The following is a 72089-nucleotide window of genomic DNA, read 5'->3' on the forward strand; positions in this document are numbered from 1 at the left end:
CACTCACCCGGGGGTCCCAAGACGCACCACCCGGTAGAGAGAGGGGGGGGGGGGGGGTGGTAGAGAGTGAGGGAGTGGGGCAGAGAGGAGGGGGCAGAGAGGGAGGGGATAGTGAGGGAGGGGGTAGAGAGGGCGAGGGTAGAGAAGAAGAGGGAGGGGAGTAGAGGGGGAGGGGGTAGAGAGGGAGTATCAGCGGGCCAGGCAGCATCTCTGGAGAGAAGGAATGGGTAGCGTTTCGGGTCTGAACAAGGGTTTCGACCAAAAACATCGCCCATCCCTTCTCTCCAGAGATGTTGCATGTTCTGCTGAGGGAAGACTCGGACCGATCCTGTTACTGCTATCCAAATGTGCCGCTTTTTATTTTTTTATAATTGACTCCAGCATCTTCCCCACCACTGATGTCAGGCTAACTGGTCTATAGTTCCGTTTTTCTCTCTCTCTCTCCACCTTTAAAAAGTGAGATAGCATTAGCTACCCTCCAATCCACAGGAACTGATCCTGAATCTATAGAACATTGGAAAATTATCCACGATTTCTAGAACCACTTCCTTAAGTACCCTGGGATGCAGATCATCAGGCCCTGGGGATTTATCAGCCTTCAGTCCCATCAGTTTACCCAAAACCATTTCCTGCCTAATGTGGATTTTCTTCAGTTCCTCCGTCACCCCAGATCCTCTGGCCACTAGTACATCAGGAAGATTGTTTGTGTCCTCCTTAGTGAAGACAGATCCAAAGTACCTGTTCAACTCATCTGCCATTTCCTTGTCCCCCATAATAAATTCACCTTTTTTCCCGTCTTCAAGAGTCCAACTTTGGTCTTAACTAATTTTTTCCTCTTCACATATCTAAAGAAGCTTTTTACTAACCTGCTTTATATTCTTGGCTGGCTTAGAATACAACTTATTCTCCCTGTATTGCATTTTGAGTTATCTTCTGTTGCTCCTTAACCATTACACAATCCTCTTGCTTTCCGCTCATCTTTGCCACGTTGTACTTCTTATCTTTTATTTTTATACTGTCCCTAACGTCCCTTGTCAGCCACGGTCGCCCCTTACTCCCCTTGGAATTTTTGTTCCTCTTTGGATTGAACTGATCCTGCACTTTCTGTATTATTCCCAGAAATGTTGTTCCACTGTCATTCCTGCTAGGGTGTCTTTCCAGTCAACTTTGGCCAGCTCCTCCCTCATGGCTCCATAGTCCCCTTTATTCAACTGTAACACTGACACCTCCGATTTACCCTTCTCCCTCTCCAATTGAAGATTAAACAACCATATTATGGTACTAACTCCTAATGGCTCCTTAATCTCAAGTTCCCTTATCAAATCATTGTGGGCCATACTATGTTCTTACATTTTTGCAACATTTGTGCTGTAATATGTTGGCGATATTTTCTGTCAACTGTTTTCAGCTTTTGGTTGAATTAAATGGGACCTTTTAATAAACAAAATTCTTGTTAAAATAAAAGAAGAGAGCTTCATTATATAATTTCATTATATAATTTAAAATACCAACCTACTTCCCGTAAGTAGATAAGCTGCAAACCCTTGTCCCATTTTCTTATGAAAAAAATTGAAACAACTAGGTTTGATTTGGTTTTATTTATTGTCTCATATTTCGTCTTGGGTGAACCTTAACCTTGCACCTTTGTTATAGTGACTAAATCATAACTGGAAGTATGTGGAGGCTTTGGAGAGGTTGCAGAGGTTTTCCAGAATGATGTCTAGATTAGAGGGTGTTAGCTACAGGGAGAGGTTGGGCATACTTGGATTGCTTTCTTTGGAACTTCTGTCAAGGAGAACCCTCGTTAGACCTCATTTGGACTACGCAGTTGCAGCATGGGATCCATACATAAATTAAAAAAATTCTACTATCGAACGTGTCCAAAGACAGGCAGCTCGATTTGTTACTAACACCTATGAGAGAGAAGCGAGTGTTACCAAACTTCTGAATTCACTGGGGTGGAACCTTCTCCAAGACAGACGTGAAGCTCACCGTTTGACCTGTTTTTACAAAATGTTAAATGGTCAGCTCGACATGGATTACAAGACCAAACCCAAACCAATTAGGAACAGATGAGGGCATTCGATCCAATTTGAGATTCCAGCTACCAAGACAGATGTGTACAGCAATTCGTTCTTCCCCCACACAATTATAGCATGGAATAAACTTCACCCTACCATAGTTACCCAACCAGATGCAACTAAATTTAAGGTAGCTCTTTCTTCCTAAAAACCCTTTATGACTTAATTCCTCCCTCCACCACCTCCAGTTTAAATTCCAATTTGGAATATTTTGGAGGACCAAGAAACCAAGAACCAAGAACGCCGCAGGCTGAGGGGAGACTTGATAGAAGTATATACAATTATCAGAGGCATAGATAGGGTACAGTCAAAAGCTTTTTCCCAGGATGTAAATATCAAAAAAATAGAGGGTGAATTTAAAAGAGATGTGTGGGACTTCTTTTTTCCATTTAGGGTGGTCAGTGCCTGGAAGGCAGAGCCAGGTGTGGTGGTAGAGGTAAACATGATAGTGGCATTTAAGTGGCTTTTAGATAGGCACATGGATTATGTACAGGCAGAGAAGAGCTGGCCTTGACATCATGGTTAGCACAGACTTTGTGGGTCGAATGGCCTGTTCCTGTACTGTCTTCTTTACTAAACCATAAGAGTATATCTGCTCTATTATTGAAGCTAGTTTTGAACATTGGGTATCATTGACTGCCTGTCCTAAAATATGATTAAGTGCTATTTCATGTAAAATTCAATAACAATAGTCAAAGATGCAGTCAATGTGTGCTGGATAGTTAATAAAAATAATGCATGGTTGAACTTGCCAAAGAAGTACTTGAAATAATGTTTAAAAAACATGTTTTTATTTAAAATTATTTAAATGTATCTCTGTTCTGAGATAACAACACAATGCAGATTCTGGGATCTTGAACAAAGTGCTGGAGGAACTCAACGTGTCAGGCAGCATCTGTGGCGGATATAGATAGGTGAAATTTCTGGGTCGTGACCCTTCCTCAGATCCACTCCTTCCACAGATACTGTCTGACCAGCTGAGTTTTTCCAGCAGTTTTGCTCTTAAATAATTATATCTTGTTAAATGCTTATCTTTTTTCATTTATTTATTTATTCTCCACTATTCAGAGATATGTATAGACCGTGACAACTTTAATATCGGTTTGTTTCAGTTCCTGCAGGCTTTATCGCTGTATTGGTAAGGAAATAATTCACATACAGGGCCTGCCCTCCATAATGCTTGGGACAAAGACCCATCATTTATTTATTTGCCTCTTTAGTTGTCGTAGAAAAAAAATCATGTGTGGTTAAAGTGCACATTGTCAGGTTTTAATAAAGGCCATTTTTATACATTTTGGTTTTACCATGTAGAAATTACAGCTGCGTTTATACATAGTCCCCCATTTCAGAGCACCATAAAGTTTGGGACACAGCAATATCATGTTTAGTATTTTGTTGCTTATTCTTTGTATGCAATGACTGCTTGAAGTCTGCGATTCATGGACATCACCAGTTGCCTTCTCTGGTGATGCTCTGCCAGGCCTGTATTGCATCCATCTTTAGCTTATGCTTGTTTTGGGGACTAGTCCCCTTCAGTTTTCTCTTTAGCATATAAAAGGCATGCTCAATTGGGTTCAGATCGGGCGATTGACTTGACCACTCAAGAATTGATCATTTTTTTGCTTTGAAAAACTCCTTTGCAGTATGTTTGGGATCATTGTCTTGCTGTAGAATGAACGCCAGCCAATGAGTTTTGAGGCATTTGTATGAACTTGAGCAGATAGGATGTGTCTATACACTTCAGAATTCATTATGCTACTACCGTCAGCATTTGTATCATCAATGAAGATAAGTGAGCCGGTACCTTCAGCAGCCATACATATCCAGGCCATAACATCCCCACCACTGTGTATCACAGATGAGATGGTATGCTTTGGATCTTGGGCAGTTCCTTCTCTCCTCCATACTTTGCTCTTGCCATCACTCTGATATAAGTTAATCTGATATGTTTCATCTGTCCACAAGAACTTTTTCCAGAACTGTGGTTGCTCTTTTAAGTACTTCTAGGCAAACTGTAACCTGACCATCCTATCTTTTCGAGCTAACCACTGGTTTACAGTGTAGCCTCTGTATTTCTGTTCATGAAGTCTTCTGTGGACAGTGGTCATTGACAAATCCAACCTGACTCCTGAAGAGTGTTTCTGATCTGTCGGACAGGTGTTTGGGGATTTTTCTTTACTATAGAGAGAATTCTTCTGTCATCAGCTGTGCAGGTCTTCCTTGGCCTGCCAGTCCCTTTGCGATTAGTAAGCTTACCAGTGCTTCTTTCTTCTTAATGATATTCCAAACAGTTGATTTTGGTAAGCCTAAGGTTTGGCTGATTTCTTTAACAGTTTTTATCATAGTTTCTCAGTCTCATAGTGGCTTCTTTGACTTTCATTGGCACAACTTTGGTCCTCATGTTCATAAACAACAATAAAAGTTTCCAAAGGCGATGGAAAGACTGGAGGAAAGACTAGGTGCTGAGAGCTCTCTTATACCTGCATTAAGGAGGCAATTAAACACACCTGAGCAATTAAAAATGCCTGTGAAACCATGTGTCCCAAACATTATGGTGCCCTGAAATGGGGGAGGGGACTATGTATAAACACAGCTGTAATTTCTACATGGTGAAACCATAATGTAGCAATGTTACAACATTTTGAGATTTTAAAAATCAAGTCTGCAATTTATCCCATCAGATAAAGCACAAAAATAAGTTTAATTTGACACCTAATTCACTTTCATATATTCAGTATTAAAAAAGTTATGGCCATTTTCATACTCGGAAATTAGTATCTTGTTCCCTATTGATTTTCCATTGACTTAACACAAAAGCTGTGATCGAGGACAGTGAAATGGCCATAACTTTCTTAAAAATTAAGAGAACTGAAAGAGATTTTCAGTTATTAGATTGAAGCATTCTGAAACACATATGAAACAATCTTACTTGGATGACCTGAAATTAAAGCAAATAATTAGTTAGTTACCCAATTGTAGCTAATTCCAAACTTCAATTACTAGATCTAAACATCTATCCATTTCTTACGAAAAGGTTAACATTTTTAAATAGCCTAAGTGTCCAAATAACATTCACAAAGAATTCACAATAAAACATGATTTTTAAATCTCATTTACATTAATTTATAGGCCAAATGGAAGGAATTTAGTGTTCAATTGCTGTAAATTAATGGCCATTTAAATCAACTTTCGAGTGGGATCCTGTGGAACTCTGTGGAACGCGCTGGTTTAGAACGTTCCCATTGCGGTAGATTTGTACCCCATATGCCCAGAAAAATACTGCGGGATTTAATGGGGCCCCAAATTAGCTACTCGCAACATAAAACTTTGTATAAAGGGATCTTAAGAAGCCCTTTTTAATGTAAAAATAAACAACCTACCTTCCGTTGTCCCCTGTATGAGATCCATCCCGTTGTCGGCAGTCACGGGGTTAGAGGATAATTTTTAACCTACTATAACAATTAAATTAAACCCAAAATTTAAAAAATAGCTCCAGCGAAAGAATCTTCCAGCGATTTTTCGTCAGCAACTAAGTAGGCTGAACAACCTCGATTTGAATAGCCTAGGGAAAATCGCGTTTTAAACCCGCCCCCCTCTCAACGGCGCCAAAATCACACACACAGGCTGGGACAGATCTGCAGCGACGCTTAAGGTAGGTTTTGCAACATACCTACATAATGTATAAAAATACCCTTTAGTAAAATCTGACAATGTGCACTTTAACCACATGTGATTTTTTTTCTATCACAGATCTCAATTTGTGGAGTATAGCGGCAAATAAATAAATGATGGAACATTATGGAGGGCACTGTAGAAGTGTGATAGGTGGAATTTCCAGCTCAATCTTTAAACTTCTAATAACAAAATAGTCATTTGTTGTAAAGACTTGGACTTTTATTTTATATACAGTGTATGAACAGCTAAAAATGTTTCTATTAGCCTTTACCATTTATACTTGAATAAGTTCTCTCTCTGGAAGTGTCAAAAAATTGGACAAATGATATGCATCTATAAATTACCACAACAACCGAGTAATATGTCTCAATTGAGACATTTCACGCTGAGAAATCATTTAAAATGCAGGGGCAGACTTTGCAAAAAGATAACACAAAGGAAACTCAAGACCATATCACAAAATAAGAGATGTAAAAACTTAATATAGGAAACATTACGGACAAAATGTTGGCAAGAGCAAGTCGTACACTAAATCAGAAAATAATTCCAATGGCATTCTTTGTTCAGTGAAATGTATAGGAATTATACAAGTCAGAACTTTGAACACAAGACCCTTAAAGGAGACCATTAATTTGTAGATGACTTTACAAACATCATCTTATAATTGCTTTTCAGGTCCTGCTTTTTGGCGTCTGTATCTTCGGACTCATTCTCTTCGTTACTGGATTTCACGTTGTCTGAAGAATAATCCTTGGGCTCAGCCTTGGTGTCAGAACCATCCGAGCTGCTGGACGCCTCATCTTCTGCAGGACTAACCTGTTGCAACTCTGGCTCGGCTGCCTCTGGCTGCAACACAGATGGACATTAATGATTCCAGCAGGGCTGTCAATTAGTTGCATTCACTCAACATCACAAATTACCACGAGGTTCTGCAAAACTCTGTAAGGAAGTTGAGATCGGCGGCCTCTGAGTCACATTTTCAGGAGGGATTTCAGGTTTTGTTCAGATTAAAGAAGGTGTCGAACCACCAGTTGCTGGAAAATCAGTGGTGGACTTGTAGCTAGTCGATTCCTCGTCTCAATGGCTCAGAGTAATCAATCTAATACCACTTAGTTACAGATGCCTCTTGACAATTCGGCCAAACACTTGTATTAAAAATCTTAAAATATAAAGAACCATTGTGCAAGAATTGTTTTCCAAACATTAATATCTACACAGCGCTTAATTTTATCCAGCAGAGGAACATTTTAATTTTATGAATTCAAATATGTTCCTCTATTGCTCATGTATTTGGTGCCAAAAACATGATAGTTGTTTCTGTACCACAGACAAACAGCACTGTAAGGCAGAGTGCATCAATGCCATGTGGATGGAGGATAACTTTCCTCTACTGAACTCCATGGCCAAAATGCTGGGAACTATATTCTGCACTCGGTGTCTTCCACTTTGCTCTACCTATTTGCTCTACTTGGATGGTATGCAAAACAAAGCTTTTCACTGTACCTTAGTACACATGACAATAATAAATCTAAACAGGTCAGAAAGAGTCTTATTATGCTGCTTACCGTAATCGAAGGGGTCCGAAGAATATTTGGACCAACCAAAAAAAACACCAAACAGTTCCGTTTTACAATTAAAATCATATCTGGTCATAAGGATTGTATACCTTGATTAGTACGACTGTCAAGGGTTATGAGAGAAGGTAGTTTGGGGTTGAGAGGGAAAGATAGATCAACCATCATTGAATGGCGGAGTAGACTTGGGAACAGAATTAGGCCATTCAGCCCTTCATGTCTTTTAATAATTCTTTGGCTTAAGTCTGGATCAATGGTCACCTTGGATTTGATGGGTAAAGGGCCTGTTTCCATGTTGTATCATTCAAACCTAGCGCCTACACTGATCTGTCCTACCTCACTGTGTTTAAAGCATGGTAGACAAAAGTGCTGGAGAAACTAAGCGGGTGTGGCAGCATCTATCCAGCGTAGGAATTAGGCAACGTTTCGGGCCGATACCCTTCTTCAGACTGATGTGGGGTGTATAAAGCATGCATGTGTGTGTAAGATATACTGGGCAAACAGGACCAGCGACCAAGAGCCCCACCGACACTATACCTACTATGCACTAGGGAGAATTTACAATCTTTACCAGAGCCAATTAACCATTCCAGGTGGAGACCGGAGCAACCACGACAACAATTTATAATTGACTCCAGCATCTTCCCCTTACCCCTTACCTCACTGAAGCCGAGTCCACAATGTCGTCTGTTCCTCCCCGACAGCTGGCTGTCCATGCTCTGGTGAAACTGGTGCTCCAGCTCCTCGTTTATTTTCTTTTCTTCATCACCTTCAGCAAAAATCAAGAACATTCACCATAGATCTAATCGCCTAATCATTGAACTTTACCGAAAACATTACCCATCCTTTTTCTCCAGAGATGCTGCCTGACCCGCTGAGTTACTCCAGCATTTTTTATGTCTATCTCTAGACCAGTACAGCACAGGTACAGGCCCTTAAGTCCACATATACATGCAGGGAATCCAAGCCTCTTAAACAGTAGTGCATTCCAGGCATCAAAATAAAACAAAAAAAACTTGCCTCAAAAATCGCCTTACCTGAAAATTATTTCTCGAGTTATTTATGTAAATGTTCAAAAAATTCAAATAACTTAGATTTAAAACTAGATGGTCTCGCTGATGATGTCACAATGTATCTGACTGCCTGCTGCTGCTCTCACTGTGAGTGACATCACCCCTGTTCTGTCTTCTGTACTTCTTTGCTTCTTAACCTTCACTTCTTTAAATTGGGACTCGGGGAATCGTGATGCCTTTTCCTCGCTGATGATCTCTGGCTGTCACGAGGGATGATCTCCTCTCCCCCGCTTGACTGTATCACACAGGTGGGCGGGTGGGCTTCCCCTCGCAGAAACCACGATCAGCCAACCCTCCCCTGCATGGAGAGTGGTCCCGCCCACTCAGCGCCCACCCGGGTCGACGCCCACCCGCGGCCTCCCTCATGTCCACGCCCACAGCCTCTCTCAGGTCAACGATTGCCCATCGCCTCGCTCGGGCCCGGCGCCTGGCGGGGAGGCTGCTGCTCTATGGACGAGGTAGGTGCTGCCCCTACCTCCCTTCTCTGCCCCCATCCCCTATCCCCCTCCGGTGGAGTATTGCGTTCGGGAACCAGCCCTCCCCTGTGATGCCGCGTGCCCCCCCCCTCAGCCCTCAATCACTACGCCCTCCTCTCTCCCCCTCACTCCCCCTTCCCCCGCTCTCTAGCATTGCCTGCGCAGTTGGGGGTAAAGCGCCAGTCGAAAGGGCGGGAAATGGGGTAAAAGGAGCGAATGAATAATATTAATATAATATCAAGGGGGTGGGTTAGTGTGCATGTGATGCTGAAGGCCCCCCCCCCCCCCAAACTGTGCATTGAGCGGACGGGACCCAACGGGTCTCACTTGGTGAAGTAACTATTAATAGAGAGGGAGAGGGAGAGTGAGAGAGTGAGAGATAGAGAGACAGAGAGTGAGGGAGAGAGAGTGAGGGAGAGCGAGTGAGGGAGAGCGAGTGAGGGAGAGCGAGTGAGGGAGAGCGAGTGAGGGAGAGCGAGTGAGGGAGAGCGAGTGAGGGAGAGCGAGTGAGGGAGAGCGAGTGAGGGAGAGCGAGTGAGGGAGAGCGAGTGAGGGAGAGCGAGTGAGGGAGAGCGAGTGAGGGAGAGCGAGTGGAGTCCAACATAGTCTTACCTGAAAAATGTGACCTTTATTTCTTGTGTTATTTATGTTGCGCGTAACGTCACTCTTCGACCCCTCGACCCCCCCCCCCCCCCCCCCCGGGTTCTGGATTGAAGTCACCAAAGGCACCAAAGTCCTTTGGTTGACGAGCGCCCCGCTCCCTTCCTCTTCTCCCCACCCTTCCCCCCACCTCTTTCCCCCCCGACCAATCCGCCCCCTCCCCCCCGGACGCTGAAGCCTGAATGAAGCCTGCAACCTGCAGCCAACAGCCGGAAGCCCCCAATGAGAGCGTTTGGGAATCAGCCCTCCTCTTTGACCGCCTTTGGCCTCCTGGCTCTCCTCCTCGCCCCTCCTCCTCCTCTTCCCCTACTCCCCTCTCCCCTCTACTCTCTCACTCTCTCACTCTACTCTTTTTGCCGATTGGACCATCTTGCTCCGCTCTATGATCTTTGGCAGAAAGTTGCAGAATAACCAGCGCTGTTCCTTCGTATAAAAAAGGGTAACGGGGACAGGCAAGGAAATCATAGGCCAATAAGCCCTTACATTAATGGTAGGGAAATTATCAGGAAAGATCATTGGGGTAGGATCAACTCACACTCCATAGATGTCAGGGATAGTCAACATATGGCTATGTACAGGGAAGTCCAATCTCACAAATTTGATTTGAGCGATTTTTGAGAAATTGATAACAATGATTAGGGCAGGGCAGCGGATGTTGTCCACATGAAGCCAGTTGACAAGCTCCTTCATTGTAGGCTACATGGACAAGCGAGACAAAGTTGGATTCTTCTCTCTGGACCAAAGGTTGAAGGGCATTTTATTATATAAAATGGTGACAGGTAGATAAAAAGTCTTTCTCCAGGGTGGAAATGTCACATATTAGAAAGCATGTGCCTGAAAGTGAGAGGGTAAACATGTTTAAAGGAGGTAAGCAAGGAAAGTTTTTTATGTCTATATTGAGTGCTGGGAATACACTGCCAGGTGTGGTGATCATAGAAACATAGAAATTAGGTGCAGGAGTAGGCCATTCGGCCCTTCGAGCTTGCACCGCCATTTAATATGATCATGGCTGATCGAAGCATATATAATTCTGCTGCAAAAAGTGAAGACAGAGGGAGAAGAGGCATCTTGCTGCAAGCAAGAATCTGCTTCATAAACGACAAAGGTTTTCAAAAATCGGCGGGAAGAAGTTTGGCAGTTTCAGAGTTGCTAATTGTGGAGACGGGACATAAGAGTGATGCAGACGCCCGATAGGCTTAGCTGGCGAGTGTTTCTAGCAAATAAAAGGGAAACAAGTTGAGGAAAGGTGCATCGCGAGGCTGAGGCTCGAGAGGCTTCTGAGAGAGGAGCGGGCCTGTGAGACCCAGAGCAGCAGCAAGCAGGAAGTTTCAAGAAGATTTGTGAGATACGCAAACGAGACGTGCAGGATCACGCGATGTGCTGCAGCTGCATGATGTTGGAGCTGGCGGACACCTTGGTCAATCCTGCTGACCACATCTGCAGCAAATGCTGGGTGAACTCAGACTGAAAGTGGACGACCAGGAGTCTGAGCTTTAAACGCTGAGGCACATCAGAGACGGGGATGATTACCTGGTCGCTGTGTATCTGGAGGCAGTTACGCCCGCTCGAGTAACTGCTTCCAACGTGGTCCGTGGTGACGAAGAGGGTGTGATTGCTAGTGAGGCAGGCAGGGGAACAGAGGAGGGGACTGTAGGAAGGATGAGCAACCTGACCCATTTGAGAGGCAACAGGGAAGATAGTATAGTAAGGGGCATTGACACTGTTCTCTGTCACAAGGGCCAAGAGTCCCGAAGGCTGTGTTGCCTCCCTGGTGCCCAGGATCAGGACACCTCGTCTGACCTGCAGAGGAACCTGGAGTGGGAGGGGAAGATCTGGTCGTCATGGTTCATGGGGGTACTAATGACCTAGGTAGAACGAGGAAACAGGTTCTGCTAAGGGAATTTGAACAGCGAGGCACCAAATCGAACAGCAGAACCAAGAAGGTAATAATCTCTGGATTGCTACCTGAGCCACGTGCAAATTGGCATAGGGTTGAGAGGATAAGAGAGTTGAAAACATGGCTCAAAGACTGGTGTGGAAGAAGTGGGACATCCGACAGGATGGACTCCACTTGAACCTGGCTGGGACCAGACTCCTGCAAGCCATATGACCAGGGCCTTACTTAGAGCTTTAAACTAAATAGTGGGTGGGTGGGTGGTCGGGTTGACAAATTGGAAGTGTAAGGGTGGAGTTAAAGGAAAAGAGCGCCTCAGGGTTCGATGCTGGGCCCGTTACTGTTTGTCATCTACATCAATGATTTGGATGAGAACATTCAAGGCAAGATTCGCAAGTTTGCTGATGATACAAAAGTTAGTGGTTTTGCAGATAGTGAAGATAGGCTAGTGCAGGCAAATGGGAGTAGTGTAGCTGGGACATTGTTGGCCGGTGTAGGCAAGTCGGGCCCGACTGGCCTATTTCCACACTTTCACTCTATGACTATGAAAGTGCAGGAAAAGTTACAGAAGTCTCCCGAAGTAACAGGATGGAAAGTATAAGGAGGGATAAGAGAGTAAGGTCAGATAAAATCAGGTCCGATGTGAGAGGAGGGGAGGTGAATATCGAATTAAAGGTGTTGTATTTAAATGAGCGTAGTATAAGAAATAAAGTGGGTGAAGCAGTTAGAGATTGGGAGGTATGATGTTGTGGGAATTAGAGAGACGTGGATGCAAGAGGATCGGAGCTGGGAGCTGAATACTCAAGGTAATACATCCTATCGGAAAGACAGACACGTGGGCTGAAGGGGTGTGATAACTCTGTTGGTAAGGAATGAAATTTGGTCCTTAGGGAGGAGTGACATAGAATCAGAAGATGTAGAGTCATTATGGGTAGAGCGGAGAAATTGCAAGGGTAAAACAACCTTAATGGGAGTTATTTATAGGCCCCCAAACAGTGGCCAGGGTATAGGGCACAAGTTACATCAGGAGACACAATCGGCATGTAGGAAGGCAATGCTATGCCGATCAAGGGAGATTGCAATATGCGGGTCGACTGGGAAAATCAGGTTGGTACTGGACCCCAAGAAATGGAATTTGTAAAGTGCCTCCAAGATGGTTTCCACAGACTCACAGCTCTCTTTGTGAAAAAGTGTTCCCTCATCTCCGTTCTAAATGGCTTACCCCTTATCCTTAAACTGTGGCCCCTGGTTCTGGACTTCCCCCAACAGCGGGAACACGTTTCCTGCCTCTAGCGTGTCCAAACCCTTAATAATCTTATGTGTTTCAATAAGATTCCCTCTCATCCTTATAAACTCCAGAGTATACAAGCCCATCCGCTCCATTCTCTCAGCATACAAATGCACCAATGATAGAGACAGAAGGAACTGTAGAGGCTGGAATCTTGAGCAAAGCACAAAGTGCTGGAGGAACTCAGAGGGTCAGGCAGTGCCTGTGGAGGGAATGGAGACACAAAACCAGGGCCCTTCTTCAAGGAGAGGGGTAACTTTCACACCCCTTACTCCATCCGTCTGAAAAAGGATCCCGACCCAAAATGTCATCTGTCCATTCTCTCCACAGGTGCTGCCTGACCCACTGACTTTTCACTTTGCATCGATGGTAGGTTGCTTTTAAAATATTTTTGGCCAACTACTTAGATAAGTTCAAATACACAATTGAGCATTCAAAATACCAGAGAACACAAAGGGCTGAATCTGCTTCTTCTGTCAGCTACTCCTTTCACCAACTCCATTACAGACTGCGCAAGCCCCACAACACCCTTCTTAGTGTCTGCAGTAATTATTCACTTTTCCTCACCTGTTCTGAAGAGGGTGGTTGACTTGTGATCACTTGGAGGTGGACGTCCGCCATGATCCTTCTAAAGAAAATAATTGTCCGTGTCAAAAATTCAGAAAATATCGCACCAAGCTTCAACATAGCATGAAAACAAAGCACATTTATTACATTTCCCACTGAACAAAATTTCGATTAACACTGCAAGCCAATAAAAGACTTCTGACAGATGATAGAACTCAATTAGCCTCATGCAAAGTTACTGCCTAATGCAAAGCAGATGCTCTTTTGTAAAATACTGACATTTCTGTACTGACTTGGCTGACGAGGAAATTGAGACGTTAGTCAAATACAAGAAGGATGCATGGGACAGGTATAGGCAGCTGGGATCAAGTGCATCCCTAGAGGAGTTTCAGGAGTTACAGACACATCTGTGGGGGCGCTGCGAGGCGGCTACCCTGCCAGCAGCGTGTTAGTCATTTCTACTTTTTTGGTTTTTTAGTATGCCCATATGTGTGTTTTAATGTCGCTTGGTGTGTCTTGTGTGGGCCGTGGTGAGGGGGGGTAAGGGGGAGGGGGGGGGGGGGGGGGGAACTGCTTTCGGTCGCCTCCTCCACGGAGAGGCAACTTTTTCCATGTCGCCTCCCTCACGGCCTAACACCAAGGATTGGTGTGGCCTTTCCCGGAGTCGGGCCCAGAGCTTCAGCAGCGGGTAGCATAAAAGGCAATCCTAAACGATTTTATAAATATACTAGACTAAGCAACCCATCCCCCAATGCAATATACCACCACTCACCCGTTTCCCCAATGCAACCCTTCCCCCCAACGCAATATTGCACCACTTATGCATAGCCCCCAACTCCACAGGCACGGCTCACTTCCCCTCATCCCCCAGCACTCCCTCCTCCTCCCCCAGCACTCCCTCCTCCTCCCCTCTCCCAATTCCTCCCACAGCTCTCCCTCCCCTTTCCGCTACCCTCAGTCACTCCCTCGAGTCGGTGTTCGTCGCAGCGGGCACCACGAGTTTCGATCAGCTGATGGAGAAGACCTCCGTGAGGGCGAGTTACCGCAACGGCAGCAGCGGAGGAGACGGACCTGGGGGGACGGGTAGACGGCACTGCCATTGCCGCAGAGGGCGAGTGGGGGGGAGAGGGGTGAGTTATGAGGGAGAGAGAGACGGGACCAGGGCCTCCACTGAACCCACCGCAAATAGAAAAAACGCACAAATCGGAAGAGAACAAGATCAGAGTTTTAGTTATGTATAGATAAGGGGAAAAGGGTAACTAGAGAGAGAGTGGGACCTCTCAAGAATAAAAGCGGTTATCTCTGTTTGAAGCCACAGGAGATGGCCAAGGTCCTCAATGAGTATTTCTCCTCTGTATTTACCAAGGAGAAAGAAAGCAGCGCGGGGGAAATTGGAGCAGTCACTGGAAGTGTCATGAGAGCAGTCAGGGTTACCGTCGAGGAAGTACTGAAGGTACTGTCATATTTGAAGGTAGACAAATCTCCGGGGCCTGATCAGATATATCCGATGACATTGCGGGAAACTAGAGAAGAACTTGCGGGAGCCCTGGTTGAAATTTATGAGTCGTCCTTAATTACAGGAGAGGTGCCAGAGGATTGGAGGGTGGCAAATGCTGTGCGTCTTTTCAAGAAGGGCTGCAGAGGGTGATGGTGGAAGGTTGCTTCTCAGACTGGATGCCTGTGACTAGTGGTGTGCCTCACGATTCGGTGCTGGGCCCGTTGCTGTTTGTCATCTGCATCAATGATTTGGATTAAAACATACATGGCAAGATGCATGGCAATGATTTGGATGAAAACATACATGGTGATACAAAAGTTAGTGGTTTTGTAGATGGTGAAGAAGGTTGTGAATGATTGCAGCAGGATCTGGATCGACTGGCTAGGTGGGCGGAGGAATGGTTGATGGAATTTAATACAGAGAAGTGTGAGGTGTTGCATTTTGGGACCGAACAAGGGTAGCGCCTACATAGTAAATTGTAGGCCTCTGGGTCGTGGTGTAAAGCAGAGCGATCTAGGAGTACAGGTGCACGGTTCCTTGAAGGTCGAGTCGCAGGTGGTCAAAATGGCTTTTGGCACCTTGGCCTTCATCAGTGAGAAAATTGAGTATAGAAGTTGGGAGGTCATGTTGCAGTTGTATAAGACGTTGGTGATGAGGGTTCAGAAAAGATTTACGAGGATATTGCCAGGACTAGAGGGTGTGAGCTATAGGGAATGGTTAAGTAGGCTGGGTCTCTATTCCATGGAGCGTAGGAGGATGAGGGGAGATCTTATAGAGGTATACAAAATCACGAGAGGAATAGATCAGGTAAATGCAGTCTTTTACCCAGAGTAGGGTAATCGAAACCAGAGGACATAGGTTCAATGTGAATGGTAAAATATTTAATAGGAGTCTGAGGGGTAACTTTTTCACACAGTGGGTGTATGGAACAAGCTGTCAGAGGAGGTAGTTGAGGCTGGGACTATCCCATCGTTTAAGAAACAGTTGGACAGGTACATGGATAGGACAGGTTTGAAGGGTTATGGACCAAGCGCAGGCAAGTGGGATTAGGGTAGCTGGGATATAGTCAGCCGCTGTGGGTGAGGTAGGCCGAAGGGCCTGTTTCCATACTGTATCACTCTATGACTAGGTTGCCACAGGTACTGACTGACTGGTTCCATCAACAGCTTGTTAAACCCCATTGAAGCACTTACTGATAGATGCAAGGTCACAACTATGACTTCAAATTTACAAAACAACGTTGGAAATGTAACCCAATCCAAATTTTGGCAACTCCTTGCACAAACTATGAAAATTGATTTTTAACGTAGATTACTACTGCCAAGTTTCTATGGAGAAGGCAGGTAAGGGTTATTGATTGGGGACGATCAGCCATGATCACAATGAATGGACCGAATGGCCTCCTCCTGCATCTTATTTTCTACGTTTCTAAGTTGCATCTGAAGGAGGAGGCAATTTATTTATTACAAATCAAAATTCTGAAACTATCACAGCATATGAGAACAGGACACAAAGTGCTGGAGTCACTCAGCGGGTCAGGCAGTATCTCTGGGAAACATGGAGAGGTGACGTTTCTTCAGATTGATAATGGTAGAGGGGAGAAAGCTGGAAGAGAGGAGGGGCAGGACTAAGTGCAGCAGGTATTTTTTTTTTTTTGCCCTGCCTCTCCTCTCTCCCAGCTTTCCTCCCCCCTCCTCACCACCCAACCTTACAACAGTCTGAAGAAGGGTCACCAATCCTTGTTCTCGAGGGATCCTGCCAGTCTGACTGAGTTACTCCATATCGTTTTTTGTAAACCAGCATCTGCAGTTCTTTGTTTCTACAGCAAATAAAATCTTTATTTAGTAAATTGTTTTTAAAAGAACCATTTCAGGTCTTGAAGCAACGTTATCATTTTTGCATTAAGGATTTCTCCCAGTTAAAATCCAGCTCATTTCCCAATTACTTTTTCATTCCAGATGTTCCTTGCATAATTTGCTAGGTAGTACTAACAGTCAATTAGACAATGTGCAGACAAAGGATGATTGTGATCATCAGGGATTTAATGCCATCATCAACAAATGTTATTACCAGACAAGAATGTTCTCGAAACTCAAGTTTTAAGGAATTGATAACAGGTTACCATACATCCACAATAGTTGTGTGGTAAAAATCAAATGTTTTTTTATTAATTACGACCCCGTTCTGCCACACGTTTCGCACATAGCACATGCGTTTACATAATAAAAGATGAAATGGCTGGATCTTACTAAATTTCAATCACTGATTGCAATTTGCTTCTTGAACCTCTGAGGACCCAATGATTAAAAATATTAAGGACACAAAGTGCTGAAGTAACTCAGCGGATCAGGCAGCATCTTTGGAGAACGTGGAAAGGCGATGTTTCACTGGCCAGGCTTTGACATGCCCCTGCTCTTCCCCCAACTACAATCAGTTTGAAGAAGAGTCCTGACATGAAACATCACCTATCCATGTTCTCCAGAGATGCTGCGTGTGACGTTGAGTTACAAAGGGACACAAAGTGCTGGAGTAAACCAGCATCTGCATTTCCTTGTTTCCACATTGAAATTCTTTTTGTTGCCATTAATTACGAATGAATGAGAAAGGTCCTGTTCATGAAATGCATGCTGTCGCTGGGACCAGACCTACCAGCAACTGGAACCTCGAAATTTATTGAGGACAAGAAGCTTGAAAAAAACTAAACTCATGTGGACACCACGGTTTGAATTTGTGAACAAAAGTAACTTTAAGGAAAGCAGAACATAAGTGGGAGGTACTTGCCAGGTACTATCACAACAGGGCTCAAAATTAACTGTTGCCCGGGTGCCAATTGCCACCTAAAGTCCCGCCGGGCAACCTAAAAGCTGTGCCATTTTGGCTGGCTTGGCAAGCACCCGGGACACCTGCCGTTCAACTATGAACAGGCCCCCCCTCTCTATCTCTGCTCAGCTCTCCGGCCAGCCTCCTCATCCGCCGGCACGGCCAGCCGCCTTGCATATTGCCACCATTGCTGTCTGACTGCCACCTCGCCGTGACCGCTGAAAACCAACGCAGAATCACTCCCTGGAGCTAGAGTAACTCTTGCTTCAGGCAGCAAGAGTTACTCCAAAAATATTCCAAATGGAATGTAAACTGGAGGTGATGAAGGGTCCACCACCAAACTCTGAACAATACCAGCCTATTGCACTTTATCTGTTTATTTATTGAGTATAAAAAATGGTCTATGGTATATAGACACACTGAACTTTTATCTCCTGTTCAGTATTATGTTTACATATTCTGTTGTGCTGCAGCAAGCAAGAATTTCATTGTCCTATCTGGGACACATGACAATAAAACTCTCTTGACTCTTGACTTGGACTTAAGCAAAAAAGGGTTCTTGGGAAAAAAAGAGCTACCTTAAATTTAGTTGCTTCTGGTTGGGTAACTATGGTGGGGTGAAGACTATTCCATGCTTTAATTGTGCGGGGGAAGTCCATGGAGCAGCCAGCATTTCTGGATAGAAAGAAATTGCAGGGCTCTCGCTTAGCTTTTTCCCCCTGTTGCCAGCCGGGCAACCTTGGCAGCTTTTAAGTTGCCAAATGACAGTTTACGTGGTCATTTAAGATGGCTTGCATGACGCGTGCTCGGACGAAGTGCGTAGTTACCAGTCGGAATTATGCTCAATTAAGCATTCAATTATTATTTCTGTTTCAAATAAAGTCACAAACTAACAAATTCACCAAACTAGACAATATATCACCAATGACATGCAGCAAAATGATAATACAGTATCTCAACTCTTTTTACACATTGCAATTAATGCAATTTTTATTATTTCTTTTCACTTCCAAACAAAAATGTGGTAGGATTATTCAGCGTATGATCAACCTGTGTCAATAAATCCTGGACCTTGATAACATATATGCTTAACCATGCACACTACAGATTGATGCAAGCATGTTTTTTATGAAGGACCGAAAATTACCATAACATGGCCAGAGCATGGGTCGTTATTGCTATTGGTACAGAAACACTCTCGCTTCCCACATAATTTATCCACAACAAAATATACAGGTGGCAAGGAATTTTCTAAAGGCATTTTATGATAATAGCTGTTAAAACTGACTATACCCATCTGACAGGTTAAAAATTACATTAACTAACAAGAGATGGCCAAAGGACATAGCTGCAGAAAATATTCTTTTGGTAATATATTTAAAGGTGTCAAGGCACCACATTACCGGGCATTCAGATTAGATGTATGTGTTGTGAACAGCAATGAAGATACCCAGTTTGTAAGCAACAAATTAAAAAAAAATTGTTGATAAATGCTTTTTCCATCATTCCCACTTCAGAATTAACGTTAAGATTTCAACTGAAATAACTCCTGACCAAATTTGTTATGTATATGACTGACTGTAGAAGAAAAACCTGGATAAATCCAACATATAGTTGTGAGTGTTGCTCAGTAAATAACTACAGTGCTGATACTCCATATTAAGAGCATTGATTCGCCATTAAAATGAATTCTGTAATAACGTGTCAACAGTAGCAGTGACAATCGAACATTGCGATTTTAATGTTTCACGTGTTCACAATTTAATGAATCCATCTTTATGGAGTAAAACAAATAATAACATTGGGAATTAAAACATATTTGATTGCATTCCGTTATCAAACATAGTCGGTTAGCTCTGAAGACATTTCCAGCACAATAAGGTCGGGAGTGGGGTGTGTGTGTGTGTGAGAATCAGTGCAGGATGGATATGGGGGGGGGGGGGGGGGGGGGGGGGGGGGCTTGAGAAGGCAATCGGTGTGGATTGGATGGATTGAGGAGGGGGAATTAGGGGGTGTTGGTTGGAGTAGGTAAAATTGGGAGGGGAGAGCGCGGGGATGACAATGGGTTGAATTGGGGGGGTGATCTGTGCAGGATGGATGGGGGAGCAGTGCTGGATGAAGGGGAGGAGCAGTACAGGATGGATGGGAATGGGGGGGGGGGGGGGGGGCAGTACAGGATGAATTGGGGGGTCCAGTATAAGTTTGATGGGGAGTGGCAGGAGAATCAATGCGAGGTGGATAGGGACATCAGTGCAGGATGAATAGATGGGGGGGGGGGGGGGGGGGGGGGGGGGGGGGGGGGGGGTGAGTAGATGAGAAGCACAGGGGATGTCAGTGAGGACTGAATAGAGGCAGAAATGGGGATCAGTGCGGGATGGAGAGGAGGTGTCTCCGGATAAGGGGAGTGGAGGGGGGCATACAAGAGAGAGAGAGAGAGGATGGGGCAGAGGAGGTGGAAACGAAGGCCAGCGCTCCTCGGACAGCACCGACATCATCGCTGCCTTGGGCGTCCCTATCAGGCACGGAAATAGCTATCAAAATATAGAGGGGGCCGGGGGACAGAATATCTTGCCGACCGCACACACGCGCGAGGATTTGGAGGCCGTGTGAAGGGTAAATTCAGCTCAATCCAGCGCTAAATGCAGCTCAACTGCCTGTCTTGCCTACAGCCCTGTCTCAATCCAGACAGGGACAGGCAGAGCTGAGCTGGGTTTAGCGCTGCTTCACTGCGCTGGCTGTGGGCCTAGGTGCACCGCTCCCGTCTGACTCCCGACGCCTCTGGCCACCCGCGAGCTCCATACGTGTGGCCCCACATCGTGTCCAACTCGTCCAGCATGCCGTTCTGGTGGTGATAATGGTGGGGAGCAGCACTACCATGCATGTCGCCTGGGCCGCCTTCAGCACCCCTTAGCGATGGCTCCGTCAAACCACCCGCATGCTTGCTGCAACACCATCCGGCCCTCAGCCCGACCGACCACTCGCACCATCCACCAGAGGCCCGGCCCAACGCTCACCACCAGCCGGAGGCCCGGCCCAACGCTCACCACCCGCCGGAGGCCCGGCCCGGCCCAACGCTCTCCACCCGCCAGAGGCCCGGCCCAACGCTCTCCACCCGCCCACCCGCCCAACGCTCTCCACCCGCCGGAGGCCCGGCCCAACGCTCACCACCCGCCGGAGGCCCGGCCCAACGCTCTCCACCCGCTGGAGGCCCGGCCCAACGCTCTCCACCCGCCAGAGACCCGGCCCAACGCTCACCACCCACCCGGAGGCCCGACCCAAAGCTCGCCACCCACCGGAGGCCCGGCCCGGCCTAACGCTCACCACCAGCTGGAGGCCCGGCCCAATGCTCACCACCAGCTGGAGGCCCAGCCCAAAGCTCGCCACCCACCGGAGGCCCGGCCCGGCCTAACGCTCACCACCAGCTGGAGGCCCGGCCCAATGCTCACCACCAGGGCATGAAATTAGCGGTTGCCCGGGTGCCACTGACCACGCAAAGTGCCGCCAGGCAACCTAAACGCCGAGTCATTTTGGCCGGCTTGGCAACTTGGTTTATACCGTGGGAAAGATGCCAAGTGTGGCGTGACGGAGGGTCGGAGCGAATGACGGGCCCCGCACAGCAGCAGTGACGGCTCCATCTCCTCCTCCTCCCACAACCCCGCCTGGCCTGATAACGGCATAGGATTTTTGCTGTTAGCGGCCGCTGCTGCCACTCCACCAACGGCGCTTTCAAAACAAACCCTTGGAGGAGGGAGGTGTCGGTCGGGGGGTGGGGGCTGAGGATAGAGCGCGGTGATTGGAGGAGGGAGACGTGGCAAAACACTCTCGGCAGACCTTCACCTCAGCCAAGACCGATCCCGGATGGGTGCTGCAATCGCTGCCAAACCGCCACTGGACCATCCCCGTCCCCACGCGAGAGCCTCCCCACGGCCGGTGATGGCCAGATACGTCGGGAGCCATGCCCCCAGCCAGCGCAGAAAAGCAGCGCTGCTCAGCTCTGCCTGTCCCTGTCTGGAGTGAGACAGGGCTGTAGCGAGACAGGCAGAGTTGAGCTGCATTTAGCGCTGGATTGAGCTGAAATTACTGTTCACAGGGCCTCCGAAGCCTCGCACGTGTGAGTGTGTGCGCAGCCGCCAAGATATTGTGTCCCCCGGTCCCCTCCATATTTTGATAGCGATTTGAGCGATGATGCCAGTGTTGTCCAAGGAGCGCTGACCTTCCTTCCCACTGCCTCTGCCCCTTCCTCTCTCTCTCTCTTGTACGCCCCCCTCCTCCACTACCCTTATCCTGAGACCCCTCTCTCCATCCCGCACTGATCCCCATTCCTGCCTCTATTCAGTCCTCACTGACATCCCCAGTGCTCCCCTCCTCATCTATCCCCCCCCATCTATTCATCATGCACTGATCTCCCTATCCACCTCGCATTGATTCTCCTGCCACTCCCCATCAATCCTACAATGGTCCCCCAATTCATCCTGTACTGACCCCTCTTCCCATCCATCCTGCACTGCTCCTCCCCTTGATCCTGCACTGCTCCCCCATCCATCCTGCACAGATCCCCCCCCATTCAACCCACTGTCATCCCACGCACTCTCCCCTAACAATTTTACCTACTCCAACCAACACGCACTAATTCCCCAGCCTCAATCCATCCATTCCGCACCGATTGCCTTCTCACCCCCCCCTCATTGCCATCTTTCCACCCCCCCCTGCTTCACCCCCCCCCCACCCCCCCCGACCCTATTGTGCTGGAAATGTCTTCAGAGCAAACATTGACTATGCTTGATAACGGAATGCAATCAAATATGTTTTGATTCCCAATGTTATTATTTGTTTTAATCCATAAAGATGGATTCATTAAATTGTGAACACGTGAAACATTAAAACCGCAGTGTTCGATTGTCACTGCTACCGTTGACACATTATTACAGAATTCATTTTAACGGCAAATCAATGCTCTTAATATGGAGTATCAGTACTGTAGTTATTTAATGAGCAACATTCACAACCATACATTGGATTTATCCAGGTTTTACTTTTAGTCAGTCATATACATCACAAATTTGGTCAGGAGATATTTCAGTTGAAATTTAAAAATTAATTCTGAAATGGGAATGATGGAAAAAGCATTTATCAACAATTAAAAAAAATATATGTTGCTTACAAACTGGGTATCTTCATTGCTGTTCACAACACGTACATCTAATCTGAATGTTCGGTAATGTGGCGTCTTGACACCTTTAAATATATTACCAAAAGAACATTTGCTGCATTTATGTCCTTTGGCCATCTCTTGTTAGTTAGTGTAATGTTTAACCTGTCAGATGGGTATAGTCAGTTTTGTCAGCTATTATTATAAAATGCCTTTAGAAAATTCCTTGCAACCTGTATATTTTGTTGTGGATAAATTATGTGGGAAGCGAGAGTATTTCTGTACCAATAGCAATAACGACACATGCTCTGGCCATGTCATGATAATTTTCGGTCCTTCACAGAAAACATGCTTGCATCAATCTGTAGTGTGCATGGTTAAGCATATATGCTATCATGGTCCAGGATTTATTGACACAAGTTGATCATACGCTGAATAATCCTACCACATTTTTGTTTGGAAGTGGAAAGAAATAATAAAAATTGCATTAATTTCAATGTGTAAAAAGAGTTGAGATACTGTATTATAATTTTGCTGCATGTCATTGTGGTATATCTCGTGTCTTGATTGGTGAATATGTTTAGTTTGTGACTTTATTTGAAGCAGAAATAATACGCGAATGCTTCATTGAGCATAATTCCGACTGGTAACTACGCACTTCGTCAGAGTACATTATCGCACACGTCATGCAAACCATCTTAAATTACCACCTAAACTGTCATTTGGCAACCTAAAAATCTGGCAACAGGGAAAAAAAGTTAAGTGAGAGCCCTGACCACCCGCCGCCGGCCCGACCGATCCTCCACAGCATCCACCGGCTTACCGACAAGCCCAACCGACAAATTGACAGACTGATCGATTGACCTACTGACTGACCCTAATCCTAACCCTAGCTCTACATTTATTATTTATCATTTTTATTCAACAGTTCACATCATAACTTTATAAAGATAAATCAGTTGAAAAACAAAATGATCAGCAAGGTGAGCATTACCTTTATACCTTGGAAACCTTGTTATTGTTTTGATGTAATGAGGAGGCAGCCATGATCCCAGGGTCCTCGCTGCCTAGCGATCATGAAACAAAGTGCAGGGTTGGTCAATTTGCATCCGACTTCAATGTCAAACGTGCATTGATTGGGCAATTACTACTCAGAAAATTTGAGGTTTTTCTCATACTTCTTAAAAATGTGCAGGTTTTGGTCTTGGCGAGTTTCAGGTATGATTTATATATTTTTACACAATATGTTAAAAGTTTAGGTAGTTTCATGACTTGGGTCACAAACCTGAACGAAAAAGTTCCTCGGCCCACAGCCTAAAAGGGTGGTGGGTGTATGGAACAAGCTGCCAGAGAAGGTAGTTGACGCTGGGACTATCCCAGTGTTTAAGAAACAGTTTGACAGGTACATGGGTAGGACAGGTTTGGAGGGATATGGACAAATGCAGGCAGGTGTGACTAGTTGGCCTGTTTCCATGTTGGCCTGTTTCCACACTATCACTCTATGAATCCAACAGCCTTACTGACAACATAGGATAATTATTCTTTGGAGAAGGCTGTAAAAGTGTATACAGTTTGGATCAATCACAAATTTGCCATTATTGCGACCAAAATAATGAGCAACCGAAGCAAATGGTTTTGGCTTCTTACGTGAAAACATTCAGAAAAAGACACAAAGTGCTGGAGTAATTCAGCAAGTCCGGCAGCAACCCTGGAGAGAACGGAGATGCCATTTTGGGTCAGGAACCTTCTTCAGACTTATTCATCTGCAGTTTGTTGTGTGATGTGACCTGACCTGCTAAGTTACTCCAACACTGTCTTTATTTGTTGAATCAGTTTTCAAACCTTGCCACAATATAAATTTACCTTGTCTAAACAACAGAGGATAATAAGTAACATGTATAAGGATGGCCTTAGGTGATCAGTCTAATGTTCAGTGGGACAATTCAATATCCCTCCAACCAACTGCAAAATCCAGATTTGGATTTGGAGCGGGTTACCAAGTCAAAGAACTTGCTTTAAAACATGATTTTATTTTTATTTTAGTATTTTTTCGCACATTGTTCCTTGGTTTACAAATTAAGTATAATTTATGTATAATTTGATGTTCTGTATGCTTGTATTGAGTGATGCTGCTGCAAGCAACATTATCAATGGATCTATACCTCGCCAAAAATAGAACAGTACAGTACAGGAACATGCCAAGTTAAGCTGACGTCTTCTTCCTGCACATGGTTCATATCCCTCTAAGGTAGACGAAAGTGCTGGAGAAACTCAGCGGGTGCAACAGCATCTATGTAGTGAAGGAAATGGGCAACGTTTCGGGCCGAAACCCTTCTTCAGACGTTGCCCGAAACGTTGCCTATTTCCATCGCTCCATAGATGCTGCTGCACCCGCTGAGTTTCTCCAGCACTTTTGTCTACCTTCGATTTATCAGCATCTGCAGTTCCTTCTGAAACACGTCCATATCCCTCTAATCCCTGCACTTCCACGCGCCTATCTAAAAGCCACTTATACGCCACTATCGTATCTGCCTCCACCAGTTTTGCAAACTTTGCATCCTTCATACAGCAACATGCTCTCCCAGGTCACAGGTTATGGTAAAGAACGGATAAACTTATAGTTACAGGTACCTTATCACATCCTCAGGATGCTCCAAAGCCCTATACAGGCAATTAATTACTTCTGTAGTGCATTGACTGTAATGATGCAGCAAGTGTGCAGCCATATAATTAAGCTGTTTTTTGGTGGTATTGCTTAATAGAAGGATTCTGTCCAGGACACCAGGAGAACTAAGCTCCTCTTCTTCAACTTGCTCCGTGGCATTCTTTACCATTCACCTGAAAAAGTAGAATGCGCCTCATTTTAAACATCTCATCTCGTGGGCTATACCTTCAACAACACAGCACTTCCTCAGCACTGTACTGTGCGAACACCTGAGATAAAGCCCATAAATCCAACGACCAGCTTCAATCCCAGTCTACTGATCCTACACAATTCATCAGACAATTTTGGGGGGGGGGGGGGGAGGGGTTGAGGAAAGATTAAAAAAAGAGTCCATAATCTATTTGTACAAATTCACAACAGCTGTATCGCCCTTCCCATGTAAAGTCGTCAGAGTGCACGATTGGTACAAAACAGCTATTCAACCACTGATTCCAAGCTGCCAGGTAATGTTACTGTAATCCAGCATCCGTAGTTCCTTCTATCCCCAATGTTATTGCAATTCCTAGTTTCTACGGGAATGTTATTTCTGCTCCAGACACAAAATACTGCAATAACTCAGCGGGTCAGCATTTCTGGAGAAAAGGAATAGATGACGAGAAGGGTCTCGACCCAACACATCACCCATTCGTTTTCTCCAGAGATGCTGCCTGATCCGCTGAGTTACTCCAGCATTTTGGAGCCATCTTCGGTGTAAACCAGCATCTGCAGTTACTTCCTACATGTTATTTCTGCTCTCTTTGTATAAAGTTTGAATCTGGAACACAGCATTGTAAAAGCTTTGGAGAGCAAGGGTCATTTGAACAAGTTTGCCTTCCCTCATAAAATACAATACAGACAACAATTTGCAATTTACCTTGCCTGCGCCCATTAATCTTAGGAACTTTAGCTTCCGTTCATCATCCCCTAAATCAGCGGATTCCCAAGTTGCACTTGATCCTTTATCCTGTACAAGAAAAGAAACAATAGTAAGAAGTTTGCAATCAGCTGATAATGAATTGTTCAATCATTTTACAATCATGGCAACTCTGATAATCATTCAAAAGCATAACTATTGTGTAAGAAGGAACTGTAGATGCTGGTTTACACTGAAGATAGACAGCAAATGCTGAAGTAACTCAGCAGGTCAGGCAGCATCTCTGGAGAGAAGGAATGGGTGACATTTCAGGTCCAGACCCTTCTTCAGACTGAGAGTCGGGGGAGAGGAAGAACAGAGATATGGAGCGGTAAGGGGAGAAAACATAGATCGAAGGGGACGATGCTCAAAGAAATGTAGAATGGTTCGTTGTTAGATGATGGGGAAAGTGACAGCGAGGCATACAATCTGTAAAATGCAATTAGGACAGTGAAGCTAGTTGAAGAACTAGGATGGGGGAGGAACAGAGAGAGATGGTTTCAGGGGTTACATGGGGAGAAGGCAGGGGAATGGAGTTGAGAGAGAAAGATAGATCAGTAGAGCCAGGATGTTTAAGCACTAAAAAAACTGAAATAAGCGGGCAAAAAGACATAATAAAATTACAAAAAAGGCATTTATTGACAAAAAAAGGAATTTATTTCCACCACCAAAATATGGTTAAAAATGATAATATAAGGGTATACTACGTTAAATGACCAAAGTTGCTTGGTTGAACATAATTACAAGCATTTTATTCAAATTATCTGGTTAAAATATGCCATCTGTCAGACAGAGTATGCTTCAGTTGTGAAAAACTTATTTCTACCTCAGCTGAGGTCACTGGTGCATACCCGAAACAAGCTACAGACTCTATATTAATGTCGATATCTTGTGCATTACAACTATCTTTGAGAACTTTAGCTATGTTTTTATTCTTCAAGATCTTTGTTATCTAAAATCACTCTCTCACATTTTCCTTGTATGTCTTTACCTACATCGCTAGGAACTTCACGAATATTTGTTGAAAACCTGCAGGTTATTCACTAATGTTTCGCCACATTTCTCAAGGGAAGTGATAGCTTGTGGGAAAGTTTACAAAATTGGAAGCAATGAGCACAAGATCGCGGTGGAAGGACTTTTTCGGCATGATTCCACTGACAATCCTGACTACAGCAGATTATTCTTCAAAACAGTCGACGATTTCTTTTATTTTTCAAAATTTGCTGCATAGTAAAGTACAGCAGAGAGTAAAGCACAGCAGAAAAAAAGGCTGATTTAGGCACTCGATCGTGAAAATGGCATTATCCTGGCGAAATCATCAAAAAAGGCATGATGGCACATGGCATTTATGGCAAAATCAGCCATGATTGAATGGTGGAGTGGACCTAATGGGCTAAATAGCCTAATTCTGCTGCTATCACATAAGATCATGAACTACAATGGCAGAGACCCGGGCTCGATCCCTACTACAACAGATGTCTGTTCCGAGTTTGTACATTCTCCCTGTGACCATGTGGGTTTCCACTCCAAAGACGTACAGATTTGTAGGTTTATTGGCATCGTTAAAATAGTAAATTGTCCCGAGAGTATAGGATAGTGTTAGTGTACGGCGATTGCTGGTTGGTGCAGAGCCAGTGGGCCGAAGGCCTGTTTCCATGCTGTATCTCTAAAGTCTAAAGTAAACATTTTGTACCAGACCATACACGCTAAGGTCCTAAAACAGAGTAAGTCAAGTGACCTACACTCAATTTGCACCCAAAATACTTATTTATTACAGCATGCAATACTCATTTTAGCTCCTTACCACTACTTAATAGTAGTTGAAAAACCTTTTCGGTAATACCGTGAGGTTTAACCAACAACTTGTACAGCTGAAGGGTTCCACTCCAAAACATCCATTCCCCGCCAAAGATGTTGCCGGAACTACTGAGGCCCTCCAATACTTGTGTTTTAGCTCATTATATTTTGTGATCCTGATGCAAAGAAAATTGGGGGTTGGAGGGGAGAAATTGGAGGAGGGGGCAGGGGCAGGGTGGTGTGGGTATGGAGGGGAGGAGGGATGGGAATGGGGGTCTGATGGAGAGAGGGACTGGGGAAGACGTGACAGGAGGGGCTGGGAGGGGTGGTGAGGGATAGGGATGCGAGAGTGTGAAGGGTGTGTGGGGGGGGGGGCATGGGTTGTGGGTCCAGTGGGGTGTGGGGGTGTGTGTGTGTGTGTGTGTGTGTGTGGGTGGGTGGGGGTGTGTGTGTGTGTGGGGTGGTGGTGTATGTGTGGGTGGGGTGTTGGGGGTGGGGGGTATGGGGGGGGGGGTGGTATGTGTGGGTGGGGGGTATATTTGGGGGGGTGGGGGGTATGTTTGGGGGGGGCATGTGTGGGTGCGGTGTGGGGGATGTGTGGGTGGGGGGTGTGGGGGGGTGGGGTGGGGTGTGGGGGTGGGGGTGTGTGTGTGTGGGGGGGGGGGGGTGGGGTGTGTGTGGGGGGGTGTATGTTTGTGGGGGGGTGGGGGATGTGTGGGTGGGGGGTATGTTTGGGGGGGGGGGGGGGGGGTATGTGTGGGGGGGGGGGGGGGGGGGGGGGGGGGGGGGGGGGTGTGTACGGCCAGCAAACCCCTGTGTGGGTGGGGGGTATGTGTCCAAGGAGGGTGGGGCCCCGCTGTGTGCTGGGGGTGGGGTATGTGTGGGTGGGGGGGGGGGGGGGGGCCGGGGGGGGGAAAAACTGCTGCAGCTGCCCCGCCCTCTCTCTCCCGGGCCGAGTCTCCAAGGCCCAGTGCGGCCCCGCTGTGTCCGCTCCCCCCCCGGGCCGGGTGCTTACCCGGGGGGGCGAGGCGGGCCGCTTGGTCCCGTGTTGCCGCTGCTGCTGCTGCTGCCGCCGGCTGCCGTCCGCCCAGCTCATCCTGTCCGCTGCCCCGACGCGCGATGGCCCGGGCCTCCTCGCCACCGCACGGTCCTCCTCGTTCCCGGCGGCCCCCTGCGGCGGCGCGCTGCCTACCGGGAGCTGTAGTCCTGCTTCTCCACTGCGCGGTGCCTCCTGGGAGCTGTAGTCCATCTGCTCCAGCCACCCGATCCCAGTCCAACAATAGAACTACAACCCCCAGCCTGCTGCCGGGCAGTGAGACCCTGCCTTGTGTTGACTGCAGAAGGACAAATGGCCTGTGGGCAAAGGCCATCTTTAGCCAGAGGGTGGTGAATCTGTGGAATTCATCACCACAGTCGGCTGTTGAGGCCAAGTCTCCAAGTGGAGGTAGTTTAAGGTGGAGATTGACATACTCTTGATTAGTATAGGGGTCAGGGGTTATGGGGAGAAGGCAGGTGAATGGGGTTAGGAGGGAGTGATAGATCAGCCATGGTTGAATGGCAGAGTAGACTCGATGGGCCGAATGGCCTAGTTCTGACCTTGTAACTTATGAACTTATGCTGGAATGTTTTCCCACTTTAAATAAAGCAGCCTCTAGATCTGCAGTTTTCAGATGTCAGTCAGAGTCATACAGCACAGAAACAGGCCATACAGCCCATCTCGCCCATACTGACCAAGATGCCCCATCCACGCCAGTGCCATTTGCCCGTGTTTGGCCCAAATTCCTGTCAGACACAGATTCCAGGTTTGGTGGTGCATCACTGCTCATTCTTCAGGCAGGCCCACTGACGAAAGTAGATGGACGTGGGTTTTTTGCTTCATTAGTAACAGACTCCCAGCTCCTGTGGTGCCAGGTCAGCATGTGTCCAACATCAAAGTGCATTAGAGAACCTGAGGGTGCTACATCAAGGTAGTTACCAGTGACTGGACTACTGATGGGTTTTGCTTGAGACCAGATACTGATGACTGGGGACCAGTCCTTACTTTTAAAGCAAAATCTCCACCGAACTCTGCTTGCGTGCAGGAAGATAGAAGCAAACATATCGACAATCAAGCACAGGAAACATCAGCCTTCAAAACAATTTCACTGTATAGAAGGGTGGCTCAGTGGTAGAATTGCTGCTTTACTGCGACAGAGACCTGGATTCAATCTTGACCACGGGTGCTGTTTTGTAAGGGGTTTGTATGTTCTCTATGTGACTGTGTGGGTTTTCTCCAGGTGCTCCGGTTTCCTCCCACATTCCAAATTCTTACATCTGGAAACTGCAAATCTTGAGGCTGTTTTATTTAAAGTGGGCTGGCAGCTCAGTTGCTTAGGGCTGGTGGGCTGGCAGATCAGTCACTCAGAGCTGGTGGGCTGGCAGTTCACTCACGGCTATTCCTTGAAATTCCATTTCAAGCAGAGTGCAGGCCACCAAATTCAATTTCATCGCATTCCAAGCAGAGTGCAGGCCACCAAATTCAATTTCATAGCATTTCAAGCAGAGTGCAGGCCGCCAAATTCAGTTTCATAGCATTTCAAACAGAGTGCAGGTCACCAAATTGCCAAACAACTCATTACATTGTCATTAAGGGCTAACAAATCATTTATTGCATGTACATTGCAGACTCACAGTTCAGTTGATTCATAGCTTAGAATCACAGTTGTGGACTCTCCCTCACGATCTTCCAGAGTGACTGACTGACGTCCAGACATCTGGGGTTTTATAGTCCTGCCCCCCCCCCTCCCCGGAAGGGGCATTACCTTCATCGTGGTGATTGACAGGCAAGAGGACCAATCAGCTGATCTCAAGATTTTTTAAACACTCATAACATTCACATTTTTAATCGATCGGAAAAATCCTCGAGGCTGCCTCAGCGGAAGAGGACTGTGAGTAAGATGACCAAAAATCATAGCGATATATGGTAGCGTATTTTCTAAAATCAATATACAGCGCAGACTGAATGTGGTCAAGATGAGACTTTTAGTTATATAGATGTGCTGGACAAGTTTATTCCACTGACGCTGGTGGGTGCCTGGAACGCACTGCCAGGGGTGGTGGTGGAGGCAGATACGATAGTGGATTTAAGAGGCTTTTAGATAGATCCATATATATGGAGGGAAATGGATTACATACAGGCATCTGGCCTTCCACATGGATATTCCCTTACTACAATCAGACTGAAGAAGGGTCCAGACCTGAAACATTGTCTGTCTTTTCCTCCTACAGATGCTGACTGACCTGCTGAGTTACTCCAGTGCTTGGTGTTTTGATCAAGATTCTAGCACCTGTGGTTCAATGGTTCTTTTAAATGTACCAAGGTACAGAGAAATTATTTTTATGCACACAGGTCAGTGGGATTTTTGCCCTACATAACTACAAGCCCAGATTAAGGACATAATGCATAGAAACACCCCACTGAGTCCCATATGCAAGAGGTGCCAGATTTTGGCATCAGCTGCTGGAGCCTCTTGAACATTACTATCATTCCTGCCTACTCCACCACCATTTCTGGCACCGGCACCCACCCATGGTCTGTGTAAAATATATTTACCAAGCGAATCTCCATTAAACTTTCTCCCCTCTCACCTTATAGCTATGTCCTTTACCTCGGGTGCAGTCTGCGTGGAGTTGCATGTTCTCCCTGTGGGTTTCCTCCGGGTGTTCTGGTTTCCGCCCACTTCTCAAAGACGTGCAGGTTTGTAGGTTAATTGGCTTGTCTATAAATTGTCCCCAGTGTGTAGGGAGCGGATGAGAAAGTATGATAACATACAACTAGTGCGAATGGGTGATCAATGGTCGGCGTGGACACGGTGGACCGAAGGCCCTGTTTCCATGCTGTATCTCTAAACTAAACTAAGTGGGAGAAAAGGATGTTCAGATTATGGCTGAAATAAATAATGCCGACGTATTTTACTGTTGAGCTCCTGAACTGCTGCAGAATTTTCTAATTTGTTGTAAAGACAGTCAGTGTATTGCATGAATAACTCGGCGGGTCCGGCAGTATCTCTGGAGAACATGGAGCCTTCTTCAGGCATTGCTGTGGGGGGGTGGGGGGGGGGGGGGGGGAATGCTGGAAGAGATGTGGGGGTGGGACAAAGCCTGAGTGACGAAGAAGCCTGAAGAAGAGCTCCAACCCGAAACGTCACCTATCCATGTTCTCCAGATATGCTGCATAACCCACTGGGTTACTCCAGCACTTTGTGTCATTTTTGTACACCAGCATCTGCAGTTCCTTGTGCCTCCATTCAACATTGGTGCTTATGAGGCTATGGGTATTGATTTATGTGGGCAAATTTCCTTTCCAATTTGCAAGAATTCACCACTAGTAATGCTACTGATTTATTATTGTCTCGAGATACAGGGAAAAGCTATTGTTTGCGTGCTATCCAATTAAACCAGATCACACTGTACATGAATCCAATCAAGCCATACACAATCACAACAGAAGGATACAAAAAGGGCGGCACAGTGGCGCAGCAGTAGAGTTGCTGTCTTACAGCCCCTGAGACCCAGGTTAAGTCCTGACTATGGGTGTCGTCTGTACTCAGTTTGTACTGTATGTTCTAAATGGCGTCAAGTTTGGGAAAAGGGGAAGTACAACGGGATCTGGGGGTCCTTGTTCATCAGTCTATGAAAGTAAGCATGCAGGTACAGCAGCAGTGAAGAAAGCGAATGGCATGTTGGCCTTTATAACAAGAGGAATCGAATATAGGAACAACGAGGTTCTTCTGCAGTTGTACAGAGCCCTAGTGAGACCACACCTGGAGTATTGTGTGCAGTTTTGGTCCCCTAATTTGAGGAAGGACATTCTTGCTATTGAGGGAGTGCAACGTAGGTTTACAAGGTTAATTCCCGGGATGGCGGGACTGTCATATGCTGAGAGAATGGAGCAGCTGGGCTTGTACACTCTGGAGTTTAGAAGGATGAGATAGGATCTCATTGAAACATATAAGATTGTTAAGGACTTGGACACGCTAGAGGCAGGAAACATGTTGTTCCCAATGTTGGGGGAGTCCAGAACTAGGGGCCACAGTTTAAGAATAAGGAGTAAGCCATTTAGAACGGAGACAAGGAAATACTTTTTCTCATAGAGAGTGGTGAGTCTGTGGAATTCTCTGCCTCAGGGGGCGGTGGAGGCAGGTTCTCTGGATGCTTTCAAGAGAGAGCTAAATAGGGCTCTTAAAAATAGCGGAGTCAGGGGATATGGGGAGAAGGCAGGAACGGGGTACTGATTGGGGATGATCAGCCATGATCACATTGAATGGCGGTGCTGGCTCGAAGGGCCGAATGGCCTACTCCTGCACCTGTTGTCTATTGTCTATTGTTCTCCCCATGACCGCGTGGGTTTCCTCCGGGTGCTCATCCGACATTCCAAAGACGTGTAGGTTTGTAGGTTAATTGACATCCATAAATTGTGTAAATTGTCCCTGGTGTTTAGGATACTACTAATGTATGGGGTGATCACTGGTCGGTGCTGACTCAATAGGCTGAAGTTTCCATGCTGTATCGCTAAAGTCTAAAAGTGCTAGAGTGCTAGTGTAACTCAGCAGGTCAGGCAGCAACTCTGGCGAACATGGATAGGTGACGTTTCGGGTTGAATCCTTCGATATTCTCTATCCATGTTCTCCAGTGATGCTGCCTTCACTGCTGAGTTACTCCAGCACTTTGTGTCTTTTTGTGTATTATCTCGCATCTGCAGTTCCTTGTCTCTGCATTGGGTAGTGCAGAGAGAAAAATACCAGAGTGCAGAATATAATGTTACAGCATTGTAGCGTTACAGTTGCAGAGGGAAAAATCCAGTTCCCTCATTAGAGATAGTAGTTAGTTTAGTTTATTGTCACGCGTACCAAGGTGAAAAGCTTTAGTTACGTGGTAAGCAGTCAGCGGATAGACCAGGCATGATTACAGTAGAGCTGCCCATAATGTACAGGTATATGATAAAGCGAATGACGTTTGGTGTAAGATAAAGTTCAGTAAAGTCCGATTAAAGATAGTCCGTGGGTCTCCATTATGATATATAGCAGGTCAGGACCGTTGGTCGGCTGGTAGGTTCAGTTGCCTGATAACAGCAGAAAAGAAACCGGCCCTAAATCTGGAGGTGTGCGTTTTCACATTTCTGTACCTCTTGCCTGGTGGGGGAGGGGAGCAGAGGGAGTGACCGGGATGAGACTGGTCCTTGATTAAGGAAGTTTTCTACTTACCACAAGTGATGGCTCTCGACCTATCTGAATCCAACAGAGAGGCCATTCTCATGGTCCTTTCCAATATAAAAACATTTGTTTAAATATCCGCCACCACTCCAGCTCAATCTCACCCTGGCCATAAACTATAAATGTTACAGGTAAATTAAATTACATTCAATGAAAAAAAAATCTCATCTCACTAACATTTCTAAAGGATATTAATTGCAGCAATAACTGTGCACCCAGTTCACTAATTTACATTCCAATGTAATTGAATAGTTTTTCCAAATGTCTCCATTAAACTTGGTCACTGGCGTGTTGGAATTTGTAGAATGCAAAGGACCTATTATATGAACTATCCAGCCTGATCAAACCCATCCGTTCATCAATGCTACAATTCTCTACAATTTCCTCTCTCTCTGCACATGCTGAGAGTTGTTTGGAGATACAGTGTGGAAACAGTCCTTTCGGCCCACTGAATCCATGCCTACCAGCGTTCACCCGTTGACACTAGTTCTACATTATCCCACTTTCTCATCCACTAGGGCCAATTTACAGAGGGCCGATTAACCTACAAACCCACGCGTCTTTTGGATGCGAGAGGAAATCAGAGCACCCGGAGGAAACCCTCTCAGTCATAGGGAAAACCTGCAAATTCCGTACAGACAGCACCTGAGGTCAGGACCGAAACCAAGTCTCTGGTGCTGTGAGGCAGCAACTCTACCGCTGCACCACTGTACTGCTCAGGAGATGGCATGTCAAGGAGAATGCAAAATAATTCTGGTCAAAGTGGATACTGTAAACAACCTGTCTCATACCAGCTCCGTGAAGAATATTATTATGTGCCAATTTATGGCATTCCTGGGACCCTTTTGGTGGGTTAGGAAGGTGGATGAACTGTGAACTATGGACCAGAAAAATAATATCTTTTGATCATTTGTTGGTGCTGAGGTCAAGCTGGGAAGCAGTAGACCCTATAGAGGCTCCAGCAACGCAGCCGCAGGTCCGGTGGACTGTGACATCGGGAGCTCGCGGGTCTGGGAGGAGAGAGAGAGACCGCTTCCCGGAGCTCCCGCAACGCGACTTCTCCAGCCGGTGTCACGGGGTTGGAACAACCCGGACCGGGACAGTACATCACCCGGCACGGCTTTATGGCCGTGGGACTCACCATCGCCCGTGGGGGTTCCAACCTTGGACTTTCAGACCGGGAGCGGGGAGTCGGCCTAAAATGGCCGTTGGGATCATAGAGCTGGACAGCACGGAAACAGGCCTTCATCGGGAGAGACACGGAGAACAGGGGAGAGAAAAGACTTGCCTTCCATCACAGTGGCTTCACTGTGATGGATGTTTGTGTGAATTTAATTATGTGTATGTCTGTAAGACAGTGTCTTTGTTTGTATGGCTGTGGAAACAACATTTCGTTTGAGTCTCACTGGGGCTCAAATGATAATAAATTTGTATTGTATTGAGTCATAGAGCTGGACAGCACGGAAACAGGCCCTTCTGGCCATTTTGTCCATGACGCCCAAATTTGCATATTGGGTAAGTCCCATTTGCTTGCAATTGGCCTATATCCCTCTAAATCTATCCTAACCACATATCTTCCCAAATGTCTTTCAAAATCAACTTCTACTCCTTCCTCTGGCAGCTCATTCCAGATATAGTCCACCCTCTGAGTGAAAAGTTGCCCTGAAGTCCCTCTTACATCTCTCCCCTCTCATTTTAAGGGAATGCTTTCTTGTTTTAGAATCCTCTATCCTGGGGAAAAGACTGAGCATTCACTTTATCCCTTTATCCATGCCCTTCATGATCTTATACACTCTTCTCAACAAGGACACCCCTCAGCCTCTTATGCTCCAAAGAATAAGGTTCGATCCTGACCTCAAGTGCTGTCTGTCTAGAGTCTGCATGTACTCCATGGGTTTCGTTTGGGTGCTCCTGTTTCCTCCCACATACCAAAGACGTGCCGGTTTGTAGGTTAATTGGGCTCCATTAAATTCTTTAGTGGGACAACATAGAACTAATGTGGAAACAAAGAACTGCAGATGTTGGTTATACACAAAACAAAACTAACTGCTGGATTTACAGTTGTTAAACCTGCTAAGTTACTCCAGCAGTTTGTGTCGTTTTATAGAACTAGTGTGAACGGGTGATCAATAGATGGCGTGGACTCGGTGGGCCGAAGGGCTTGTTTCCACGCTGTTTCATTAAACCAAATAGTTGAAGATAAAACACTCTTGAAGATAAAACAGGTAAGAAGGGATATGATTTTTCTGGGGCTTCAGACAAACGTGATGAGTAATAGTGGAGATGTAGAAGCTGGTGTAATTAAATGCAGTATATTTGCAAATTGATTTCTACGCTCCAAGGCAAATGAACATTAATAGCGTGAGGCAAGTATCACCAGAATTTACGATTGTAAAACTGAACGTTAAACATGTTAAGGTTTAAGCTTTTTTCAATTAGCTAACAGATATTTCCTATAAAATTTTAACCAAATGTAAAAGGTTTTCATAATGACCAATTAAGGATGACTATGCCAGAATATTTCAGTGATTACAACTAAACTTATTAGCTAAATACTTTGTCAGAACTTGCAAACAGATTTGCAGGTCCCAAGCCACCATTCACGATGTACTTTAACCTCATTATAACAAATTGCAGCATTAATTACCATGGCATTCACAGGAAGTGGGGAACGTGCCATGAAAACTTCCCAGTCCTGGTATTAGAAGGGAAAAAATCAGGAAAGAAGCTTAAACTCAGAATGTAGAACATAGAACAGTACAGCACTGAAACAGCAACAGAAACACAGAATAGTCTGAAGAAGGGTTCCGACCCGAAACGTCACCTATTCATTTGCTCCAGAGATGCTGCCTGACACACTGAGTTACTCCAGCACTTTGAGTCTATCTTCAGTATAAACCAGCACCTGCAGTTCCTTGCCACACAGTAACAGGCCCTTCAGCCCACAATCGCTATGCCAAACATGATACCAAGTTAAACTCATCTCCTCTGCCTGCTCATGATACATATCCCTCCATTTCCTGCACCTCCATATGCCTATCAAACAACCTCTTAACACCACTATCATCTCTGCTTCCACCACCACCCCTGACATGCCTTTCCAGGCCCCACTGCAATGTCTGTGTAGAACATTGTTAAACTAATCTCTGCTTGCCCATGATCCATATCCCTCCATTCTCTGCCTAGCTAAAAGAGTGGTAGTTGGCACTGACCACCGAGTTCGCACTGACCACCGATCCACGCACACTAACACTATGCTACATACAATTGGGACAATTTTACATTCATGCCGCCAATTATAACCTACAAACCTGTTTGTCTTTGGAGTGTGGGAGGAAACCGAAGATCTCGGAGAAACCCCATGCGGGTCACGGGGGGGGAGAACGTACAAACTCTGTACAGACAGCACCCATAGTCAAGATCAAACCCGGGTCTCTGCCACTGTAAAGCAGTAGCTCTACCACTACTCCACCTTTCCGGCCTTTAAATCTTAAGTTGCCATGCATCTTCAGTTCTCTCAATAGCAATTATACACATGCAAGTTTATTTACAGCATGTTAACTCCGGCAGAGTTAAGTTGGAAAGGGTGCAGAGAAGATTTAAGAGGATGTTGCCAGGATTCAAGGGCCTGAGCCATAGGGAGAGGTTGACAGGCTCAGACTGTATTCCTTGGATCTCAGGAGATCTTATGGAGGTGTATAAAATCATGAGGGGGATAGATAGGATGAATACACTTTTCCCCATGTGGGGGAAATTAAGAACCAGGGGACATGGGTTTAAGGTGAGAGGGGCAAGATTTAATAAGAACCTGAGAGGCAACTATTTCACTCAGAGGGTGGTAGGTGTTTGGAACGAGTTGCCAGAGGAGGTAGTTGAGGCAGAAATTGTAATAACATTTAAAAGACGTTTAGACAAGTACTTTGATGGAAAAATGTTTAGAGGGATATGGACCCAAGCGGGCAAATGGGGCTAGCTTAGATGAGACATCTTGGTCGGCATGGACGAGTTGGGCTGAAGGGCCTGTTTCTGTGCTGTGGGACTATATCTGCTTTTATCAGTGAGGATGAGAGCAAATAAATCATATTATAAAGAAAGTAACAATAAATAAACCCAACCTTCCTTACAACAAGCGAAAGGGAGAATATTGTTTCTATAGTTAACACAATAGAATTGAACATAAATAACTATATGTTTTTAAACTGTGCGCTTTCTGGAAATAATGATTTTGTTAGAAGACCAGTAATTATAAAGAACATTAAGCAGGTACTCCTGTTGTTTTCATTAAAATAACATTTCACCCACTAAGTCATTTTTAAAAGGCTGAACTAGAAGACCCACACAATAGTAGAATATTGAATATGAGTGGCCTAATCAAACAGTCATAAGTGAGCTGAGAATTGAATGAAGAGCCGGGTTGTTATTTAAAAGTATTAAACACATGCCTTATTTCAACTGTGAATGTGCTGCACAATAATATTTTGAAATTTTGTAATTCATTTGACATTTCTTTTAACGTGTGGATTTAGTCCAGAGACGGGGCTGTAATAAATATGAATGCAGTAATTCAAACTGAATCGGTAAACGCTGTTACATACCTGGTTCAATTTCTGCTGAGAAATAACAGGGTCACCAGAAATTGTTTAATAGAAAATCAGTCGACGGCACTCACTCTGCACTCCCAATCAATGAAGCCCGTGGAAATTGGTTATGCCTAATTTAGCAGAGTATATCCCTGGAGGTCTATACAGCTGACCTCCCAACTTCACCCACTCACATCGCTTATTTACCGCTCCCCCTGAGGGATTGGCAGATTGTTTGGCTTGCAGAAAGAAAATGATGTTTCCAGTAGTGGGAGAGGGCACAGCCTCAGAATAAAAGGACATACCTTCAGAATAGAGATGAGGAGGAATTTCTTTAGCCAAAGGGTGGTGAATCTGCGGAATTCATTGCCAAGACAGCAGTGGAGGCCAAGACATTGGGTAGTTTTAAAGCGGAGATTGATCAGTTCCCGATTAGGAAAGACGTCAATGTTTACGAGGGGAAGGCAGGAGGATTTGGTTGAGTTGGAACAATAGATCAGGCATGATCGAATGGCAGAGTAGATTCGATGAGCCGAATAGCCTAATTCTGCTCCAATGTCTTATGGTGTTATGGACTAAAATACTTGATAAATAATTGTTCCAGTAACATAGGGTGTTCCCTCTTAAAAATATTTACACTACCATTTAGATGTTGGAAGCTCCCTCAAATGCCTAAATGCATTTACTATCTTCCATTAATGATTTTATGTGGTTTTTAGTTCACAGACACTCTGGAGTCTATACAAATAGTGGGAGCACAGACACAATTCCATTTATATAGCTCGGTAATCCATTTAAATAAATGGGAAGTGGCATGTGGTTAGCTTTTATTGTGCTGACGATAGGACAATAAAGCACCACGCCTAACTTTAGGGGCTCATTTAGTCAATCTCTGCTATTGCCATTCCTGCCCTACTACTGACTGGGTGTTTGCCTGGCCACAGATGCCTGTTTCAATAATCTGAGGCAAAGTCAGAGAATGGATCTTATCCATAAGATGGTATTAGTTTCACAAAAACATTTCAGTGCCTTACACAGGTCTAATTGAAACCTACTGGATAATGAAAAGCTTAGATGGTGTGAACGTGGGAGGGATGTTTCCAGTAATGGGAGAGTCTAGGACCAGAGGGCACAGCTTCAGATTATAAGGACATACCTTTAGAATGGAGATGAGGAAGAATTTTACTTAGCCAGAGGGTGGTGAATCTGTGGAATTCATTGCCACAGACAGCGGTGGAGGCCAATTCATTGGGTATTTTCAAAGCGGAGATTGATAGATTCTTGATTAGTAATAGCTGATTCTGTGCAATCCCATATTTTCTAAGTCACACAGATCAAACAGTGCTTTGTGAGGCTATGTTAAAAAGGAAAAAAAACATGACTATTAAATACAAGCCGCTCAGAACTATAAATGCATAACACATATAGACCTATTGGGGATACATTTTAGGATAATCTCCACAGCCAGAATACAGCACCAACGACTTTAAACAGGAAACATTATCCCGATGCATTCTTGATCTTATTGTGGAAAAGACAACTGTGTTAATCTCCATGACATTGGAACCTGAGACTTCCAAAATACTTTTAATACGGTACCTCAAATAAAGGCTATAATTTAAGTTCCAATCTATATTTAAAAAAGCACAAGGATTTGGGTTGCCTCCAGAACCAATTGTTTCGCTTGGCCTCCATGATAGCCTCTTGCTGATGAATTATTCTCTGGCATGTTCAAGGGAATGCGTGTTGAAGGACACCTCACCAAAATCCATGTTATGGAAGTGAAGTCTTTCCAAAAATCAACATTGCGAAATTCCAAGCACATCCTTAAAATAATTCCCTGGAAAATATGGACTGAGATGGGACGGTTGTCTGACCACAAGCAGCAAAGCAGTTGAATCTGCAACCTTTACAGATTAGAAGAATGAGGGCTGGTCTTACTAAAACATAGATGGTGGTATGGCAGAGTATATGTGAAGCTGTTTCTGGTGAAAGAGTCTGGACGAAGAGGACATTGTTTCAAGATAAAGTTTAGTTTAAGTTTTGTCACATGTACCAAGGTACAGTGAAACGCTCTTTTGTTACGTGCTATCAAGTCAGTGAAAAGCCTATACATGATTACAATCAAGCCATCCATGGTGTACAGATACGGGATAAAGGGTATAATGTTTATTGCAAGATAAAGTCCGATTAAAGATACTTCGAAGCTCTCCAACATGGTTGGTGGGAGGTCAGGACCTCTGGTTGGTGAGAGGATGATTCTGTTGCCTGATAAAAACTGGGAAGAAACTGTCCCTGAACCTGGGAGGTGTGCACATTGACTTCTGTACCTCTTGGCTGATAGGAGAGGGGCATAAAGTGCAAGTGAAATGAATTTCACTGGTCAAGACTGGTCCTTGATTGTGTTGGTGGACTTGCTGATGCAGCGTGAAGTGTAGATTAAGTCCATGGATGGGATGTTGGTGCATGGACATTTCATCCTGGAGGGGATGATGAATCTCTCGAAGAATTGAGTGACCTACTTCATTTCCAGAGAAATAGTCCAATGGCCGAAAATAAGTAGGTTAGAATTTTGGGACTGTACTCTAGCTTATGGAAGGACCATTCAGAAGCCTGACAACAGAGGGGAAGAAGCTAAGTTACAGTCGCATTGTCTGTAACTTGCTTTCACCTTGCCCACAGCTAACAATGCCCTGTTTCCTTCATCATTGTTACTTTTTTACATATCTTTCATTCATTTGTTCTATATCTCTCACCGTCTATATCTCTCATTTCCCTTTCCCCGACTCTCAGTTTGAAGAAGATTCTCAACCCTCAATGTCACCTATTCCTTTTCTCCAGGGATGCTGCCTGACCCGCTGAGTTACTGCAGCGTTTTGTATCTATCCTGAGTCTAGTGGTGTGCACTTTCAAGCTTCAGTATCTTCGGTCTGACTATAGCGGGGAGAAGAAGGAATGACCGGGCTGGGACAAGTCATTGATTGTGTTGGCTGAATATTTTGGCTGAAATATTCAATTATATCCAATAAACTTGGGAAATGTTGCATAGTGATATGCCGAAGTCAAAGGAACAATTACTAATTTATCTAATGAACAGTCACAGATTAGAGTCATAGAGTGATACAGTGTAGAAACAGGCCCTTCGGCCCAACTTGCCCACGCCGACCAACACGTCCCAGATACACTAGTCCCATTTGCCCGCGTTTGGTCCATATCCCACCAAACCTGTACCATCCATGTACCTGTCTGACTGTTTCTTAAATGTTGGGATAGTCCCTGCCTCAACTACCTCATCTGGCAGCTTGTTTCATACACCCACCGCGCCTTTGTGTGAAAACGTTACTCCTCGGATTCCTATTGAATCTTTTTTTCACCTTAACCCTATGTCCTCTGGCCCTCGATTCCCCTACTCTGGGCAAGATGCTCTGCGTCTAACCGATCTATTCCTCTCGAGATTTTATACACCTCTATAATATCATCGCTTATCCTCCTGCCCTCCAAGGAATAGAGACCCTGCCTACTCAACCTCTCCCTATAGCTCAGACCCTCTAATGCTGCCAACATTCTCGTAAATCTTCTCTGTACCCTTTCTGGCTTGACAACATCTTCCTTGGAGCATGGTGCCCAGAACTGAACACAGTACTTCAAGGAACCATGCACCTGGACTCCTACATCCCTCTGCTCTACAACACTCCCCAGAGCCCTACCATTCACAGTGTATGTCCTGCCCATGTTAGACTTCCCAAAATGCAACAACTATTATTTCTCTGTCCAAGCAATATTATCCAAGCATTGTTTTATTTCTGCACTCCATCAGGTAGGTCTGTCCATAATATTTAGGAGCAGAATTAGGCCATTCAGCCCATCATGTCTGCTCTGTCATTTAATCATGGCTGATCTATTTATCTCTCAATCCCATTCTCCTGCATTCTCCCCGTCACCTTTGACACCCTTACTAATCAAGAACCTGTCAATCTCTGCTTTAAAAATATCCAATGACTTGTCCTCCACCACCGTCTGTGGCAATTCAGTCTGAATCACATTCTGAGGCTGTGCCCTCTGGCTCTCGACTCTCCCACTCGTGGAAACATCCTTTCCACGTCTACTCAATCTAGACCTTTCATGATGCTACAGGTTTCAATGAGGTTCCCCCTCGTCCTTCTAAACTCCAGCGAGTACAGGCCTCAGAGCCATCAAATGCTCCTCATATGTTAACCCAATCATCCCCGGGATCATTCTCGTAAGCCTTGTAACCTGTCACCTAATATCTCAGCCACACATACGCAAGTCCACATATACAAATACACAAGCCTATACACAGACACTCACAAAGTGAAGCTAATTCTTCATGTACGTTACAAACTGCTAAAACAGATAGAATGAAGATATGTCACTGTTATTTTTAAGTAAGTTCTGGGAGTTCTCAACATAAGAATGAGGGAAGTCTGGTTGAATAAACATTTTCTGCAGAAATTAAAGAGCTCTTTCTATTAATAAAAAAAAACAGAACTCCTCAGATGTTTGGAATATAAAAGAAATTACCAGACAGCAATAAATGCCATGGGCAATTTTCCTTCCCCTTCGGAGGTAATGCAAGTGGAGAATGTGGTGTCTATAACACACATTTCAGGAATATAAATTTGGTTTGAATACTACTTTTATAGCCAGATCTGCTCGAAACTGCTTACTCGAGCTTAAGGGGGCTGTAAATTTTTAAACAATTAAGTCCCGTTCGCTTCTCTCATGGCTGGAGACTTCTGCACAAAAGTAAAAAAGTTGTGGAGATAATTGAAAGACATCGGCTCTTTTAGCTCGTGTAGGAAGGAACCGCAGATGCTGGTTTATACCAAAGATAGATACGGAATGCCGGAGTAAGAGGTGTAGAAGGGTTTCCGCCCCGAAACGTTGCCTATTTCCTTCGCTCCATAGATGCTGCTGCACCCGCTGAGTTTCTCGAGCACTTTTGTCTACCTTCGATTTTCCAACATCTGCAGTTCCTTCTTAAACATCAAGGGGACCCCCGTGAGTCAGGGTAAATTTGGGGGGGGTGATGAAATCAGGAGAGGGTGAAAGTGAGGGTCACAGATAGGACAGGTGAGGGATAATTGCCAGATATCTATAGGAGTGAAGAGGAAGGCTGGTGTGGAGGGAGAGTAGACAGGGATGGAGTGTGAGCAGGAAAATATAATTTAGAAGTACAACATGGAAACAGGCCTTTTGGCCCACCAAGTCCACGCTGACTATCGATCACCTGTTTACACGAGTTCTATGTTATCCCACCTCATTCACTCCCTGCACTCTATGGGCAATTTACAGAAGGCCAATTAACCTACAGAGCCGCACGTCTCTGGAATGTGTGTGGCACAGTGGTGCAGCGGGTAGAGCTGCTGCCTTAGACCGGAGACCTGAGTTCATCCTGATCATAGTACATCCTCCCCATGGCCACGTGGGTTCCTCCGGGTGCTCCGATTTCCTCCCATATTCCAAAAATGCATGGATTTGTAGGTTAATTGGCTTCTGTAAATTGCCCTGAGTGTGCAGGGAGTGGATGATAATGGGATAACGTTGTACGAGTGTGAACGGGTGATCGATGGTCGGTGTAGATTCGATGGGCCAAAGGGCCTGTTTCCACGCTGTTGGAAACTAAATGAAAGGAGCACTCGACAGAAACCCCGCACGGCCACAAGGAAAACATAGAAACTCCACACAGACAGACAGCACCCGAGGTCAGGATCGAAACGGCTCTCTGGCACTGTGAGGCAGCAGATCTACCAGATATCTGTCGAGAGATCGAGTGTAGCCAACTTTCTCGAGATGAGGAGATACAGTGATGTTCCAGACGCTGCAGATATCTCCAGCTGCAGCCTGGAAGAACCCTGATCCATCGAAGTGTTGGGCTGTTGGTATCTCGACAACCAACAGTGATAAAGTCCCCAAACCAGCTCTGAGCTTTCAGTTCTGTGTAGCTGTCTCTCATTGTAGATCAGTTCAGAGCATTGTTCCCTGAACTCTCTGGGCAGTTGTGATCTCCCGCTGAGAGCCCTTCTCTCTTTCTGCCTCCTCCCTCTTCTATTAGTTTGACATGGAGTGCATCGCTCTCCTCTGAGCTTTCCATTCATGTTCTATTCTGAAGAGAATACTGGTGCAAACGTGACTAGCAGCAACTGGTTGACATGGAAACCTTTAAATCCAAACAGTGTGAGACACCTCTCATTTCACTCCCAAAAGTTTTTTTGGAACTTATTTAAAAAAAACTAGGAAGAACCAAATGTTTGAAGAATTATGGTGTGGCACGGTGGCGCAGCGGTAGAGTTACTGCCTTACAGTGCCAGAGACCTGGGTTAGATCCTGACTATGGGCGCTGTCTGTATGGAGTTTGTAATTTCTCCCTGTTTTTCTCCGGGTGCTCCGGTTTTCTCCCACAGATGTGTAGGTTTGAAGTTTAATTGGGTTCAGTAAAAAAATGTCCCTAGTGTATGTAGAATAGTGTTAGTGCACAGGGTGATCGCTGGTCGGCATGGACTCAGTGGGCCGAAGGGCCTGTTTCCGTGCTATATCTCTAAAGTCTAAATTGTAGCAAGTCCGCTGGAAATCAACCATTAGTTACATCAAAATACACCCCAGGTGAACATATTTTTGTCAACTAATACACAATTAACATTATATCTCTCTTTCATGGACCCTCCCACCCTGATTTGCACCCATTTTTCTTCTCCAGAGATGCTGCCTTATCCGCCGAGTTACTCCAGCACTTTGTTTTGGTCTTTCACTGGAAGGCGACTTATGGAAAATTGAATTTGGAACTTTCACAACTGTAGTGTGGGTTATGTGATTCATGTTCATTGAAATGGGATTACACCTGCACTTTGTAAGGGTAATAAACCTGGGCTTGTTGCCACCTCTTGTGGAAGCCTCTGAAGGGCTCTCATCCAAAATATACTGTACATAGGGATGGATGCTCAAAGGAAGTGAGACCACACGTGAATATAATGTTATGTGTAATATCCAGAAATTATTTAACCGCATAACTATGCTGCAATAATTTCCCCTCTTACCCTGATGGGAAATTGGATATTTAACTTGACAAATTCTTTTTTTCTTAATTATAAAATAATTGAAAGTCACTATTCATCCTTTAGACTTTAGACTTTAATATAGCGGGGAAACAGGTCCCTTCGGCCCACAATGCCGTGCCCTTATCATTGATGTACACTAGCACTATCCTACACACTAGGGACAATTTACAATTTTTACTGAAGCCAATAAACCTACAAACCTGTACGTCTTTGGAGTATGGAAGGAAGCTGGAGCATCCAGAGAAAACCCATGCGGTCACAGGGAGAACGTACAAACTCCATACAGGCAGAGACCCAGGTTCGATTGGCTTTGGTAAAATTGTAAAATTATCCCTAGTGTGTGGGATAGTGCTAGTATATGGGGCGATTGTTGGTCGGCGCGGACTCGGTGGGCTGAAGGGCCTGTTTCCATGCTGTATCTCCCAAATCTAAAGTCTAATTCACATGGCAACTGCTAATCTCGATCCTCCTTCCTGAGCAAGCAGATGAATTGGAAGGAAAATTCACTCACGTAGCAATCTTTATGATCTGGAGACATAGTAAAGTGTCTTACACCCAGTAAGCTTCACTTGAAGCAGGCTCACTGTAGTGTGTGGGAAAGAGGGCAGCTAGTGTGTGGTACCTAGAGTCTTAGATGGAAAGTCATACAGTGTGGAAACAGGCCCTTCGACTCAACTTGCGCATGCCGACCAATATGCCCCATCTCCACTTGTCTCACCTGCCAGCGTTTGGCTCATATCCCTCTAAACTTGTCCTATCCATGTACCTGTCTAATTTTTACAAAACGTTGCAATAGTACTTGTCTCAACTACCTCCTCCGGCAGCTCATTCCATACACTAACCACTCTTGATGTGAAAAGGTTACCCCTCAGGTTCCTATTAAATCTTTTCCCCCTCGCCATAAATCTATGTCCACTGGTTCTCAATGTCCCTACTCTGATCAAGAGGCTCTCTGCATTTACCTGATCTATTCCTCTACAATTATAGCAAACAGTTTATTAATCATTCAGTTGGTAAGCATTTAAATAAACTGATAACCTGAACATTCTGTACGAATTAACAGATCCTTGTGCCCTTAAACCTGTCTTGCCATTTAATAAGACTTTGGCTAATCTAATTGTAAACTCAACTTTCATTTCGTGTCTGTCCATAGTTCGACCTTCACCCTTCCCCCTGGTTATTGAGAATATATTTACTGCTACCTATTAAACATTTTGTAAAAATTTGCTTCCACTGCCCATCATGAGAGACCAAAGATTCACAACCTTCTGGGAGAATCCATTTTAAAATATAATGAAACTAGTTCTAGTGGTGTCTTGCAGCATGAAAACAGCCCAACTGATCCATGCCGTTCCAAGACAGTCCATTTAAGCTAGTTTTATTATCCCGCGTTTGGCCTATATTTCTCTAAGCCTTTCCTATCCACGTACCTCTCCAAATGTCTTTTAATCCTCTCACAAGTAGAACCTCCCTGTCCTCATTCACCTTGTCAAGACTCATTCGCTCACACCCAATTCCAAGTATAAGTTCTCTCACGAACTAGAGGGTGGTCCTGACCTCCCATCTACCTATTGGAGACCTTTGTTGGAGACTCTTTAATTGGACTTTACTGGACTTTATCTTGCACTACGCATTATTCCCATTATCCTGTATCTGCACAGTGTAAACAGCTTGATTGTAATCATGGTGTATTTTGCGGAGCTCACAGTCCCTTGGGAGGATGCTGTGTAGGAAGCCTTCGAAACCGCGATACAGAGCTTGCAGTGGAGGCAGAACAGCAGGGCTGGAGAGCTAAAATCTGCCTGGTAGTAGTTGGATGTCGAGGATTCGTGGTAACATCAACTGTAAGACTGATGAAGGACCTGGGGATCAGCGGACAAGCCCTACGCCAGGCCATCAAAGAAACATCACGGGTGGCAGAGCGGAGTAGCCAGTGGCTCTGGCTGAAGAGGAAAGACCCCATTTGGTCTCCCAAATAACTGACTAGACAGATGCAGAGGGGGTTGGTTCTGGGACGCCAGAATGCACCGCTGAGCCTACTGAAGACGTCGTGGGTCCAATCAACAAAACGTCGATGAAAGTAGGTGCCCACTTGGTAACCCCAATGACGTGTCTGCCTAGCCTTTCTCAACATCGGAGCAACATAGGTGAGTGCAGAAGGCTTCCATCACCACTGGGAGCAAGTTGTCATTTGGCACTTTGGATTTTTTAACATCTTGTCCTGTGTACTTGGAAACATGTATTGTCATTTCGCTGACTGGATAACATACATCAAAAAACATTTCACTTTACCTCGATACACGTGACAATAATGAACTAAACTAAACTAAATTAAGTAAACTAAACTAAGGTAAACTAAGCTAAAGTGCAAGTAACCTACAAGTTTCATCAGTCTATTTGTTCTGTATGATAATCTATCTATTTCAGGTATTAGTCTGTATCTGGAATGAGCTGCCAGAGGAAGCTATAGAACCAGGTGCAATTACGACTTTAGGACAGATATATGGATAGGATGGGTTTACAGTGATATGGACCAAATGCAGGCAGATGGGACTAGCCCCATATGCCAACTTGGTTGGCGTGGACAAGGTAGGCTCTCGGGTTAGGGTTAGCCTGTTTCTAAGCTCTGTGGCCATATGACTCTAGTAGTACAGTAACCCTTCTCTGAGTTGCTTCTAATGTACTAACTGCCTTTGTTAAATAAGGAGACTAATACCATATGCAGTAGTCCATACTTGGTCTCTCTAATTAAGCTCTATTAAATCAAGCATGGTCTCTCTACTTTTATAGTGGATTTCCCTTTTAATAAAGACATATTCATTTAGTTTAGTGTCACCTGTACTGAGGTACAGTGAAAGGCTTTTTCCGTTTCATTTAGCTATGCTAATTATTTGCTGCAGATGTATACTAGTCTTTTACAGATCACACTCCAAGCCATTCAAGTCTTCGGTATCGTAGACCTCTGCAATCTCTCACCATGTTGCTAACATTAATTTTTATTTTTTTCTGGTAAAATGGGCAATTTCACATTTTCCCACATTGTGTTCCATCTGCTGGATTCTTGCCCATCCCTTTAACCTATCCATATCCCTCCTTGTGTCCACTTCACAACTTACTTTTCTGACAGTATCTGTGTCATCGCCCAACGTGGCAACATCACCTTTTATTCCTTTGTTCAAGACCTACTGTATACATTGTGAGAATAGTGGATTTCCCTTTTAATAAAAGACATATTCATTTAGTTAGTGTCCACTGTACTGAGGTAATGATTGGTTTCACAGCTAGTTCCCAGCATCAAATCACACAGAGAGTGGTGAATCTCTGGAATCTCCATGATGCACCGTGAATTACTTCATACCAACCAAACAGTTATTCCAACACTTTGACCCTGTTAGCCAGCTAATCTTTATTATCTCCCACACCATGTGTTTTCCATTAAAACTTTGTTCATAAGTTCATGTGATTCAGGAGCAGAACTAGGCTATTTGGTCCATCAAGTCTACTCCACCATTCAATCATGGCTGATCTATCTTTCTCTCTCAACCTCGTTTTCGTGCTTTCTCCCCATAATCCCTGACACCCTTACTCATTAAGAGTCTGTCTCCGCATTAAAAATACACATTGACTGCCTCCACAGCCTTCTGTGACAACGAATTCCGCATATTCACCACCCTCTGACTAAAGTAATTCCTCATTTGCTTTCTAAAGGTATGTCCTAGGCACCTTGTCAAATGCACCGAGGAAACTAATATACCATATCAACTAAGATAGACAAGAAATGCTGGAGTAACTCAGTGGGTCAGGCAGCATCTCTCGATAAAAAGAATAGATGACGTTTCGAGTCAGAACCCTTCTTCAGACTACATATCTACATTCCCTTTAGTTACAACACACAATTTCAACTGATTGAGAGACTACAATTTCACTTTTGTAAAAATCCGTGCTAATTTCAAAGTACCGAAGAAAAGATGAATTATTTTTTCACCTAAATCTGAGAGAGTAACTCTTTGCTATTCTCCACAACTTCCCATGAAACCTCGTGGTTATAATCAAGAGCAGAAGCAAAGTCGAACTGCTAACGATTTGGCCTGTAACTGCGTCGGAGCTGAGGTTTATGATGGAAACGTAAGCAAACTACCTGAATGTTGCTTGATAGTAATTTTCTGATGTTTCTCTGATGTTGAATGCCAAATGGAGGGCTGAGGGGAGGCACCCATTATCTGCTATTTCCCAAGACTTACTTTTGGGAACCGCCATTTAGTTTAGTTTAGACATTCAGCACGGAAACAGGCCCTTCGGCCCACCAGGTCTACGCTGACCAGTGATCACCGCATATTGACACTATCCTGCACAATAGGAACAATTTACAATTACGGAGTTTGTATGTTCTCCTTGTGACCACAGGGGTTTTGTCCGGGAGCTCTGGTTTCCTTCCAAAGACACTTCTACTAGCTGTATATATTTTTTGTGTAGTTTCCAATGGAGAGGACTGAGTGCATCTCTGATCGGAGGTTTTCAGGACTAAATAGACATCTAGCGGTCGAGTTGTGCCATAGTTTCAACATAATTTAAAACAAAAGATAATAATAATAAATACAAACATGTATTTTTATTTCTATTTATTTTTCATGCACACTGAATGGACACTGGTTGAGCAACGTTTTTTTGTTTCCTCTGGGTATGCGAATACTCAGGAAATGACAATAAAGATATACAATACAATACAATACAATACAATAAACCATGAGTTATGGTAACTGGTTGTCTTTCAAAGTGGTTAAGAAAGAACTGCGATTGCTGGAAAAATCGAAGGTAGACAAAAATGCTGGAAAAACTCAGCGGGTGAGGAAGCATCTATGGAGCGAAGGAATTAAGAAGGGTTTCGACTCGAAACGTCACCTATTCCTTCGCTCCATTGATGCTGCCTCACCCGCTGAGTTTCTCCAGCATTTTTGTCTACTTTTGTCTTTCAAAGGGCAGTATGCTAAATGGTATTGTCCCACCAAGGTCAGATATGAGTAGGTTTGACAAAGAAACAAAATATGTCATCATGTTCAACACCGACCCTGTGGGCCGAAGGGCCTGTTCCTGTGTTGTACAAATTTGAAGAAGGGATCTGACCCGAAATATTGCCTATCCATTTCCTCTGTAATTCTGTGCCTAATCTCACCCCATTAGCCTGGTTCAGTAAAACACTGAGTCAAGCACTGGATCAACTAAACTTCTTTATTCTCAAACACAAACACACTTACTATACGATACCTAACCAACACCACTAGTCCGATCCTTGTCTCTACTTGTCCAAGCCTTTCAGCCACGTGCGAATAGACACCTCCAGCAAGTCAGCACGGCCCCAAGTGCTCCCCCAGAAGATCGACACAGACTCATGTGGTGTCCCCTCTTATATTACAGTATCTGACCGTGACGCGAAATACATAGGGGGGAGGAGAGGGGGGGGGGGGGGGGGGGGGGGGGGGAACCCCTACAAACCACTCATAAATAAACATCATAGAATACATTAATTGACTGTTCCAATCACAAAATACTCCATTACATTGTTTCTATATAAAGTTTCTAATGGAAAGAAATATTTAAATATTCTTAAAGAAATATTAAAGAAATATTCTAATAAAGAAACATTTAACCAGGTAACATAAGCAATTCAGGCAAGGCTCCATGTCTTGACCAATCACAAGATAACAGTGCCAAGATCCTGCAACATAGTTAACAGTGGTATTATAACATATCTTTCCGCAACTAATCCTGTTCATGCATTTGCAGCAAGGCTTAGCTCTTTCTGCAAAACCCTCATACATATTAACAATTGAGGGGACATCTGGACATTACCCTATACTTAGCTTCCTCCCTGGACCCAGACATTCTGGAGCCATGAAAAATCATGGTTTTGCAGCTTTTGCAGAAAGAAGCCAAGCAGGTTTTGCAAAGGCAGAAATCTTCCATTATGTCACACACTAAATTGGCCAATATTATAATTCCGCTCTTTTATCATTCGATGATAACCAATAACACAAAAAAGATAACACTATTCTGGCCAGATAACCGAACATAATGTAATTTCTCCGAATTTTCAAAGAACCTCCCGAGTTTGCATGGGCGGTTCTATGCAAACTCTATGCGGTTCTATGCAAGCTCTATGACTTCTGGCTGATGATTCTTCACCTCCTGAGTTTTCATGGGCATGAATCCCCTTCGTTCATCTTGTTGGGCGTATCTGTTCTTGACTCTCGATGAGTATGATGCTACCTAAGAGATTTCTGGATGAAATGAGATAGCAGCCTATTCCTCCAATGATACTCTTTCAGTGTGGAGATGCACCCATACATTTCTACCTTCTACTTTCACTGCTGTTGGAGTTGTTAAAAGAACCTGGTAAGATCCTTCCCAACGAACCTCCAACTCTTTCCTTACCCAAGGTAGACAAAAGTGCTGGAGAAACTCAGCAGGTGCAGCAGCATCTATGGAGCGAAGGAAATAGGCAACGTTTTGGGCTGAAACCCTACTTTCCTTACCCAATTCTTTATAAGGACATAGTCTCCATGCTCCACCTTAGTAGAAGAAGTCAACAGAAACAACTCACCATATGCTGCTCGCACCCTACAATGCAAGTCTCTTAGTGCTCGGGTCAAAGCCAGAATGTAGTCATATGATGGAAATTAATAATTTTCATTGCATTCTGGTTCCATGTGGTTTTTAGGGGTCTACCATAAATTAGTTCAGCTCGGCTCAGTCTAAATTTCCCTGCAGGCGTGACACGCATTTGAAATAAAGCTATGGGGAGTAATTTGATCCAACCAATTCCTGTCTCTGCCTTTAATTTATCTAATATAGTTTTCAGGGTCTGATCTTTTACCTTTCTACAGGTCCAGCAGCATGTGGTTGATAAGCACAGTGTAATTGCTGCTGGATACCCAGCTGTTCACAAAACTCTTTATTAATCTGCCCAATAAAATGTGGACCATTGTATGAACTAAGTCGAATAGGGAAACCAAATCTAGGGACAATTTCTCTCATTAACACCTTGACAACAGTAGCCGCTTTGTTAGTCACCTTGATAGGCCTCGATCCACCTGATGAATACATTGACTATTACGAGTGCATGTCTGTATCCCCTGCATTTCTCCAACTGTATATAATCCATCTGCAAAGTTTCAAAAGAACCCATGGACAAAGGTTCCTATCACCACACCTACCTTTTCCAGGATTGTACTTCTGGCAAATCAGGCAATTGTTACTCACTTTCTGGGCCAAAGTTTGTATTCTTGGATGCCACCAAGTAGCTAAGAGAGCGTCTCCAATAGCTCTTGCGTCGCAATGAGTTGAAAAATGCAGACACTCTACAACCCAAACTGCAAGAGAACCTGTCATGCAAGTGTGCCCTGCCAGAGTAGTCCATAACCCCGTCATGCACTCAATTGTGCACCCTAGTTCTTTCCACAGTTTCACATCCCCTTCGGAAGCTTCCTCCTGTAATTGAATAATTTCCTGCATGTTTGACATTGGCTTTTCCGAAGGAGATCTGTTACCTAAACTTTTAGTCAGCCTCATCATTTTTGCCACCACCATCTTACGTTCCCGGGATACTTCTTTTGCTGCTTGGTTAGCACAATGATTACCAATGTCTGTCGGGGTCTGTCCTCTTTTGTGTGCATTACACTTCATCACTGAAATGTGTCTGGGTAGCATCAGGGTCTTTAATAAATCTGTCACCAACTGTTTAGTAGATATTTTAGTTCCTGCCGAGGTTAGGAATCCTCTATTCCTCCAAAGTTGTCTGAAATCATGTACTACTCTGAATGCATATCTAGAATCTGTATATATGTTCACCCTTACATTTTTCCCATTGATGCAAGCCCCAATTAAAGCAAATAATTCAGCCTGTTGTGCTGATTAAGGTGACTCAAAGGCAGCCGCTTCTACGTTATTCCCATCTTGATCTATTATAGGATACCCAGACAATTTCTCACCCCAGGGTCCAATGGATGCACTCCCATCTACGTACAATGTCATGTTAGGGTAGGCAAATTAATGAATCCCTGAGGCAATCTTGTCCAAGTGTATTGTTGTCCCCTGTACGTAAAAGCAAACACACATTGGCTGTTCTTATATAGAGGTAATGAGAAGAAGGCATCTTGCAGGTCTACAATTGAAAAGATTCTTGTTTTGGCTGGGATTAGAGCTAAGATGTGTGCAGGGTTTGGCACTAGAGCATGGAGCAGTTCTACAATTGCATTAATTGATCTTAGGCCTTGGACAAATCTGTACTGGCCCTCTTTTCCTGCTTTCGGAACTGCAAGGATTGGTGTGTTGCAAATAGACTGGCACTTTACTAAGATGTCTTGTTCCAGCAATCCCAGAATTAACTTGTCTATGCTGTTAATGGCCTGTTGTTTCAATAGGTACTGTGTATCGAAGGCAGTATCACCCCTTTCTGGAGAGCTGCTTGGATGGGATCAATGCGAACATATTCTACCTGAGCTGCGTCTTCTGCCCACACTTGCGGGTCCACATACTCACTTACCTCACTCCCCAGATGCTGGCGTAGCTGGGCAACAACTGTCCTCGGGGCCTGATAAAACTCAACAGTACATTGGTTAGACAGGTTCTGTTCTTCGTGCTTATTCGGGTGTGACATGTCAATTGCCTTTCTCACCATTGCTCCCAAGTCTTTTGCACTTGCTGGATAATTTACTTTTCTGGTGATATGTGGAGCAACCTCTGTAGTTCCTTCCCATAGGTTTACAGGTATTTCAGCGTATTCCGCAGTCCCTTCCTTTCCTGTCACTGGTGCCAACATTTTTATATTCAGATCTTTTCCTTCATGTTAACAGCAGTTACTTTGTTTCCCTTCTTAGTTCCTCTGTAGCCTTGGTTCTTGCTACAATCTCTCCCTCTGTCTTTGTGATGGGGATTCCCTGCTCCAATGACCCAGCTGGTTACAATTAAAGCAAACACCTGATGCTATCACTTTATCAACTTTAAAATACATCTTCGGGGAAATATGAGGTTGTTTATCATCTTTCCATGATTTGGGAGTATTCTTCATTAACTTCTTTCTTGTACAATTCTCAGTAATTATTGTAATGGTATGTTTAATTTTCTTATCTTGATACATTATTTTGATCGGTCCAGGGATAGGGGTCAGGCAATCTTGTCCATTGACTGGACAATCAAGACTGTGAAAATGGATTGGTCTGAGAAAAGGGTGTCTATCTTCTCTGTCCCTGATTTCCCGGCCTTGCTCCCTCTGATCTCTTTGATCTCTGAAATCTCTTCGATCCCTCTGAATCCGGAAATCTCTTTCATCTCGAAAGTCTCTTTGCTGACCCCCTCCTTCACTTTGTCCCCTGGTTGGGCATGCCCTACTCCAGTGTCCGGACCCACCACAAGTATAGCATTGGCCTAGTCCTAGTATTTTATTGCTTCTCCAATTCAGTCTCGGGGAAATTGATTCTAAAGCAGGCATGTCATCATAAAAATGATCTGGATATTCTTGTCCCCTTGTCCAATCTGTCATTGCATACTTCGCTCTTGTTTTAGAACTCCAGAAATCTTCGTCAGAGCTTGGCGCCTCCTTCTTAATCACATATTCTGTTTTTGCTTTTACTGCAGGCTGACTTTCCTGCTTATTAATATCCTTCCAGTGATTCCTCACTGCACGAGCCATCTGACTAGAACTGTTTTCGGACCAGTCCATGTTGTTTGTTTTAATTGCTTTGGCCGCATTAGTTGGTAGGCAGTTCAATAATATTGCGCAGTACTGAAGAGAATTTGCCCCATTCCAAAAATTTAGATCTCCTGACTGGTCCATATACAACTCCGACAACCTTTCTAAAAACTCCTCTGCTCCCTCTCCTTTCTTTGGTCTCCCATCCAGAATCCTAGCAATATCTATCGGCTTCTGAAGAGTATTAGCAAGGGCAGTTAAAACTGCAACTTCCCTTGCATTATCAGCGATCACATCAGCCAGTACTTCATGAGATGGGTGTCCTAAGGTTGCTAAGAATCTGGTATGCTCTGTAGGAGATATGATCTGTTGTATTACAGCCCATAAGTCTCTGGAGTCAGCGTAATACACACGCACAGTGGTTCGAAGATAATTCACAAAGGAAGCAGGTGATTTCTTTCTGTCAGGTATTTTACTCAGTACTGCCATCATTTCATTCGGTTTCCATGGGGTATATACGTCAATGGTTCTGGGATTGTTTTCACCCACTGCATTAGCCAGATCAAAGGCTGGATTGCGCATTTCTCTAACTGGGAACTGCCAAAAGGATAGGTGCTCTGCTTCCATGATATTGGCTATATCTGGATCTCCCTCAGTGTCCCCTGCAACTGTCTCACCCTCCGATATATCTTCCTCTTCACTAGGGGGATTACGGCACATCTCCGATCTCTCGCTATTGATCATATCCTTCTAGGTTTAGGCTCATAAAATGGTACTGGTCTTTGGGCTATGTCTCTAATAACCTCTCTCCTTAAACACGGGAGCTATCTTCTTTGTTTTACTCCTGGTACCGTGCGCTACTGGACTATCTGCCAGTACTGGAGCGGTTGGAGTCAAAGAACTCTGTACTGGTGTTGCTGCTGTTTGAAAAGCAGGCTTTATTATGGAATCTGCAGGGGGTGTGGGTGGGGCAGCAGGCTCAGAGCGTTTATTGTGTGTACAAGATGTACAAGGTGTTGGATTTGAAGGTGGTGTGTGGGGAATGCAAGAGCAATAAGGTGGAGGCTGCAAACTTTTCCTAATTCGAATGCTTTCCCAATCTTCCAAACATTCGTCAGCCATGATCACATTGAATGATGGTGCTGGCTCGAAGAGCTGAATGGCCTACTCCTGCACCTATTGTCTATTGTCTAATTCACACTTCGCCCCCCAACTTCCTCAGACTTAACAAGTTCGCTCCCAAACAATGGTCAAAAGCTTTACAGCGCACCAGGACGTCTCTTGCACAATCAGCACCCAATCAATTTCTCCTTTCAACCTGGGTACCCCAAAAAATCCTTCACGCAATCTCACACACAAAAATTCACACAAGCTTCCAATCCTGTAAAAATGTCATAGTCTGTAAACAATCCTAAATTGGCAAACGATCTAAGGTGCTTTATTCTAGGGTGCAAGGAAACAATCAAACACACTTCAGCAGCAAATCTCCTACACTTAAACACTTCAATCTAGACAAAGACAAATGAGCTCATAACACGCAAGCAAAATCGTACTCAAACAAGAAACTATACTACTTATCACTATCAAGCAAAAACATACTCCAATATAGAACACACGCATTAGTCTAATATCGCATTCGCTAACTGTACAGTCCAAAAACAAATCACAGTTTTATTTTTTAACCCAGATCATGCGGTTTTCAACCAATGGAACCCCTCGCTTGGATACAAGAGATTTTCCCTTCAAAGTACTTTTTCACTTGGTGGTACTGTTCCCATCAAGATACTCTTCTCCAACAGGTACTCTTTCCTCACCCAAGTTATACTTGGCGGTACACTTCCCTTCAAGATACTCTTTTCTAACATGTACTACTTCCTCTTCCCAAGCTACTTTTCCACTAACAGGCTAGTCGTCCCTGGATCCAAAGGATATGCCCCCTTGATTGAACAGCCACGATTCGGACTCCAATTACAATAATAGTCTTCATCACACTATATTAACATACAGTCACGATTCAAACTACGATTACAACAGTAGTATCTAACACTCAAAAACTCTAAATTAACAGAACACACTTTAAAGTAACGGCAATATTAAACACACTTTACAATATAATATTTAAACAATCACATTCAAATGATCTAATATATACACTTTTATTAATTTACAGTAGCCAGTGCCCTCAATATTGGAGCCAGGAATTGATCAATCAAGGATCTCTTTACAATAACCAGTCCTTCAATATGAAGCCCTGAAATTGATAGAATTTTAATCGAAGAAATTAGACCTTTAACCCCACATAATTACCGTTTCCACTATTTTAACTCTTCTCCCGAACCAGAATTATATAATAGACACGTCTCCCAATTCCAATCAATCCTCAGTGTTGCCTCAGAGTATTTTCAGCTAATTATACTCCAACACTGTGTTCCCAGTACCGTTCCGGAGTCCTCCAACTTATCCGAAGTTCTATTTCTGCTCACACAGGTGGGGCCTTCAACCCCCTAGGCTTCTCTCCTTCCAACCTGCTAGGTACTGGGCTTCAGCACTTATCTGCTTTGCGCTGGCTTTCGATGCCGATCTTTAAGGTGTCCTTCCAATCGCACCCTCAGCATTGATACAGTACTTTTCCGCTTTGTACTGTTCCCTGCTCAGCCCTGTCTCTTAAGATACCCCAGCCAGTTCAGGTATCCCAGTCTGAGCGGGGCCTCCGACCCCTAAAATCTCTTTGGTGTCAGGCCAACTCAATGGTACCTGACAGCAACAGCTATTGACTAACTAAGGTGTGGGGACTTTAACCCGCTAGAGAAAAGCCTTGTGAGCCTAACCCCCACCACACCTTTAGGCAAGGACTCTCTATCTCTCCAAGCCCTCAGTGCTTGCCAGACTACTATTCTCTGATCTCGTCGTGAACCCCCACACAAGCACGCGAATGATCGATTTGTCCCGATCAGCGAAGCGGGGAAAACCAATGTGAAAACCGGACTGTGGCACCGCTTTCTCCTCTCACAATCTGGAACGACTCAACTCCCTGAACGCAAACCTATGTCTGGGGCTCCGTTGAGATCCCGGACGAGCCCCCAATGTAATTCTGCTCCTAATCTCACCCCGTTAGTCTGGTTCAGTGAAACACTGAGTCAAGCACTGGATCAACTAATCTTCTTTATTCTCAAACACAAACACACTTCCTATACGATACCTAACCAACACCACAAGTCTGATCCTTGTCTCTACTCGTCAAAGCCCTTCAGCCTCATGCGAATAGACACCTCCAGCAAGTCAGCATGGTCCCAAGTGCTACCCCAGAAGATTGACACAGACTTATGTGGTTTCCCCTCTTATATACATTATCGGACCCGTGGTGCGAAATACATCGGGGGGGGGGGGGGGGGGGGGGGAACCCCTACAAACCACTCATAAATAAACATCATACAATACATTAATTGACTGTTCCCTAACCCTATCGCAAAATACCCCATTACATTGTTTCTACATGAAGATCCCCTAAATAAAGAAACATTTAACCAGTTAACATAAACAATTCAGGCAAGACTCCATACCTTGACCAATCACAAGATAACAGTGCAAAGACTACAACATAGTTAACAGTGGTATTATAACATACCTTTCCCCAACCAATCCTGTTCAAGGCTCAGCTCTTTCTGCAAAACCCTCATACATATTAACAATTGAGGGGACATCTGGACATCACCCTGTACTTAGTTTCCTCCCAGGACCCAGACATTCTGGAGCCATGAACCTCATGGTTTTGCAGCTTTTGCAGAAGGATGCCAAGCAGGTTTTGCAAAGGCAGAAATCCTCCATTTTGTCACATACTAAATTGGCCAATATTATCATTTCCACCGATGCTGCCAGTGGCTCAGTGATAGAGCCACTGCCTCACAGTGGCTGAGACCCAAGTTCTTTCCTGACTAAGGGTGCTGTCTGTGTGGAGTTTGTACATTCTCCCTGTGATCGCGTGGGTTTTCTCTGGGTTTTCTGGTTTCCTCCAACCTTCCAAAGACGTGCAGCTTTGTAGGTTAATTGTCTTCTGTAAATTGCCCCTAGCGTGTAGGATGCGAAGCTGGGAAAACATAGAACTTGTGTATCACATACTGTAGATAACATAGAACTAGTGATCATTGGTCAGCATAAACTTGCTGGGTCAAAGGCTTGTTTCCATGTGGAATCTCTAATCTAGACTAAACTACTGAGTTCCTCCAGCACTTTGTGTTTTATTCAAGATTCAGGCATCTGCAGTTCGTTGTGTCTCCTGTACTGTTCAGTACTCTCCAGCATCCCGAGAGAACATAAATAGGTGGCACTTCAGGTCGAGACCGTTCTTCAGACTGATTGACCCAATCCTACCTATCCTTGTTCTGCTGGGAAGCTGCCACTGAGTTACTTCAGCATTTTGTCTTTTTATTTTGCAAACCAGCATCTGCAGTTCCTTGTTTCTACATGTACTTTAGTTGGGTCAAATCATTGTATGCCTTGGAAAAAATAATGCTTGTGTTCGCAAAGAAAGCTCCCTCAGGTATATTGTGGAGGTGTGGGAGAGAAGGTGGTGGGTATTTGGGACGAGCTGCCTGAGGAAGTAGCGGAGGCTGCTAGAATAATGTTTAAAAGACATCTGGATTGGTACACGGATAGAAGTTTAGAGGGGTACGGGCCAATGGGACTGGCTCAGGTAGGACACTTGGTTGGCATGATAGAGAGGGCCGAATGGCCTGTTTCCATGGTGTAGAACTGAAAGTGGCTCTTGACTGCACAGTAATAAATCATCCTGGTAATGGAATCAACACGCCAATGGCAAAGAGGAAAGGGGGGGAAATGTGAAGCTACCTATTCTTAAGTTCTGGACTATGATTTTCCCATTTCCTAATCCCAGCAATCAAGTTTATACCCAGTGTGTTATTGGTTAATAGATCAGGATTTCATTTCATTGGGAGATGAAGATACTACAGTGGTTAAGCTGGTAAAGCCTCTGCCTCACTGTGCCAGAAACCCGGGTTCGATCCTGACCTCGAGTGCTGTCCAAGTGTGGAGTGTGCAAGTTCTCCCTGTGACCACGTGGGTTTTCTCCAGGTGCTCTGGTTTCCTCCCACATTCCAAACACGTGCGTGTTTGTAGGTTAATTGGCCCACTCTCAATTGGCCTTAGTGTGCACAGTGTAGATGAGAAAGCGGAATAACATAGAATTACTGTGAACAGGTGGTCGATGGTCAGTGTGGACTTGGTGGGCCGAAGGGCCTGTTTCCATGTTGCACATCTTTCAATCAATCAATCAATCAATCAATCAATCAATCAATGCATTGATATGATTATTACCTTTTGTTCATAGATGGCGAATAACCAGTTGGTCTGCTATTTTGTGCAGGAAGCAATTGACAATTGTTTTTTGAATTTTTTGGTTATCTGTTTTTTAATGAATTTTATTTTGAATGATTAAAGTCGAAGCCGGTCAAAGAAATCTTAAAGTTATTAAAAGTCCTGGATAACACCTGCAAGAGAGCAAAGCTATGATGCACAGAATTTAATAAATCATCACAATGTATTAGGTATGAGTTGAAAAAAAGATAGTGACACACTTAATAAATAATGTTGAACCAAGAGAGAAACTGAAAGAGATTGAGGTGGACTTAATGGTGTCCGGATTTAATTATTATAGAGGATCAATTAATACCCCAAGCAGAATGCTGAGCTGAAATGGCAAATCAATGTGGCATAATTCAGATACTAGATTGATAGGGATGCATAATTCTGCAGTCACACTTTGAATATTTCATTCAACCTAGGCTGCCAGTTACAAGGGAGATTTCAAAGCTTTGGAAGCAGTACAAAGTGTGCCATGTACAGTAGCTGATCCTAGTGTCAAATGCATGATTTATGAGAAAAGGTTTGATAACTTAGGTTCCTCTTCATTGATAAGAATAAGGCGGTGCCTTATACAGTCGTTTGATATCAAATAGATTGGAAATGTGAGCCACTCAGTTAATGATTCTCTGGCACAAAAAATGTGCCATGAATTTAGTTTAGTTTAGAGGTACAGCAAGAAACAGGCCCTTCAGCCCATCGAGTCCACGCCGACCATTGATCGCCAGTTCACATTGTGTCTTACTTTCTCATCCACTCCCTTCACACTAGGGGTAGTTTACGGAGGGCTAATTAACCTACACACCTGCACGACTTTGGGATGTGGGATGAAACCGGAGGAAATGCACGCGATCGCAGGGAGAACGTGCAAACTCCAAACTGAGAGCACCTGAGGTCAGGATCGAACCTGGGTCTCTGGCACTATGAGGCAGCGGCTTTACCGCTGCACCATTGTGTTGCTGAGTGTACACTTCCCTGGCCTAGAGGTACTCCACTCAAACTGAAGAATGCATTGTGTATTTCACCTGCAGGTACTTTACAAACACCTGTCCCTTTTTGTACGCTAACCTGTCAGAGGGAGTGAGGATTAGGTTCTTTGAAAATGCAGACTGTAATCTTACAGTTTAAGAATTATTGTGTGAAACATATTACATTCATGTTGTTCTACTTACTACATTGGTCTTCTGAAAGATGTAAAAGGAAGCAGGATCCTACTGCTAAATGCAATATTCATCCTATTCATACATAATGAATAGACAGTATAGATGGAGGACTTCTGTAGTCTAACTGATGATAACGGACAGATTATATTAGGCTTGGATCCAGGAAGAATGTTTTTCCCGTCACAAAACACAATGAACAATTGTTTGACTACAATACAGTCTATAGAAGTGCCATTATCCATGGGTCAAGTTTAATTATGTTGAGTGTTATTATATTGTCTGAGATACAGCCTTAACTGAGCTGCTCCTGTTTCTAAAAAAATAAGTCAGTGAAAATATATTTTCAAATGACTGAGAACTAATTTTCCTCTGCACGTCAGCATTTACCAACATCTCATCAGTTGTAAAAAAAAAAATGTTTTTATTTGATTCTTGCGTCCAAATTTTACTTTTCCTTCCAATTGCCTTAAAATGTAACAAGGTTTGGGTTTATTATTGTCACATACAGCGAGGTAACATGAAAAGCTTTGTTTTGCATTCAAACAAATCGGATAATACTATTATAAATACCGCCATTTTGATCTAATACTTCCATGTGTACATAACTCGCGTCACAACGGGTCCACGGGTCGTCTGGTACTAAATATAAATACGTTCAAGCCAAACTCAAGTACAATACGTAGAGCAAAAGGGTTCTTACAGAGTGCAGAATATCATTCTCAGTATCGTAGCGCATCAGTATCATTAGGCAAAGTCCAATGGGGTAGAGGTGAATCGGACAGGACACAAACTTATGGAAGGACTGTTCAGAAGCCTTGGGAAAAAGCTGTGTGGAATGGGCAACTAAACCCATCAATTTTTTTCTTATGTCTCACCTTTAGGATTATAACCTGAATATTAGTTAGCTGTTTATTGTCATATGTAGCGAGGTCGAGTGAATAGCTTTTTGTTGCGTGCTATCCAGTCAGTGGAAAGACTACACCATTACAATCGAGCCGTCAATAGTGTATAGATACACAATGGGTGGCACGGTGGCGCAGCGGTAGAATTGCTGCCTTATAGCGCTGGAGACCTGGGTTCGATCGCGACTGTGGGTGCTGTCCGTACAGAGTTTGTATGTTCTCCCCGTGACCACGTGGGTTTTCTCTGAGATCTTCGGATTCCTTCCACACTCCAAGGAAGCTCAGATTTGTAGGTTAATTGGCTTGGTATAAATGTAAATTGTCCAAGTGTGTGTAGGATAGTGTTAATGTGAGGGGATTGCTGGTCGGTGTGGATTCGCTGGGCCGAAGGGCCTGTTTTCTCGCTGTATCTCTAAACTAAACTAAACTAAACTAAACTAAACTAAACTAAACTAAACTAAACTAAATACAGGATAAAGGGAATCACATTTAGTGAAAGATAAAGTTCAGTAGAGTAACTGTCCTAATGCTTATTATTTCAACAGATACAGGTTACAAGGCTAAACTTTCAGCTTTAATAATATTACATTCTCTGCTCGTCCCATGTGCAGCAAATTAAGATATTTGAAAAATGATTTAGTATCTATTGGTTATGTCCTGGTATGTTTTATATTGCAGAATACTCCCCTGGAAGGAATTTAGATGAGAGCTGGATTTGTGTTTTCATATTATTTGACCCTGCCGACCTCACCAATAGTATCGGTGTCCATATTTCCAAACCTCCATGACAAACCCGCAAACACTGAGAATGAAAAGGGGGGAGAGATGTCATGCTTAGTTTAGAGATACAGCATAGAAACAGACACTTCAATCCACTGAGACTATGTTGACCATTGATCACCAGTTCTATATTAACCCACTTTTGCATCTATTCCCCGCACACTCAGGACTTAGAATGTCTTAAACCAGGTCACATCCAATGAGAGAACTTTGGACAAGCACTCACTATTTCCAAATTGAAGAGGAATGTCATATTACTACTGGGATGGTGGGGGTTGGTGGGAAGAGGAGGTGGGAAGAGAAGTTCAGAGATACGGTCCGGAAACGGGCCCTTCAGCCCACCGATCATTGATCAACCGTTCACTCTAGTTCTATGTTATCCCACTTACCCATCTACTCCCAACGCTAGGGGCAATTTACAAACCCGCATGTCTTTGGCATGTGGGAAGAAGCCAGAGCACCTGGGGAAAACCCACGCAGTCCCAGGGAGAACGTGTAAACTCCACACAGAGACATCACCTGAGGTCAGGAACAAACCTGGTTCTCTGGCATTGAGGCAGCAGCTCTACCAGATGCACCACTGTGACGTAGTGGTTTCTGCAGGGATAGCAGTGTGAATTGCACTGTTTTATGAGACACATCATGATTTTAGAATGCCTGAGAACAGACAATGATGTTGAAAGGTTCTCACCCATTTCTTTCCTCCAGCGGGTGTCATTTTAAAAATGGAGCCAGAATATTACTTTAAATTGGCCCACAAAGATTTCTATGTATCCATACTAATCTGTTTTTGCTTTGCATCATCTGAGCTTGTATTGAGCAGAGAATATACAATATCTTAGTTTAGTTTATTATTGTCACATGTACCGAGGTACAATGAAAAGCTTTGGTTGCGTCCTAACCAGTCAAAGAAAAGACTACATGAATACAATTAAACCATCCACAGTGCACAGATAAAGGATAAAGGGAACAACATTTAGTGCAAAGATTGAATTTGAAGATAGTTCAAAGTTTGCAATAGGCTGTATATTCCGAATAAACAATAGGTTATGGGATTTATCACCAATATATTCCCTTAAAAAGTGTAGCAAGGAACTGCAGATGCTGGATTATACCGAAGATAGACATAAAGTGCTGGAGTAACTGTTAGCACATCTTCCCCAGACATTATGGACTCCTGAGGTCATTAATTGCTGGCCATGTTTTGTTCTGGCCTTTTTATCTGAAACATCACCTATTCCTTTGTCGACAGAGATGCTGCCTGACCCACTGAGTTACTCCAGCATTCTGTGTCTGTTCTCTTAAAAGTGTTTGTATCATTATATTACTTTTATTTTCCAAAACAAAATCCCTGCATGATAATTCAACGGTATCTTTTAAGGTAAACTCTCCAGCGCAGTGAATTTTAACTGCAGATACTGTATCTGGAACTAATCACGTACCTGCCATCTGGTGTTAGCCTGTCCCTGGAAGGATATTTATGTATGAACCACACTCTTCCCTGAGGTTACTGGAAGGGGCTGGTAACTCCCACCATCAGTCTGCAGACATAAGATTACTGAGATGTGAAGCCAATTCCTTTACATAGTACAGGTTCACCACTGATTTTCCGGCAACTGGTGGTCTGACCCCCACTTTAATCCAGATAAGATGCGCCCCCTTCCCTCCCCTTCTGGATGTCCCCCCGTAAATGTGGTGCCTAGGCCAGGTGAGGTGGCCGATGTCAACCTCATTGAGTCTTCCATGGCGGATCGGCGGGTCCATTTTGCCCCTTATGGCCAGGGCTCTGGAACTCTGGCCCAGCTGGAGCCGGCAGATCCGATCCCATAGCCAACTTCAGAGGCCGACTTTGCAGGCAGGTATCTCAGCCCCCACCCACCCACCCCTGAGGCCGTGACCTCTGTTGGTCCAGCAAAACAGATGACACAGCAAGGCAATAGACAATATATAATAGGCGCAGGAGTTGGCCATTCGGCCCTTTGAGTCAGCACCGCCATTCAAGTGATCATGGCTGATCATCCACAATCAGTGGGGAGTTCCTGCCTTCACCCCATATCCCTTGACTGCTTTTTTTAATAGCTCTATCTAACTCTCTCTTGAAAAGATCCAGAGAATTGGCTTCCACTGCCTTCTGAGGCAGAGAATTCCACAGATTCACAACTCTCTGGGTGAAAAAGTTTTTCCTCATCTCCGTTCTAAATAGCGTACCTCTTGTTCTTCAACTATGGCCCCTGGTTCTGGACTCCCCCAACATCGGTAACATGTTTCCTGCCTCTAGCATGTCCAATCCCTTAATAATCTTATATGTTCCATTACAATTCCCTCTCATCCTTCTAAATTCCAGTGTGTACAGGCCCAGTCGCTCCATTCTTTCAATTTTACTCAATTACTCCTCCCATTACCGATGCAGAATTTCACTGTACCTTAATTGGTACATGGGACAATAAACTAACCTTGAAACCTTGAAATCTTGGTCTTGAACCAAGGTGGAATATCAGCTGTGGATCTGTATACCAATACAATTTCATAATATTCAGGTATATTCTTGGCTTAATAATTCTAACAAGTAAACAATGTCCATTATTGATACAAGCTGGTTGTGAACTTTTCCTCTGGAACTTAATTTGGTTCAGAGTTTTGGTTAGAGATACAGCATAGAAACAGGCCTTTCAGCCATCCATGTTGACCATCAATTAACCATTCACTCTACTTTACGGTCCCTCAGATCCACATCAGCCGGTCTCCTCTCCATCCACAAGTCCAACCTCCGCAGTTTTGGGGACAGAGCCTTCTCCAGGGCAGCTCCCAGGCTCTGGAACTCCCTCCCCCAACTGATCCGCAATTCCGTGTCCCTCACCATCTTCCAGTCCCGCCTCAAGACCCATCTCTTCACCTCTGCCTATCCTTAGCCCCACGTCCCCCTCCCTTTTATTCTGTGCATTAATTGCCTCGTATTGTGTTTTGAATTGTATTCTGTCTTTTGTGTACTAGTCATGTCTCTACTATTTATCTCATTCCCCTTACATGTTTTTCCTCTACCTGCTAAATTTTTGTAAGGTGTCCTTGAGACTCTTGAAAGGCGCCCATAGATAAAATGTATTATTATTATTATTACATATACAGAAACGAGGAACTGCAGATATGGGTTAATACACAAAGCTGGAGGAACTCAACAGATCAGGCAGCATCGCTGGAGAACATGGATAGGTGACCTTTCGGGTCGTCACCCTACTTCGGACCAGTTCTATGTTATCCCACGTTAGCATCCACTCCCTACACACTAAGGGCAATTTACAGAGGGCAATTAACCACAAAACCACAGCTTTGGGATGTGGAATGAAACTAGAGCACCCGAAGGAAACCCATGTGGTCACAGGGAGAACATGCAAACTCCACACACAGACAGCACCCGGGGTCAGGATCAAACCCGGATCTCTGGCGCTGTGTGGAACTATTGCACGATATTCTGCACCCTAGTTATCGTTCTACCTTGCGTATTTGCATTTGCCTTGATTGTAATCATGTTTAGTATTATTGAAAAAGACACAAAGTGCAATCAAGCCAAACACAAGTACAACAGGTAGAGCAATGAGAAAGGTACCAGAGTGCAGAATATAGTTCTTAGCATTGTAGTGCAATAGTTCTTCACAGTGCCAGAGACCCGGGTTCGATCCTGACCCCGGGTGCTGTCTGTGTGTGGAGTTTGCATGTTCTCTCTGTGACGCCATGGGTTTCCTTCGGGTGCTCCGGTTTCCTCCCACACCCCAAAGACATGTGGTTTTGTAGGTTAATTGGCCTCTGTAAATTGCCCCAATAGTACAGAGAGTGGATGCAACATAACATAGATAACATAGAACTGGTTTGAAGAAGGACCCTCACTGAACGGGTGAGGCAGCATCTCTGGAGAACATGGGCAGGGAACATTTCGGGTTGGGATTCTTCCTGCAGTCCTTCCCCTTGGCTTCACACTTCATTTCTAGTCAACCATCCACCAATGAACCCCCCCACCCCTTCACCTGTATCACTTGCCAGTCTTTGTCCTGCCTCCGCCTCTCTTCCAGCTTTCTCGTTCACCCTACTCCATTTGACTGAAGAAAGGTCCCGACCTGAAAAGTCATGTAATCATGTTCTCCAGAGATGCTGCCTCACCTGCTGGGTTACTCCAGCACTTGTCTTTTTTTTGTGCAAACGAGTAACTGCAGTTCCTTTTGTCTATGGTATTATCTAATTTAATTGGATAGCTTGCAAAACCAAAGTTTTCACTGTACCTCTGTACACGTGACAATAATAAACCTTAACATAAGGTGACTAGTTTATACATGAACAGATGTAGAATATTTGAAATTGGGGAAAAAAGACATGTTATTCAGAGATCCAGGTTTTGTTTTCAATTGTTTTTTTTCTTAAACAAACAGAAGTAAGGCAAAGCTGGAACATCACAAGGAAGTGCGAAAGCACAGTCATGTGCGCGACACTAAGAATTTGTACCCTCTGAAAATAAATCAACAAATGTAAGTATAAAAATGTGACAGTATAATTGAAGTGACAAATGCAAGTTGAGATGAAAACTGGCAGCATCTGTGGAGGGAATGGTTTTACTCTCTAATTGAGATTTTAGTGACAAAATTCTTAATTCAGATGCAGGAAGATTGTTCCCGATTGAGACAAGGGGTCACAGCTTAAATAAGGGGCTGGAGGAACTTTTTTCAGAGATGGATCTGGAACTCTCTGCCATCTGTGGATTTAAGGGGATGGATGTGGCCCTTGTGGCAAGGGGATTATGGAGAGAGTCAGGTAGGATACCCCTTCCATTCATATTTGGTGGTTATCGAAGGGCCGAATGGGGGTTTCTATGTTTCTGAAGTCGAGATGGTTATCGAAGGGGGGGGGGGCAGGGGCAGGACAAAGGCTGACAAGGGTACTCATTGGAGACCCTCAGACTATAATCATACTTTAATGGACTTTATCTTGCACTAAACATTATTCCATTTATCCTCTATCTGTACACTGTGAACTGATCCATTGTAATCATGTATAATCTTTCCTCTGAAGATAGACTCAAAACTCAGCTGGACAGGCAGCATCGCTGGAGAGAAGGAACGGGTGAAGTTTCGTGTCGAGACCCTTCTTCAGAGTAGAGTCAGGGGAAAGGGGAATGTGAGATATAGACGGTGAAGTAGAGATATATAGAACAAATGAACGAAAGTTATGCTAAAAAGTAACAATGACAAAGGAAACAGGCCATGGTTAGATGTTTGCTAGGTGAGAACGAGAAGCCGGTGTGACTTGGGTGGGGGAGGGATGGACGGAGAGGGAATGCACGGGTTACTTGAAGTTTGAGAAATCAATGTTCATACCATTGGCTTGTAAGCTGCCCATGCAAAATATGAGATGCTGTTCCTCCAATTTGTGTTTAGCCTCACTCTGACAATGGAGGAGGCCTAGGACATGAAGGTCAGTGTGGGAATGCGAAGGGGAATTAAAGTGTTTAGCAACCAGGAGATCAGGTGGACTGAGTAAAACTGTTCAGCGAAACGATCACCCAGTCTACGTTTGGTCGCGCCGATGTATAAGAATCCACATCTTGAACAGCAAATACAGTAGATGAGGTTGGAGGAGGTGCAAGTGAACCTCTGCCTAAGCTGAAAGGACTGTCGGGGTCCCTGGACAGAGTCGATGGAGGAGATATAGGGATAGGTGTTGCATCTCCTGCGATTGCAGGGGAAGGTACCTGGAGAGGGGGTGGTTTGGGTGTGAAGGAACAAGTTGACCAGGGAGTTACGGAGGGAACGGTCTCTGCGGAAGGCAGAAAGGGATGGATATGGGAAAATGTGGCTAGTGGTGGGATTCCGTTGGAGGTGGCCAAAATGTCGGAGGAATATGTGTTGTATGCGATGGCTGATGGGGTGGAAGGTGAGGACTAGGGGGACTCTGTCACTGTTGCGACTAGGGGGAGGGTGAGTAAGGGCGGAGCTGCAGGGTATCAAAGAGACATGCGTGAGGGCAGCATCTATGATGAGAAAGAGGAACCCCCATTGCCTAAAATATGAGGACATCTTGGATGTCTTGGAATGGAACACCTCATCTTGGGTGCAGATGCGGCGTAGACGGAGGAATTGGGAATAGGGGATAGAGTCTTTGCGGGAAGCAGGTGGGAAGAAGTGTAGTCGAGATAGTTGTGGAAGTCAGTGTGTTGGGAATAAGCGTCAGCAGATAGTCTATTTCCTGTGATGGAGACGGTGAGATCAAGAAAGGGAGGGAGTTGTCGGAGCATTCCTCTAACTCGATAACAAGCAATAAAAAGCTTTTCCCTATCCCTCTGCACATGTGACAATAAACTAAACTAACATTGAATTGAATTGAATTGAATACTTTTTTGATAACTTTATACATGTGGCAAGTCACAGTGAAATTCTTTGCTTGCATACCCAAGGTATGCAAATAGTCACCACATAAAGGGCATTGACAAAGTTACAAAGCATCCTGTCAGGTTTAGCCTTGATCTACCCCACTCCTTCACGGCTGTCTCTCCACGCCGGGTCCCCCTTTGTTCCCGGCAGTGTGTCCACTGGCTCCCAGGCGGCACTCATTGACCGCCGCACCAATCTCTTCCACGATCGCCACCACGATTGCCACTGGGTCCCTTCCTGACTCTTCCGCGGCGCCAACTCAGGCCCCAGCTGTAGGCTCTGCCGATTCAGGCTCCAAACCGCGAGGCTCCGCCACCGGCTAAGTGATGTGTGGATACAGGGCAAGGGGTTTTGATTGACAGATGGGTGGAGTAGACGACAAAGGCAGGAGTTGAAAAAGAGACAACAAGGTGCTAGATAAGGAGGAGGAGTGAAATGTGAAGGCAGAGGGAGGATACAGGCAGAAGGGAATGGGAGGATGATGGGGTGAGGGGTGAGGGGGAGGAGGAAAAGGGTTGAGATAGTGGGAGAAATGGGTACGCACTGTGGTGGAGGAACACAGGAGGACGGAAGTGTAGGTTCATGCTGTTGTATTGTAACAATCCCAGTGGAATATGAGGTACTACAGTTCATCCAGTTTGCATGTGACCTCACTGCAACAGGGTGGCACAGTGGTGCACGTTCTGGGAGCAACCGGAGGAAACCAAAGTGGTCACAGGACGAACAAGCAAACTCCACACTAGACAGCACCTGAGGTGAGGATTGAACCTGGGTCTCTGGCGCTGTGAGGCAGGCCACACCCACCATCCTCTGTGGGGGAAAAGTTTTGCCCCTCGGAGTCATCTTTTATAATAGAAATATTAGTGATTTCAACCAAATGAGATGAGGCAGAAGATGTTTGACCTTGCCAAGAGTGTACACCCCATGCTGTCAACTCCCAATGGTTTGAAGATAGACTTGCCTGGACTCTGGCTCAATAATATTAGCACTCTAATTATTCCAACAACGTTTCTTCATTCATTGTTTCTTCATGTTTTTGTAAAACACGCCAATCCTTAGATTTTAAACATCCACACCCTAACCTTCATGAATGATCCGCAACCTGTATGTCTCCTGAAACCTTTGGATTATATATCAGTCACAAAGAGCATTGTCAGTTCTGTACGGAGTTTGCACGTTCTCCCTGTGAACATGTGGGTTTCGTCTGGGTGCTTAAGTTTCCTCCCACATCCCAAGGTTTGTAGGTTAATTGGCTCCAGTAAATTGCCCCTAGTGTGCTGCTTGATAAGTTACTCCAGCACTTTGTGTCCTTTTTCAGACATATTGAATGTAGGAGGAAATGTTGTAGTGTACCCATACCTTGCATCAGTGATGAGTTATCAAACTAGTCATTTTATTGAAGGTTACACAAAAAAGCTGGAGAAACTCAGCGGGTGCAGCAGCATCTATGGAGCGAAGGAAATAGGCAACGTTTCGGGCCGAAACCCTTCTTCAGACTGATCGGGGGCGGGGGTGGGTGAGGACATTTTATTGAAGGTTGTTAGTGCCTATGGATGCAGGAGTAGATCATTCGGCCCTACAAGCCAGCACCGTCTTACACTATCTTGCCAAATAAAGTCATCACATTTTTCCTTTTTTTATTTCCTTTCCTCCACTTTTTTCTTTTGATATCACAACAATATGGAATCTATTCTTCT

The 72089-nt window shown here is 44.5% G+C and overlaps 1 protein-coding gene across 1 annotated transcript; it reads right to left on the reverse strand.

Moving 5' to 3' along the window:
* Positions 1-5953: 5953 nt before the first annotated feature.
* Positions 5954-29345, reverse strand: c18h11orf58 (chromosome 18 C11orf58 homolog). The gene is made up of 5 exons (XM_055649874.1): positions 29185-29345; positions 26334-26423; positions 13289-13349; positions 7990-8099; positions 5954-6602 (listed from the first exon to the last, which is right to left on the reverse strand). Exons 1-5 carry the CDS (start codon positions 29263-29265, stop codon positions 6384-6386), a joined length of 561 nt encoding a protein of 186 aa, XP_055505849.1. The 5' UTR covers positions 29266-29345; the 3' UTR covers positions 5954-6383.
* Between the last annotated feature and the right edge of the window lie 42744 nt (positions 29346-72089).

The sequence above is a fragment of the Leucoraja erinacea genome, chromosome 18, assembly GCF_028641065.1.
Source record: "Leucoraja erinacea ecotype New England chromosome 18, Leri_hhj_1, whole genome shotgun sequence".
Classification (NCBI taxonomy): domain Eukaryota; kingdom Metazoa; phylum Chordata; class Chondrichthyes; order Rajiformes; family Rajidae; genus Leucoraja; species Leucoraja erinaceus.

Coding starts and splice junctions, on each gene's coding strand:
- c18h11orf58 (XM_055649874.1), bottom strand. CDS start 29,265: ATGAGCTGGGCGGACGGCAGCCGGCGGCAGCAGCAGCAGCAGCGGCAA. Junction 26,424..29,184: donor GGCCCGCCTCGCCCCCCCGG/GTAAGCACCCGG, acceptor TTTCTTGTACAG/GATAAAGGATCAAGTGCAAC. Junction 8,100..13,288: donor AACCACCCTCTTCAGAACAG/GTGAGGAAAAGT, acceptor TTTTTGCTGAAG/GTGATGAAGAAAAGAAAATA.